The 72,089-nt window shown below is 38.6% G+C and overlaps 2 protein-coding genes and 1 long non-coding RNA gene across 3 annotated transcripts; 1 reads left to right on the top strand and 2 right to left on the bottom strand.

Annotated features, from left to right (window-relative positions):
* Positions 1-1,994: 1,994 nt before the first annotated feature.
* fam98b (family with sequence similarity 98 member B) lies at positions 1,995-9,363 on the bottom strand. The gene is made up of 8 exons (XM_063007625.1): positions 9,287-9,363; positions 7,285-7,424; positions 6,993-7,106; positions 6,265-6,443; positions 5,507-5,587; positions 4,345-4,461; positions 4,061-4,228; positions 1,995-2,805 (listed from the first exon to the last, which is right to left on the bottom strand). The coding sequence occupies exons 1-8, from the start codon at positions 9,322-9,324 to the stop codon at positions 2,473-2,475; spliced, it is 1,170 nt and encodes a 389-aa protein (XP_062863695.1). The 5' UTR covers positions 9,325-9,363; the 3' UTR covers positions 1,995-2,472.
* A 3,083-nt stretch (positions 9,364-12,446) lies between these two features.
* On the bottom strand, positions 12,447-69,167 carry spred1 (sprouty related EVH1 domain containing 1). The gene is made up of 6 exons (XM_063007722.1): positions 68,567-69,167; positions 34,646-34,826; positions 31,771-31,939; positions 28,882-28,919; positions 19,073-19,228; positions 12,447-16,156 (listed from the first exon to the last, which is right to left on the bottom strand). The coding sequence occupies exons 1-6, from the start codon at positions 68,596-68,598 to the stop codon at positions 15,503-15,505; spliced, it is 1,230 nt and encodes a 409-aa protein (XP_062863792.1). The 5' UTR covers positions 68,599-69,167; the 3' UTR covers positions 12,447-15,502.
* LOC134325840 (uncharacterized) lies at positions 50,885-51,884 on the top strand. Its single transcript, XR_010014371.1, has 3 exons — positions 50,885-51,098; positions 51,592-51,725; positions 51,861-51,884. It is a non-coding gene; the product is annotated as an uncharacterized LOC134325840 (long non-coding RNA).
* Positions 69,168-72,089: the final 2,922 nt, after the last annotated feature.

The following is a 72,089-nucleotide window of genomic DNA, read 5'->3' as shown; positions in this document are numbered from 1 at the left end:
TTCGAAGGGAGGGGATCATGCTCTGTTTCAGAATGTCACAGTACATGTTGGAATTCATGTTTCCCTCAATGAACTGCAGCTCCCCAGTGCCAGCAACACTCAACACTCATGCTGCCCAAGACCATGATGCTACCACCACCATGCTTGACTGTAGGCAAGATACAGTTGTCTTGGTACTTCTCACCAGGGCGCCGCCACACATGCTGGACACCATCTGAGCCAAACAAGTTTATCTTGGTCTCGTCAGACCACAGGGCATTCCAGTAATCCATGTTCTTGGACTGCTTGTCTTCAGCAAACTGTTTGCGGGCTTTCTTGTGCGTCAGCTTCCTTCTGGGATGACGACCATGCAGACCGAGTTGATGCAGTGTGCGGCGTATGGTCTGAGCACTGACAGGCTGACCTCCCACGTCTTCAACCTCTGCAGCAATGCTGGCAGCACTCATGTGTCTATTTTTTAAAGCCAACCTCTGGATATGACGCCGAACACGTGGACTCAACTTCTTTGGTCGACCCTGGCGAAGCCTGTTCCGAGTGGAACCTGTCCTGGAAAACCGCTGTATGACCTTGGCCACCATGCTGTAGCTCAGTTTCAGGGTGTTAGCAATCTTCTTATAGCCCAGGCCATCTTTGTGGAGAGCAACAATTCTATTTCTCACATCCTCAGAGAGTTCTTTGCCATGAGGTGCTATGTTGAATATCCAGTGGCCAGTATGAGAGAATTGTACCCAAAACACCAAATTTAACAGCCCTGCTCCCCATTTACACCTGGGACCTTGACAAATGACACCAGGGAGGGACAACGACACATTTGGGCACAATTTGGACATGTTCACTGTGGGGTGTACTCACTTATGTTGCCAGCTATTTAGACATTAATGGCTGTGTGTTGAGTTATCAGAAGACAGTAAATCTACACTGCTATACAAGTTGTACACTGACTAAGTTATATCCAAGTTTCATGTCTATAGTGTTGTCCCATGAAAAGATATAATGAAATATTTGCAGAAATGTGAGGGGTGTACTCACTTTTGTGATACACTGTATGTTATAGGTCGGTGTATATAAGAAATTAGGTGAGGGGCAAAAAGTTTGCAAACTTTTCACCTCAGCCTTACTGGTGCTATGACAACCTTCCATTCTTTTAAATACTTTAAACAAATTTAAAACTGATTTAGTCAAATACAAAATAAGGTCTTATCAGCACGTGATCATAATTAAAAATCGAGATAAAAGGTTTATACCCTGAAAGTATGACTGCATTTTAGGACCACTGTTTAAAAAATGATAGCCAAAGGGTGTGCAAAAGGAATATCGCAACCACCTTGTGTTAAAATGAGGGACGTTGTACGAGGGTTCTTTAAAAAGTTTCAGCACTTTTTAAAACTCTATTTATTAAGAATTTCAAAAACAAATGACATCACTTTTCTACATAATCACCTTCTGATGCATTTTCCCCAGCATCTTACTGGGACATCAGCAAAAAATGTTTTTGGTTGAGCGCATAGCGCTGCTTTCACATAATCATCGCATGAAAATCTTCTTCCCTTTAAAGCTTCTTTGAGCATCCAAAAAAGGTAGAAATCAGATGGTGCTAAATCCGTACTATAAGCTCTCTCAGTCACGACCAATTACTACCCCTCCCACCCTCACCGCTTCCAACAAAAATATAAAAGTGCAGAAACTTTTTGAAGATCCCTCGTAGATTTGTTTCACCAATAGCATTAGCCTACTTCATCCTCGAACTATCACAACTGTATGCTTTAAGACTTAATTCTTGAGTTGATATTGCAATATTATTTAAAAAATATGACTGCATTCTCATAATATTACAGCTTCATTCTTAAAAACACAACTATATTTAATGAATATAACTTTATTAACACTTTATTATGTCTACAATTTTTACTGTTTTTAACAGTGGTCCTAAAACGCTGTGAATAAGAAACAGAAAACAAAAATAAAATCAGTAACATTCAGGGCTTGCACCAGGGTTGAACTATAGCAGCTTTATTCAGTGTTCAAGTTTTTTTCACTGCCATTTCTTTCATTTCCAAAACAAAAAAAATGCTGGATTTCCAGACTTAAATCATCATCATCTAATAGTAAGTAAAGAAGTTACATAAAAGGAGAAATGAAACCAAATACATTACGGCTATATTTATCTTCCTATTTTTCACTTTTTACACTGTAAATGTCCACTGTCTTCTGACTTTAATGTGGGGATTCACATAAAAAATGGGTCTTTTAACGAAAAATATTTTCACTTCCATTATCATGGTTGAATCAGCAGTGCCTCTTTGATCATGATTTACACATCATCCTAAACTTCATCACATTACCTGTATGACGTTCTTTAAAAATACTAATACTAATAAAAGTCATTGTTCTCTGGTTTGTAGTGATACATCCCAACAGCTTTTATCATGTGTCCAATCCAACACTGTACCCAACTTATAAGAAAAAATACTGTTAGTGTTGGTAGTATCCCCCTCGGCCACTCCACTGTCCTCGTCCTCCACCACTGCCTCCTCTGCCCCATCCACCGTGTCCGCTACCTCCATGTCTCCCACCTCCTCCTCCTCCTCCTCCATGTCTCCCACCTCCTCCTCCTCCACGTCCACCACCTCCATATCCACCTCCCCTACCTCCTCCTCCACGTCCTCCACCTCCATATCCACCTCCCCTAAATCCACCTCTTCCTCCTCCGCCATCCTGTCTCTTCTGCCAAGGGGGCATCTCAGGAGGAGGTGGGTTAATCTCAGACGGCCTTCCACCCCGATCAGGAACCCTTCCCATCAGGACCTGGGGATTAAGAAAGAAAATAATGGATGTGCTAAAATATGACATAACAGTTATTCATTGAAAATATGAATTTACATCACATTTAACAAAAACAACAAAGTTATATCTAATAACTGCAAAAATTTTATTTCACTAAATACTGTTATTATAAACACAGACAATTAGGATTAATGATGCAACATAATACACAATGAATTTCAATTATTCTTTTTGTTCTGTTTTTATTCCGCCACCTCTCCTGCCAATGCTGCAACAATACAATGGAGCCGCTGTTGCAGGAACAAGGTCAGGTCCAGTACAGCCTCAGGTAGGTAGGTTGGAAGGTAGACAGATAGATAGTTTATGTTTACATGATTGATAGGGTTTATTTTGTCGAGAGTCTCGATTTGTTCTCACCTTTTTCTCTGTTTTATGCTTAATTTTTGAAAATTAAGTGACTCCGAATAATAGATCCTCTCCACTACAATAGTCCCCACTACGATCACGGCAAAAAAATCTTCACCACACAAGGTGATGAAATTTCTCTCCAATGGTTAAGTAAACCAATTTTAATATTTATTGACATTACATATTTATATATCTATTTACATTGTTCATTTTATTGTTTATCATATGTGCATGTTTAGCACTTTTGTGGACCTTAGTGCTGTGTTTTCACATATTTTCACACCCCCTGAAAAAAACAACAACTAATTTTACAGACCAGTGCACCCCCTGTTTAGTCCGTTAAATCGAGGTTCCACTGTATTTCTACATAATTATTACATTTTTTTTGCACAGTGCTCTCTGAAACTGGTCCAGCAGAACCTGGTCCAGCAGTAACAATAAATGGTTTATTTGTTTACTGTTTGACTAAATGATTACTGACATGAATAAATAAATAAGAGAATTACATTAAACAACATTAATCCTTCTTGTTTATATAGTAATGTTTAAGGGCATTCTAGTAAATGCATGCATTGTCTCATACATAATCATTTTAAGATGATTTGCAAATCAGCAAACAGAACACAGATTCTTTTTTAATTATTTAGAAATATTTTCTAAATTGTTTGTGGAAACCTTCAGGAAATGTTAAAACATCAGCATATAGGAGCGTTTTACATATATTTTTTATATAAATGAAGCCTTTGGTGACTATCATACTTCTAAAAATTCAATAACAACCCTATCCTAATTTAAGATTCAATTAAAATGTAATTATGATTGTATCATTAAGAATACGTGTGCACACAAAAGCACAATCTGCATTTACTTTGTTCACAGCACAGGTAGTTTTCTCTCTGCAGGATCCACTGCTCGTCTTCACAACGTTGCAGACATCTTCTCGAGCAGCCAGTAGGTGAGCAAGACTAACTGATGACTTTAGTGTCAGTGAGTGTCTTTTTGGCTGATAGGCCTTGGCCATCGTGTCAGTTTTTGCCTAATAAAAAAAAAAGTTTAACAAAGTAATGCAATTATTTTATTAAACTGAGGCCTGTAGTTGAAATACAAAGCACAGATAAGGTAAGTAACATAAACAGCTGTGGTTGAACTTGCCTTGGCTCGGTCAGACCAGCTGAAAGACTGCACAGTGACGTCCAGTCGTTTGATTAACATGCGCCGACGACACTCATAGTCTGCAGAGAGAACGCGGTTTATCTTCTCTAGCTGCCTCTGCAAATAAAATACAAACAAATGAACAAATACAAATAAGTATCTTACATAAAATGTACAAATGGAAAACAACTCTCACTTTTTATTTCACAACCAAATAAGTACATTAAAAATACAGCCTTTTCAGATTATGGGTGTATGAGATGAGTCCACAGAAGTATCTCTAACTTTTATTCAGGTTAAAAATGTCCCTCATTGTTTTGGCTGGCGACTGTTGTTATAATTAACATCAACATATATTAACAACATGTAAAAAAAAAAAATTACTGTCCATGTGAAATATTATTGAGCCCCTTAGCCTCAGTACTTGGACATTTTTTTCCAAATCGCAAACCAGCAATTTCAACAAGCTTCTGACCCATCTCCTGTGGAATCTTTGCTTATTCTTTTTTGTGCAGAAGCTTCCATCTTATTGAGGTTTGATGGCTTTCATGATGCAACTGCATATTAACAAAATATTCTGCTACTCTAAAACACTACACCATTCATTTTTATCATGATACCTTTAATGGTTAAGGGCTAAATATCGGAGTTTCAAGCAACATTCAGTAATTCAGTATGATACAATTTGAAGGGACTTTGATACAGTTAATAGTTTAACTTTATTAAAAAGGGAGCTATTTTTGACAAAGGTGAAGGTCGAGCCTCCTTTATTAAAACTCTTAGCCAAAGAGAAGCAAGAAATGGGTGGCAGAAATAAGAACTGGGTTTATAACGCACAAATAAGCAGCAAGGGCCAATTCAAAGTGCACATAGGATGAACAGTATTTAAACTACAGTTTATGTATTATTACTGAGAACATGAAGGAGGATGGTAACTGCACCTCTACTACACAAGAACTTACAAATAAGACTGGCAAAATGTTCAATAAGATCTTCTCCATCCAACCTCTCTTGGACAACCTACAAGTGGCTTTCACACCTTCAGGAATAAAAATGAGCATCCCACAAGTACCTCATAAAACTTGTGTTCAATTACCAAACTGTAACAAAAATGAACATTGTCACATACCAAGTCTACTTCCATGGCAGTAAAGTTGCTTACCCATTGTTCACTGCTGAGAGCCTGCTTCAAGACTGGTTTTGAAATATGCTTCTCTGGAACTTTCTGAAGCAAAATCTTGATCTAATAAATTGAAACAAGACAAAAATACTTACATACAGCAGTAAGGTAACTGCCTCTTTTCAGCATGCATATATGTCAGACTAAATCTTAAAATATTCTGCATTGCATGATTACAAAAGGGTAAGAATGGGTATAAACAACATATTTTAATCCATAATTGTATTTATTACATGAACAAAGCTCTCCAAGACCTTACTACCCTCTTAGTTCCTAAATTAACCATGTAAGCACACACAAGCTTGATTGCAGTCTGCTGTAAAATATAAATCTCAATTATCTTACCCCACACCAACAACATTAAAAAGTCCTCTTAAAGTTTCTACAGAAACACTATGCCAGAAAGTATTGAAATTCTGAAAGAACTACGCAAAAAAAGTAACAGCTGAATCAATTTTTAAAGCTCTAGGAGTCCACCAAACCACTTTGGGACCCATAATCTCCCATGTAGACACGGGGAGAACGTGCAAACTCCACACAGAAAGGACCCGGACCGCCCCACCTGGGAATCAAACCCAGGACCTTCTTGCTGTGAGGCGACAGTGCTACCCACTGAGCCACTATGCCGCCGAACTAATACTTTCTTACATTCAACCATGCCATGTTTTCTTTCCATCATATTTTATGAAACAAAAATGACATTTAGGGTTTTAAGTGACAGGCATCTAGGGTGTACGTACATTATTTTCTAATGCTGAAAATAGGTCTGTTGTCGGCTGGTGGTCCGGCTCTGGGAGGTTTAGTACTTTACAAATTGCTTGGAGATCTTGAAGAGGTGATATCTGTTCTTCAACCTTTGTGCAATTTGACCTTTTGCTTGTAAGGATCTGTGCAGCTTGAAGTTCTGATACTAAAAACACTGCAATACAATCCAAAATCCAAAGTTACAATTTTTAGATTACCCCAAATTTAGACCAAATGCATGAGGGTAAGCACTGTGTCCTTAAAAGGTATTACATACAAACCATAGGTCAAACCAAACGTGATATGTCTAAATTGTGTTTCATATGCACTACTTGAAATAAGCACACAGGAGAAAGAAATGATCTTAATACAGTGTTAATACTTAATGTGTCTTATTGTAATAAATTCACCTTCAAACTGCATCTGAATGGCTTTCTATTTCACATTAAGAATATAGCATCAGTATTATATTGCATATAACACAATTTGGAACATAGCAGAGTTGACATGGGATGTAATTCTTACTTAACCATGGTGAAAACCCCAACTCTATTGTATTATAATTTATTCACTGTAAGTGTAAAATTTATGCTTTATTTTATTCAAAGCGAAAACAGCACAAAGTGACAGTCAGATGCAGCTAGTGTGAAATGAAATGTTTTTTATTTTTTAATGTGTCAGGTGTAAACAAGCTTTTATAGTTAAAATGTGTCATGAAACTTACAAAGAATTTTTAGGTGATCCTTTTTGCTCTTCAGCTCTGAATCAACATATTTGTATGGACAAAACAGCTCCCCCAGCAACTTGCTTAAATAAAGCTTCACATTTTCAGGTTTGTCTGTCAAAACATGTCAACATAGATGTGGTAAAGTTAAAATTGTAAAATTAGAAATTGTGATAGTGTCATGTCTTACCCAATTCTAAGTGAAATAATTCTATTTAAACATACTATTTAGTTTAGTAGTATGGATTTGGATGTTGGCATGTAAACAAATACTGTATGATACTAGAATTACCTTGTGTTTCTGCATTCTGACCCTCGTAGTCTTTGTGAAGTTTTGACAATAACCATGAACACAGATGTATAAACTCCTGAGAGTTGAACCCCTGTTCACAAGCTGTTGTAAGTTCTTTCTCGTCCAGTGCTTTACAGTAGCTGTAAAAAAACCCCAGTATGGATTAAATCAGAACACTAGTATCTTCAATATTTTAAGCTTGTATTCAGCAACACAAAAAGTAGACAGGTTGAAGTGTCGGGCTGCATGATAATTTTAAAAGTGATTATTTCAGTAATAAGAAGCATTTCACTTTATTATTTTAGTATTCACTATAAACAGATCTTAATCAGAGTGAATGTTATGAATCAGGCATTCTTAACCATTCATAAAAAGGCCTGTGACATATGAAGGTGTAGCTCACACTTCCAAAGGTCTATTTTTGCTATACATTTATGCACAGCCAATGGCTTATGGCTACTGTTGCAATCCATTGTGGCACAGATAAGAAACAGGTTAAGAACTACTGTTATAAATGCTAAATATAAACACAAACTTTGAACTTATAATGAAATGAAACAAAGTTTAAAAAATTATAATACTAAAAAAAAAAAGGATATACAATCATCAATAATGATTAATGTTTTAAACATGCAGCATTTAAAAAAACATGACCACTATTAAAATATTTATGTTTGTTTATTTATTTATAAGGTTTTTATCGTCATGTTTTACACTTTGGTTACATTCATGACAGAAACACAGATTCAAACACATGTCATGGACAATTTTGTATCTCCAATTCACCTCACTTGCATGTCTTTGGAGTAAACCTGAGCTCCCGGAGGAAACCCATGCAGACACGGGGAGAACATGCAAACTCCATACAGAAAAAAACCCAGACCGCCCCACCTGGGGATCTAGGATCTAGGACCAGGACCTTCTTGCTGTAAGGCGACAGTGCTACTCACTGAGCCACCGTGCCGCCCAAAATATTTATGCAGCTTTTTTTTTTTTTTTTTTTACAGTAATTATGGCTTTATTATGTTTAACTATAATAATATTATAATTTCTAAAAATATATTTACAGAAATATAATAATTATATAATAACTATAAAAATAAAATGTATAATTATATAAGTTAACTTTCTTGTCAATTCTTTTCATTCATTTTAATGAATTCATTTTAATGTTTTAATGTTTTTTATTCTTGTAAGAATGCAGTGTTTTATACAGTTGTTTTAAGTTTTAAAATGAATTTAAATTATTATTCATTATATGCAGGTTGAAATAACAAAAAAAAACTGAAAACTGCTTATGTCCCTTTTTTCTCCACCACAAAATTAGGTATTTTAACCTGTTATTTTACTGAAAAATATTTATTTACTATTTAATATTTACTAGGGATATACCATTGTTAATTTCTGATCTGATTCAGATATTATAGCTCGGTTAATTCAATTAATACTGATACGATTTACTGATAATTGATTATTTGCAAGCAAGATTTGTCAAACTTTAGAGCTTTGTTAATGGTTTGGTTTATGGCAGTTGTGTCCTGTGTCAGCATGGAAGATCTATGTGAGAGCAAGATAGTAATTAAGACTTTTACTTCAAATGTGACTTAATAAAATGAAATATATAACAGGTTGAAATGCGCCTGAGTCCCTCCCTAAGTGTTTGAAATCAAATATCCTCCTGCAATGTTGTTACACTGACGTGTGGTTGCAAAAAAGTGTGCAAGTGTACGGAACAATGTTATCTTACCCTAATTCATGTGCGCGTTTAATGTTTTAACTATTGTATTTGTACCGTAGACGTTTTGCTTAAAATATAAATAAACAAATAATAATAATAGTATGCATAATAATTAATAAGAAGAAGAAAATGAAAAAAGACTATCACCGGCGTACCGTGTGATCTTTCTCTTATCAATGAGCTGAACACACCAAAGGCTAATGCTACTAGCAAACATGCTAACAAGTCTACAATAACAGCTTCCCAAAAAATAATCTTGCTTACCCGACTTGATCCAGTCCATCCAGTATATCACTTTCCATTATAAACAACTAATATTAAAATAATAAACGCATTCAAAACTAAACCAAACTGCAAAAGCTAACGGTTGCTATGTTAAAGCAAGCCTGCAGCATCCATGTACACCAATAACAGTTCCGTAATGCAACATTAACTACGTATTTAGTTCCTACCTTCACTTACGATATCAGGAATGTTTGAATCAACTTCAAATTCGTGCTTGTGAGGACCGAAGCCCTGCGATAGATTGAAAGTAGGCCCACCGCGATCCTAACCAGGACAAGGAGGTTGATAAAAATTAAAATTAAAGATGTAAAAGATATATAACATAATATATAATGTATACATACTGTCTACATATTGTTTTAACAATGATTTAAAAAGCTGGAGATTTGCTTATTTATTCAATTTGGTGCTCCTTTATAAATATACTAAATGCCCACTTTTAAGAAAACACTCTCTAGTAGGTAAGTAGTAGGAATACACTGGAGCACTGGGGTTAAAATCGTGTCTCTTTACAAAGAAAGTCATTAGCGACAACACAATTTACCACAAATAATGAAATAATTTACCATAATTTTAAGCAAAATTGTTTTTAATTCAGGACAGAACTGAGATGGTAGATTGCAGCCTGAAACTGGGAAACATTATGCAACACAAGACAGGGATACTCAGTCTGGGACTTGCAAGTACACATACAATTGCAATACTTCACCAGCAGATGTCGCCAAAAGCACGTAAATGTCAGAGTGCCAGCTGGTATTAAAGCAGAAAAATATAATAAATGTTGGTTTAACTTTCATATGGGTTGTGGGTGTTACACACAACCAGCTATCTCATTCCTTTTTAGTGGATATATACATACCTACCCATAATATACATACCTACCTGTACTATACATACCTACTCGGGTCACGAGGAGTCAAACGCAAAGTGAAGCCCAGCACCTGCAAGAATAACAAAGAACCCAAATGCAAGAAATGTAATTGAGGTAAACAATACTGTGGCTAAAAGCCACTAACCAAAAAAGGTGACAATTGGAGGTCAAAATAACAAACAAAGTAACAAATGAACGACAAAAACATCCACAGCCGGATCCACGATGAAAGTTGATAGAACACGAATAATGCAGAGCTAAGAATTGTTTGTCACAATATGACAGGCTGCCCATGCCATCTGTGACAACTCAGTTCTTGGAAAAAAGGGATGATAGGGAACACTCGGAACCAACAAGACCGGCAATACATAAGTGGCACTAATGCCACACCATCTGGCATACCCTGTGCAAAACAAGGATTTACAGGAGTAGCCCACTCCGAAAAATAGATGTCACACCGCCTCTAGGGCAATCCGCTCTCCCAGGGCGGTTCTGTGATCCGAAAACACTGCAACACTGATTGAGTTTCCACAAAGAGATAAGTGTGCTGGCATTACACACCAACAGAAAATCGGACCGGACTGAGCAGCCCATTATCATGGCTTTGTGAGAAAGAGCAGGTTTGCCAACAGAGGAGCTGGCAAGTGTGAGAGGGAGAAACTGTGACATTTACATTTACATTTTCAGCATTTAGCAGACGCTTTTATCCAAAGCGACTTACACAATGAGCTGAACACAATGAGCAATTGAGGGTTAAGGGCCTTGCTCAGGGACCCAACAGTGGCAACTTGGTGGTGGCGGGACTTGAACCGGCAACCTTCTGTTTACTAGTCCAGTACCTTAACCACTGACCTATCACTGGCCCATAACTTCCACATCTACATTACACTACCTCCATAGAAGAAACTAGACATTATTCATATACCCTGATCAGGCACAAAATCAAAACCACTGACAGGTGATGTGGATAACAATGGCACCTGTCAAGGGGTGGTATATATTAGGAAGCAAGTATTTATTTATTGATTAGGATTTCAACGTCATTTTTTACACTTTGGTTACATTCATGACAGAAATGGTAGTTACTCATTACACAAGATTCATCAGTTCACAGGATTATATCGACCACAGTCATGGACAATTTAGTATCTCCAATTTACCTCACTTGCATGTCTTTGGACTGTGGGAGGAAACCGGAGCACCCGGAGTAAACCCACACAGACACGGGGAGAACATGCAAACTCCACACAGAAAGGACCTGGACCGCCCCACCTGGGGATCAAACCCAGGACCTTCTTGCTGTGACAGTGCTACCCACTTAGCCACCGTGCCGCCCAGGAAGCAAGTAAACAGTTCTTGTGTTGGAAACAAAAAATATGGGCAAACATAATAAACTTTGACAAGACAGTCTCACCCACCTAAACATTGTTGCTGACCAAGAACACCTCTTCATGGCAAAGTCTTCTCCTAATGGCAGTGGCTTTGTTCAGCAGAATAATGCACCCTGCCATACTGCAAAAATTGTTCGGGAATGATTTGAGGAACTTCACAAAGAGTTTAAGGTGTTGACTTGGCCTTCAGATTCCCCAGTTCTCACCAAGCATCTGTGGGATGTGCTGGACAAAGTAATCCAATTCATAATGGACTAATGGCTTAGTGCCAAATACCTCAGCACAACTTTAGAGGTCTTGTGGAGTCCATGCCTTGACGGTAAGAGCTGGTTTGGTGACAAAGTGGTGGTAAAACGTTCAGTGAAGTTTCTACATACAGACATGATTGGCTATGTCTAGGTGGCCGAGACTAAGGCCCCACGATGTATTGGTGTCCAGTCTGGGGTGTGTTATGACGTTATGTCAGGTGATTCCAGATAAACCAGACCCACTGCAACCCTCACCAGGATAAAACCTGAAGCTGTCCATATATGTTTTATTTCTTGGTAACATACACTTTGGATGTTCCTCCAAGTCAGTAAGGTTCCTTAATTGTTTTTATTTGAGGCAGGATTTACTGATCTCCCTGAATAGTATTAGTCCTATACATCATTTACATTCATCATGTACACAGGCCAGGCATTACATAACACACACACACCTACACAGACAAAATGTGTATGTTAACAATCACCCTTAATTATGGTAGTATTATGTCAAAATATAAGTGTATGTTGTAACATTAGTCCTTCACATCATTCAGGTGAAGCATCATGGTTTCTCTCATTTCCTCACTCATACATGCACAGACACACAGAGACACAGACACAGACAAGACTACATTAAAACTCACCGTTTATTATGGTAATGTTATTTTATATGTCAAATTACAAGTGTATGATGTAACATAAAAACAGTACAAACATTTGTATGCATATTTACATTATATATTTATGAAACGTAACAAGCTACATCTGTATAAAGAAAATACAACTATGGCATGAGTTACTGAACTATAAATATTACATCATATACTTGGTATTTTCAAACCATGATACAAATACCTAGACGTGTATAAACCATTACAATAGCAAGAGCGGTTAAGTTTTGGATGGAATTTCTGATGGACGTGAGGCACTTTTTGGAGGTTGTGAGTGGGTGAAGCAGATGGCACTAAAACTCAGATGCAGATAAAGAACCAGGCAGTGTTCATAGTGAAATAATCAGTACCATTTATACTGCAATTACCATAACACAAATGTCACAAGTTTGAACTAATTACGCGAGCTTTACATCATCAAGCGCTATGAGAAGGAAAAAAGCCTAGCTACGTTATCAGTGCACCAAAGCATGGGAGAATGCCAAAGAAACCACTAAACTGCTGTGAACATAGCTGTTTTTACATCACACCGAAATGACAGATTTACATACGCAACAGTAAAGAATGTTCATCTTTTATGCATTCCAGAGTTATGCACAAAGTCCAAAAGTTCAAAATAAAGGACTAGCAGCAAGTGGTTAAAACTGAAGATGAATAAATGCTAAGTTAATGCAAAGTAGGAAGCAAGGAAACAAAGCAGATAGGTTGCATATTAAATACAGCACATCACATGTGGCTTCACCGTGCTGATTAATGCAGAATTAAACTAGGCTTTACAGTATTTGTTTACAATTTAATTGTATGAACGTATGCGGCCTGTTCTACAAGTTGCTTCTCAGCCAGCAAGTTTTGTTAAGGTTTATCAAACCTTGGTTCAGCTTGCAACATAAAACATCATCCAATGACAGTACAGGATTAATGAACTAAAATATGGAACCAACATAGAAATGGGTGTGCCTAACACAAAGAGAACTAAAAGAAAACATGTGATCAATATCTCTAAAAACTATAAGGTTTTAACAGTCATCCATAGCTGAATTTTAGTTCTCTCAGCTCATAATTAGTGATTGTTTCTAGCAGCTTTATATGACGAAACCTTGGAGAAGTGGACTGCCACTACTGTACCGCATCAAGCTTCTTTAGCGTTCTTTCTGCAATACAAAACTAGAGAGAACCTCTAGCATGAGCGCAATCATTTTCATCATGTACTCCCTCTACTTTCAATGTGAAATAATACTAAAGGTGACCTATGTACATAATGCTGTCAACCCAAGCTAAAGTATATACTGACAGCCGTGATAAATACAACTCTCTCTTAAAAATCTGATGGGATTATTATTGTTGCTTAAATATAGTGTTACATATTTACATAAGCTTTTAAAGTTTGGTACCAATATTAAAATCTACAATATTAAAAGTGTCACGTCACTGACTTATGAAGTGATCTAAGTGTTTCTCATGAAAATAGTTGCATAGAAAGTAAAGTGTTGATGTGAGTAGCATAGGGTAATCGGAACTGGCCTCTTAAATTCTGTTGTTGCCTTCAATTCTGAGAAATTAAACCTTTATTTGAGGGATTTTGAATGGTATGGTACTGGAGAAGTCACTGGTCTAAAACTTAATTACATAGTACTTGTAATTTGGCTTTGTTCCTTAAATAAGGAAATGACTTATAGTGTTAAAGTCTAAACTAAAATGACAAATCAGGTCAGTTTTGTGTACTGAAGGTTATGTGGACTATTTTATGTACACCACCTAAACTATGAAATATATAGAGACTATATACAATGAATAAAATACAACACAAACACATGAACATGCAGCTGTAACCAAAGCTTGGAAACGAGTGCTTATATAAGGGGCATCTGAATAAATGAACTCAAGAGTTCTCCTATTAAAAATGAATATAAGTGCCTTTTTTTTTTTAAAGAAATGGAGACCAGATATTAAAACTGTGAGCGTTATACGGCCTGAACGAATGAAGAAAGATAAACAAACTTGCTGGTTGAGCACAATTTCAGCTTGAAATTAGTTTAAAAGCTGAAAAGTATCCAGTTTCATTCTGACAAACAGGTAAATTAAGAGCAAAATGAGCATTGCTGGAATTGTGACAAATTGGTCTCATTCCCCCTGCTGATGTCACATTAAAATGAACTGGGGTTAGACGATGTGTTACAGCTGTCCACTATTACTTTATACTGGAATGCACTGGTGTGGTCCAAATCTTGGCAATTATATAGCAATATGAATTTAAAACGTTAGCACAATTCATATCATAACAAAGGCTATATGTCACACTACCATTTCGAAAGAAATGACATTACTGTCTTTTACAAAACAATGGAAAGAAAAGCAGGAATTACACCCATCACAGAAAAAATATACTGCTAATACTTGACCAAAGGTTTTTTTAAGTTTATGTACCAAAGAGAATCATGAGGGTTACATTTTCATGGGAAAACACTTAACCAATGCATGTTTTTTATGTCTAATCATTACACCATCAGCAAACGCTCCATTCCAAAGAGAAGGCCACTTTTACCCTACTGCAAATTCACAGAAAGCAAGAAAATATCCCTTTTAGCATACTCACAAGTCAAATCCTCTGTATGCACAACTGTATAGTTTCTTTGTTATAGTTTTGATCTCTATACAAAAGACAATATTCCTTCACAAAGGTTACACACTAGCTGTAATGAAAGTCTGACATGGTGACGTTTTGTCAAGTGATTTTATTACACGTTTTGTCTCTTTTTTGCGCATTTCAGGAAATACTCTGAGTTTGTTCTGTAAACTCCATTCCTCATTTAACAAGCTCCGTGACGTGACTCTCGAGAGCCCAAGAAGATCCGGTTATTGACTTCTGCTGCTCTCGGCCCAATCAAATCTCCAAAGCCTCCAAACTGGCGGGTGGAGCACCTCACCCACCTCAAGGGGTGAATGACAAAAGAAAAGCGACGGCAGCGGTTGTTATTTTTTCACGTGGCCGTGTGTTGCTACCGCGCTGGCCTGGGTCAGCCGGCTGCTTTGTGTTTGCCGCCGCAGCAATGGCAGGCCTCTCCGCAGTGGTGGCAGGCCCGCAGAGGTGGGTAGCAGCACATGCACGGCGCTATGATGGACAGGCCGAGCAGCGCCAGCCAGCGCACGCAGAACTGCTCCTCGCTGGTGTCGCACGAGCAAGGGTCCGAGAAGTCGCCCTCCGAGTCGGACATGCAGTGGTAAAGCATGCTCTCGGCGCACAGCATGCAGCTGACTTTGTAAATGCATTGCTTGATAGGGTCAGGAGCATCCTGGCACTTCCCGCGCCGGTTTTCCTCGTGGTTGAACATCTCGCGGCAATATATGCAGCGGGAGCGCTCGCCGTCCTCCCTCCTCCGCCGAGACTTCTTGGATTTGAGCAGAGGTGAGGGCTGCTGTGTTTTTATCGAGTCCTTGTTGCTTGAACGATTCTCGGGGCCTTTTAAAAATGAGTACTCACTTTTCGTGCTGTCCAGTTTATTAAACGTGGTGGAGAAATCAGTATCGTCGCGCTCTGTGTCCTGCTTCCACATGACAGGGTGCCGGTAGTCCTCGTAGCCTCGGATGTGGACGTCCTTACGTGGGTTGATGCGAACCACCTCCTCTTCATCCATGTGAAAGCTAACATGGCGTGCTGTGCTAAAAGAGACCTGCAATGGTGGAGAAAACGATACATTTAGAAAATCTGCAACTGAAATCTAAAACCTCGTGCTTTATTGTATGCATCAAATCAAAGACAGCTTTATGCTGTTGAGAAACTCTGCAAGGCAGCTAGCCAGCCCTGTTTCACATCGGACATGGCGGTGCATAGTGGACACGCCAGTGGAGGGCAAATATTTAAACCAGATGAGATGTTACAGAGCACATACTTTACTGCTTTAGCCATGAAGCACACTCTGAGAGGGGTTTCATAGAAGGATTGAACAAATGCATTTAACAGACCTTGACAACCTGTGGAGCACTACAAAGACATGCTAAAGATATTAAAAACCAATTTTGATAATTAAATGTTGCTTAAATAAGTATACACTGAGCCAGAACATTATGACCAGCCCCTAAAATTCTAATCCTTAATTTTTATTAATTGTACATTTCAGTCAGGAATAGAATCAGAAGTTTTTTGTCCATTAGGCTTAGTAACTATCTAGAGATTGATGCTGTGGGGGCATTTTACTGGTATTGTGTCCCTTGGTGTGTTAAACAATGCCCTCAACCACCATCAGCAAAACAGTAATTGTGGGTAAAATCATTTGGAAGAACAAAGTTATATGTCTTTAATCAGGGACATGTAGAAGCCAAGGTGCACTGAGGATGTTCTGGTGGCTTTGGATAGCTGACCGTCTTTTTAATACACTTCGCTTTAAATTTATACTTGTTGTTTATGTACAGTGGGGAACAAAAGTCTGAGACCACTCATATCTTTTCCTTTTTTATCTGCTCCCGATAGGGGTCGCCAAAGCTGACCATTCACCTCCATCTTGCCTTGTCCTGAACTTCTTTCTCACATATCCCAACCTCCTACCTGCATGTCCTCCTTCAATGTATACATAAACTTCATGCTTACTCTTCTCCTCCTGTCTGGTGGCTCCATCCTCAGCACACGATATAATTCTCATCCCTCCTCTGCACATGCCCAAACCATCTAAATCTCTCCTTCTTCACTTTGTCTCCAAATCACTCTACATAATCTTGTCCATCCTTGTCACTCTGGACAAGATTTGCAGCGTCCTTATTTCTGCCACCTACAGCTACCTGTCCTGTCTTTCACAAACCATCATATAAGTGCCACTTTGTTTGTTTTAATACATTTTTTACATTACAAATCATATAATAAGCATAACAACTTCAATGAAGTTGATCTTTTTAACTGACATTTTGTAATTTAGTACTTTGTATGCCCCACTTTTGCTGTAATGACAGACAGAACGCACTTGAGCTGACGTGACAAACGTGGCAAGTTTATATAATCATGTTAAAAAAATATAGACTTAATGTTAAGTGTAAATTGAGAATATCAAGTGATTACATATTAAATATTGCCATTGTGACACTGTATTTACACTGTTTTGCACTTGCAATTTGCTGTACACTTCCAATTAATGCACACAAAACACCTAAGCTGCAGTCGCTCAGACTACATATTTATTTCTCATATAGTTCACACTTTAATACTTTGCACATATTCTGTTACTGTCTATACACCTTCTGTCTAAATGGTTGGAAGGAGGTCCCCTAACAAAGTCATTACTAAACATAACAACTCATCACACCCCCTCCATGACCTGCTAATCAGACAGCGGAGCTAAACAGACTCATCCAGCTCTGCTGTACCAAGGAACGATACAGGAGATCGTTTATACCAACAGCGATCACATTGCATAACACTTTACTGTATCGGGACAGCATTTAACACTGAGCCACTATCAGGACTATCAGGACAGATTCATGGAGCATGATCTGCCACTATGTTTATGAAGCCTGCATTGCACATCTGGTAAAATTTACTGTAAACAGCACTTTATATAAGTTTATTATATTACATAATACATATCTTTATCCTAGTTATCCACCTACATAAAATTGGACATTTAATACTGTACATTACACAACTGTTAATATTTACTGCAAATGAAACTAGTGTTGTACAATAATACTTGTGTACTTCTATACGGTTTACTTTAATGTACCTTGAGCTGCTGTAATAACTGATTTTCCCTTTGGGATTAATAAAGGGCTCTATCAATCTATACCTATTTCTTTTATACCTATACAGTGGTACCTTGAAACTCAATGTTAATTGGTTCTGGAAGTAGATTTGACAGGTATTTCATACAAATGCAGATTTGTTTCATATGCTTTGATGGTGTCTTACTACACCGTTCAAGCCAAGCGCTGAAAAAAGTGGCTGTTCGTTGTTAATTTGAAATTAAATAAATCAATTAAAAAGTGAACAGGTTGAATTTAAGGGAAATGTTGAGTTAAAGGGTACAAATTTCTCGATGAAGGGCGCTGAGTTTCAAAGATTTTGAGTTTAGGGGGCGTTGAGTTACAAGGTACCACTCTATTCTTTTTTGCTGCACAAGGGCGGCACGGTGGCTAAGTGGGTAGCACTGTCGCCTCACAGCCAGAAGGTCCTGGGTTCGATCCCTAGGTGGGACGGTCCGGGTCCTTTCTGTGTGGAGTTTGCATGTTCTCCCCGTGTCTGCGTGGGTTTCCTCCGGGTGCTCCGGTTTCCTCCCACAGTCCAAAAACCTGCAAGTGAGTTGAATTGGACATATTAAATTGTCCATGACTGTGTTCGATATAACCTTGAGAACTGATGAATCTTGTGTAATGAGTAACTACTGTTCCTGTCATGAATGTAACCAAAGTGTGTAAAACATGACGTTAAAATCCTAATAAACAAATAAACATTTGCTGCACTGTAGAAGTGCACTGTGTTTTTTTATACTGTACAACCCTGTATTGGTATAAAGACAATTAAAGTTTAATTAAATTATTACAGTCTTTCTGAGTGCCATCACCCATTTTACCTCAGTACTATTAGAAATGTAGATCTGACTTACCTGGTGGGGCAGATAGCGGTGGGAGGGACTGTGGAACTCTTCAAATGGCTGAGCACGCACATAACAGCCCCGAAAAGGTTCGGTGGACACCACTCGACCAAGTGGGGAAAACGGCTCTCTAATGGGTGCGCAGATGGAGGGAGGATCCTGGGTAACCTAAGAAAGAAGAATCCAAAACGACAGTCCATCAATAAATACATCTGTACCCAGTCACACTAGTCTGTTAAAGGGTCAGGTCTGATTAGAGTAGCTAATGCTAAAGCTAGTATGTGGTATTCTTGTCTTCCACACGGTGGAGCCTGATGACTAGGAACAGCACTGACATGAGAATGACTCAAACATCTAGTCCACTAGTTAGTTCCTGTCCTTGCATGCGTTCCCAGACACATTTTAGTAGAGCAAAATTTACAAGTATGCCGTTATCAGTTGCAGACACCTCGTATGTGCTGAATAAAGAAATTCAAGCCATAACAAGAATGTATCATTAACCTCCAAAGCACACACACACACTTTGTCAATGTAAATGCATTTGAATGTTGTACTGTCCATGCTCCTAAAATGCTAAAGCCCAGAATACAATCTAGTCGCATGCTGCAAACAACATGTAAACAAGTAAATGCGACTATTAGCCTAAGCAGAAAGTCTGACATGAGTACAACTTGACCACCACTGCCGCTACCCAGGAGAAGTTCCCAAATAGCTTAAGGAGGTGGCGACTGGCGAGCTATCACAAGGCTTGAAAATTGATATCTAAATTATAACACGCACATGGCTGAGGTCCCGCACACACATAAAGAGGCCCAGGTTTTTGTGCTCTCTGCATGTGGGGGAAGCTGTTGGAACTGGTTAGTCAATGCCGTGTGTAAATTAGCCCACGCCAGTGTTTTAACACACAGCGGAAATCTGGTTTGCTCCCAGCTGCTGCTACAGTAATTACTGTCCTGTGGTTGCTAAGAGATGCTTCCTTTGACTTTTTTGTTCCTTTTTTTCCTTCTCTCACTTTTTTCTTAATCTTTTGATGCAAGAGCACATGCGCTACCATACGCATGCGGTATGAAGGGAGTGAAGTGAAAAATGGTGAGGAGAAAATGGAGCATGCATGCGTATGTGTGAGCAAGCAAGAGAAAAACGCGGCCAATGGGTCTGCCGGGGGAATGTCATAAACCAGCTCCAGCTGGAGAAACGCAGTCCAGAACTTAAAAAGCCAGATGACAGCTGTGTGTGTGTGTGTGTGGTGGGAGGAAGGGAGAAGAGTTAGAGCCGAAATGAGAACCAGACTTCTAGTTCCTTTTAAAGCCTAAGCTGCAGAGTGGCCTGAGCCCCGAGCATATGCAGGGGCAAATCTGGTTGTGATCTGCCCACAGAAGACTGTGGGTGATAAGAACTAAGGCCTTGGCAGAGCACCAACAGGAGGAGAGCACCCACCTGCCCGCCCGCTTTTTCCTAGTTTTTAAACCCTATAACTCTGCACTCTACAAAGTTCTCTCTATGTATTGCGTGTGTACACAGATCTGCTTATCAAAGACTGTTACATGCAATAGCTCCCTTTAGTGCAGACCAAACCGTCTGAACCAGTCTGAGACTTGTGCACTAAAAGTATTTTTAAGAAAAAAATAAAATAAAGACTGATAACGCTATTTAATTAGCAAACAAAGAAATGCTATAACCGCAATACACTCTTAATAACCCTGTCATTTAACATTTAAGACAACTTGTATTTATGGCTGTGGAAGTCTGCTTAATGACAGATTTGGCAAGACTTGGTCTGTTTTTCCAAATTTACTGCCTTCCCACAAGACCATTTTCTGTCCACAACTTCCCTACTAATGGAGGAAGGAAGACTGCAAACAAATTCTTGTCTCAAACTAAATAACTGCTAAATATTTATATTATATGCTTATATATACTTTATATACACTGATCAGCCATAACATTAAAACCACCTCCTCACACACTCACTGTCCATTTTATCAGCTCCACTTACCATATAGAAGCACTTTGTAGTTCTACAATTATTGACTGTAGGATGTACTGGTATGAGTGGATCAGACACAGAAATGCTGCTGGAGTTTTAAAACATCTCACTGTCAATGCTGGACTGAGAATAGTCCACCAACCAAAAATATACCCAGCCAACAGCGCCCCGTGGGAAGCGTTCTGTGACCACTGATGAAGGTCTAGAAGATGACCAACTCAAACAGCAGCAATAGATGAGCGTTCGTCTCTGGCTTTACATCTACAAGGTGGACCAACTAGGTAGGAGTGTCTAATAGAGTGGACAGTGAGTGGACACGGTATTTAAAATACCAGCACAACACACACTAACACACCACCATAATGTCAGTGTCACTGCAGTGCTGAGAATGATCCACCACCTAAATAATACCTGCTCTGTGAAGGTCCTGTGGGAGTCCTGACCATTGAAGAACAGGCTAAAAGAAGGTTAAAAGGATATGTAGAGAAACAGATGGACTACAGTTGGTAATTGTAGAACTACAAAGTGCTTCTATATGGTAAGTGGAGCTGATAAAATGAACAGTGAGTGTAGAAACAAGGAGGTGGTTTTAATGTTATGGCTGATCAGTGTATACACAGTTGCACATTATCAGGCGGCTCCTTGTAGCCTTATTTTCTGGTATGCTGACAAGTTTTTATTTATTACAACTAGGCTATATGCTAGGAATGCTGATTTCAACTTAGCAAAAGTTGTTATTTTCAAGTAAATGGTATGTGTGATTAATTGGTGATTGTAATGGTTGTTTATCACTGTGTATATTTTGTTGGTGGCTTTGGCTGGATGCACAGAAAAAAAGACACTGAGCTAGATGATGTTAAGTCAAGTTATCGTCAAAATCTACCGATTACTGATAACCAATTAGAACTCCATTTTGAAAATCCACCTGCTAATCACAGTACAGGTTGGTGCACTGGTGAATGTGTAATTGTTTTGTCCATGCAGTTCTGGAGGCTGTGGAGTGTGAATGACTAAGTGTTGTGCTGCATTCTGGCTCTGTAACCCCAGTGCTGCGCTGGTGAATCACCATGGCTACATCCTCAGTGGCTCCCCGCATCCCTCCTCCACTCTCCTGCCGCCTAGCAACAGCAGTGCCATTGGAGCCGACGCATCACTGATCCCAGGTAATCTTTAAAGCATTTTCATTGTTCAGCCCTTTCTTCTATGAATGGAGTCAAATTCCAGCATGGTGGAGAACTGGGCCATAATGTTCCAGATGTTTTATTACAGTTTGGAAGCTTTCCCATTCATAGGGTTTAACTGCCCAATCACAATGGGCTCTTATATTGTCTGGTCTCCACTTTAAAAACCGATTCAGACTGCTGCACTTTTATTTACTACACTGGCAAAACTAAAGATTATTAGTCAAGCTAGGCTAGAACAAAAATGGCCATAACTGGATACTCTAATATACACTGATCAGCCATAACTTTAAAACCACCTCCTTGTTTCTACACTCACTGTCCATTTGATCAGCTCCACTTACCATATAGAAGCACTTTATAGTTCTACAATTACTCACTGTAGTCCATCTGTTTCTCTACATATCCTTTTAACCTGCTTTTACCCTGTTCTTCAATGGTCAGGAATATTATTTGGGTGGTGGCTCATTCTCAGCACTGCAGTGACACTGACGTGGTGGTGGTGTGTTAGTGTGTGTTGTGCTGGTATGAGTGGATCAGACACAGCAGCGCTGCTGGAGTTTTTAAATACTGTGTCCACTCACTGTCCACTCTATTAGACACTCCTACCTAGTTGGTCCAACTTGTAGATGTAAAGTCAGAGACGATCGCTCATCTATTGCTGCTGTTTGAATTGGTCATCTTTTAGACCCTCATCAGTGGTCACAGGACGCTGCCCACGGGGCGCTGTTGGCTGCCCACGGGGCGCTGGATATTTTTGTTTTGTTTGACTATTCTCAGTCCAGCAGTGACAGTGAGGTGTTTAAAAACTTAAACTGCTGTGTCTGATCAGTGCTGCTGTGTCTGATCCACTCATACCAGCACAACACACACTAACACACCCCCACCATGTTAGTGTCACCGCAGTGCTAAAAATGACCCACCACCCAAATAATACCTACTCTGTAGTGGTCCTGGGAGAGTCCTGACCATTAAAGAACAGCATGAAAGGGGGCTAACAATGCATCCAGAGAAACAGATGGACTACAGTCAGTAATTGTAGAACTACAAAGTGCTTCTATATGGTAAGTGGAGCTGATAAAATGGACCGTGAGTGTAGAAACAAGGAGGTGGTTTTAATGTTATGGCTGATCAGAAAAAGTGTAATAAAGCTTATATACCGTATAACCTGTAGCTTATACAGGGTTGTGTAGTTTGATTCATCCATTTAAATTGCTTTACAGTACGCAACAATGTGCTAAAATTTTGCAGAAGGCCTTTCAAGCCAGGTGCTCTCATGGAGTAGCTGTCTATTACACTAGCCCACCATCACCGAGACCGGGGTTCCAATCTCAGCAGTGCTATCGGCCCTTACACAGATATAATCTATGTCTGAGGGATGGTGGTGAAAGACTTATGATAGATTAGTGCCCTGTTCAAACATATTTATTGAAATAATAAAATAAATAAATTCAAAACATTCCCAGCATACAATACTAATACAAAAAGTCTACACATCCCTGTTACAATGCCAGTTTTTGTGATGTAAGAAATATCAGGATGAATCAATTCAGAACTTTTTCCACCTTTAATGTGACCTATAAACAAACTAAAATATTTTAGCGGTTAAAAATAAAAATAATGTGGTGGCATAAACATGCACCCCTTTAAACTAATACTTTGTTTAAGCACCTTTTGACTTAATGACAGAATTAAGTCTTTTTGGGTAGGAGTCTATCAGCACGGCACATCTTAACTTGGAAATCTTTGCCCACTCTTTCTTCCAAAAGTGCTCTAAATTGTCAGATTGCGAGGGCATCTTCTATTTACAGCCCGTTTCAGGTCACCCCACAGATTTTCAGTTGAATTCAGGACTGGGCTCAGGCTGGGCCATTCAAAACCTTTGATCTTTCTCTGGTGAAGTTATTCTTTTGTTGACGTGGAGGTATGTATGCATTGGGTTGTTGTGCTGAAAGATGAAATTCCTGTTCATCTTCAGCTTTTTAGCAGAGGCCTGAAGGTTTTCTGCCAAATTGACTGATATTTGCAGCTTTTCATAATTCCCTCCACCTTGACTAAAGCCTCAGTTCCAGCTGAAGAGAAACAGCCCTAAAGCATAATGCTGCCACCACCATGCTTTACTGTGGGTGTTGTGTACTTTTAGTTATACGCAATTTTGTTTTGCACCAAGCATACCTTTTAGAATTATGACCAAAATGTTCAACATTAGACTCATCAGACCATAACACATAACTGGCAGACTTTACAAAAGTTTTGCCAAATGCAGCTGGGATTGGATGTTTTTCTTGCCACCCTTCCCCACAGCCCAAACATACAAAGTATACAGGAGATTGTTTCACATGTAGTACACAACCAGCATTTGCCAGAAATTCCCATTATTTTGTGCATCACAAAAAACTGTCATTTTAACAGGGATGCGTAGACTTGTTATATCTATTGTAGCTACCATTTAATAAGTAATAAGTAAAACCATTATACACTGATCAGCCCTAACATTAAAACCACCCCCTTGTTTCTACACTCACTGTCCATTTTATCAGCTCCACTTACCATATAGAAGCACTTTGTAGTTCTACAATTACTGACTGTAGTCCATCTGTTTTTCTGCATGCTTTGTTAGCCCTCTCATGCTGTTCTTTAATGGTCAGGACCCCCCACAGGACCACCACAGAGCAGGTATTGTTTGGGTGGTGGGTCATTCTCAGCACTGCAGTGACACTGACATGGTGGTGGTGTGTTAGTGTGTGTTGTGCTGGTATGAGTGGATCAGACACAGCAGCGCTGCTGAGTTTTTAAACACCTCACTTTCACTGCTGGACTGAGAATAGTCCAACCAAAAACATCCAGCCAACAGAGCACCGTGAGCAGTGTCCTTTGACCACTGATGAAGGTCTAGAAGATGACCAACTCAAACAGCAGCAATAGATGAGCGATCATCTCTGACTTTACATCTACAAGGTGGAGCAACTAGGTAGGAGTGTCTAATAGAGTGGACAGTGAGTGGACATGGTATTTAAAAACTCCAGCAGAGCTGCTGTGTCTGATCCACTCATACCAGCACAACACACACTAACACACTACCACCATGTCATTGTCACTGCAGTGCTGAGAATGATCTCTGTAGTGGTCCTGTGGGGGTCCTGACCATTGAAGAACAGGGTGAAAGCAGCCAAAAAAGTATGCAGAGAAATAGATGGACTACAGTCAGTAATTGTAGAACTTTAAAGTGCTTCTATATGGGTTTTAATGTTATGGCTGAGCAGTGTAGGTAATAATGATGCTTATGTCATATTTTTCGGTTAGGGGTTGTATGTGTTTAAACCAAGCCATATTTAAACTACTACAGCTGCAGGTCTTCTTATTCTGAGCTTCTAATTGTTAGCGATTTAAAACAAGCACTTGCTGTTCTGTAATACGCTTCATTGTTAAAAACAGTTCAGCAAAATTGATGATACACACATCTCTGTTTTACAGCAGTGTGCAGCAAAGCCTAAATAATGTTGCTATGTTATGGTAGAAACAGTAAAATTAAGTTTAGTAAGACACATTTTTATGGTACACTAAACATATCATCATACTGTCCAACTATTACTCTGCATGGTAAAAAGCCAACAGTCTGACTCGCCTTCTAACATGAACAAGGAAACTTCATTGCATACTTCTGATGACTGCTTGGCTCTTTTAGACGCAAAACTGCCCTTATGTAGGGACATTAATACAAAAAGAATTTGATTCAAGTTATGATGTATATGTGGATTAGCACAAGAAGGACAGTCCCAAGTTAAAATACGTTCATGATTACTCAACTGTGAAAACAGCAGCATTTTTAGGAATGCTTTGTAGTTAGCATAAACTCTTCACACACTGTAAATGTACACAGTAAATGATCCCGTTCCTCGTAAAACAGAGTTATACACTCACTGGATATACAAACAAGCAATAAATGTCTCAACACAACTTCAAAGAGGAAAAAATACGCTGCTAAAAGTATTCGTATTGCTTTTAAAAATGGTTTAACTTAAGTCCCTCCCCTACCACAACATTTTCATATTTAATATTCGTCATGATTTAATCACAATGTATGCCATAAAAACAAACAAATAACAAACAAAGTCATTACCTCTAATGTTTTTGCTGTACATAATGACAACATTAATTATGTGTTTGGATTATTAAATAAAAAGGCACTTGAGTAACAGAGCATATTTTGTGAGCCATAATTCAATTATTTTAGGGACATTTCTCCAAAGGCTATATCACCCTTGTTAAAAAATAATCGTGCCCTAAACCAATTTTAGCAGCAATGACGGCAACCAAATTCAGAGAAGTCATTCAGGTACAGGTGCAGATAAGCACCCCCACACCATCGCACTACCATGTTTGACTGTTGGTATATTGTTTTAATATAAATGGTGTATTTGCTTTTTTGCCAGACATGAGACCCTCGCTGTCCAAATATTTTAATTCTGATTTACATGTCTATAGCACATTACCTCAAAAGGCTTGGATATCGTCCAGGTGCTTTTTTGTGGATTTCAGACGAGCACTGATGTTTTGGCTATCTTCTGGTTAGCCCTGTTTTCCTTTATGCTATCTTCCCGGAAATACCATTTTGGCTTGTTTCATATTGTTAAGTCGGTTGTTGACCTTAGCTGAGGTTAAACATCTGCAGTTCTTTAGTGTTTTTCTGGAATTTTTGTGACTTCCCGGAAATTGCTGAACCACTGGATAATTTACTGCTGGTCAGCCACAAATCAGTGGATTTATCATTTAAGTTTGTTATATTATAAATAATGTCTCTTAATGTGCTTTGTTGGATTATTTCCACCCTGATACATTTTAAAACTCTTTCATTCGGGTCTTTACATTTTTCTTTTATGTCATAGTGTTGTAAAAGTTAATATTTTAGAGGTTAAATGCTAGAGTTGTATAGTGATCTTTAAGATTAGTGAGATTTATACTTTACAAGGCTGTCTGAAATCAAGCCAGCCTTGGTAAAATAGCTAAAATGGCTTAGAAATTAATTCAGTAAATTAATTCAACTAATCCTTACATAAATAAAATTAGGTTTGACACACTTCCTTAAGGTTCTATTTTATCTGTTATATTTATTAATCTAAAATAATGTATACAGCAAATACAGCAAAGTATTACACTGTGCTACACTGCCGGTGGAGTAGATGTCGCACAACACATGGGTACTGGGACTGACACTTGCCTCCACTTACTGTCTATAGGTTCGTCCTGTATTTGCATGGATTTTCTTTACAGTTTATTCCCAACTCCCAATAAATACAGGAAAAGTGGACTGGCTGCTCTAAATTGATGCGAGTCAAGGCCATAATCACAATATATATTGGGACATGCATCCCCCCACCCCCCACTATTCAGATATGCTTAAATTGCCCCACATATACTGAAGTAAAAATTCAATAAAACTCAACAGTTTTGCATAATGTTAGGGATCCGTCAGTGTTTCCATCAGTTACTGATATGACAGAAATTCTTTAGAGTGGCAGAATGGTAGATCTGGTCAACCCCAGTATTTAATTCATGGCTACAGGTCAATGTATTTTTGTCTTGATCTTTTTTCTCTCTCTCTCTCTCATGTACACCGACCAGGCATAACATCATTAACATTAACGTTAGTGGGTGGGATATATTAGGCAGCAAGTAAACATTTTATCCTCAAAGTCGATGTTATAGACGCAGGAAAAATGGGCAAGCGTAAGGATTTGAGCGAGTTTGACAAGGGCCAAATTGTGATATCTAGACGACTGGGTCAGAGCATCTCCAAAACTGCAGCTCTTGTGGGGTGTTCCCGGTCTGCAGTGGTCAGTATCTATCAAAAGTGGTCCAAGGAAGGAACAGTGGTAAACCGGTGACAGGGTTATGGCAGCCACGGCTCACTGATGCATGTGGGGAGCGAAGGCTGGCCCGTGTGGTCCGATTCAACAGATGAGCTACTGAAGCTCAAATTTCTAAAGAAGTTAATGCTGGTTCTGACACAAAGGTGTCAGAATACACAGTGCGTCTCAGTTTGTTGCCTTATGGGGCTGTTTTGGTAGCAAAAGGTGGACCAACACAATAGTAGAAAGGTGGTCATAATGTTATGCCTAATCAGTGTACACACACATACACAATATGTACATATACGTACATACATTTTATCTATAATCTATGTATGTTATATATATGATGTATGTATGAGACCATATATAATATGAAAGCACCAACATGGTGCCCATTGCGATCCCAAAAGCAAGAATAATGTAAAAAACAAGCAAGTCATTTAAAAACAAGTCAGTTCTGTGCAGATAAAACAGAACAGAATGTTTTTCCTAACATGATGTCCTGAACAATACTTATTATTTAGGTCTATAAGAAACAGAACACTGAAGGCAGCAGATAAATTCTGTCCATGGGTAAAACATTTTATCACCACTCATTTGTGAAACTGAGTCACATATCTGTTGACTGTGACACGCTTCTGCTATACCAGGTGCCGATTTCATTTCACACAACATTTGCATATGAATAATGGCAGGTTCTTTGATTTGTTCAGACATCGACCTCTTTTAACATATTTTGAACCCTCGTTGATCTGGATAAGCCCTTGTTACTTTAGTTTTCATCTTAATCGTTGAACTCACCTGCAATCCTTCTTCAGGGGCGTCTGATTCACTGAACACTGCAAACAGAAGATCAAAAAAGAAAGTCAGTAACTCATAGACAGGGTTGATGGAGGCAGTAGATAACACTGGTATTGACACTGTTGGCCCAGATTTTAAAGACATTTTAAAAGATTACACAGATTTAACATGAGGGATGCAAATTTGGCCAATTTCTTTAAACGAATAATGTTAACTGACAGGATTTTTTGTCCTATCAAAAAAAAAACACATCACTGCAGTTAAAGTCTTTATTCTTCATTTAATAAAAACAGCTTAACACAGTAAAGGAAAATATATGAGCAGAACGAGTTCAACATTCTGAAAGTAGATCTTAAACAAAGTAGGCACCAAATGGCTACAATGGTTAAATGCCAGGCTAATCATAAAACACAGATGCCACCGGAATCTTGAAGCTGTTCCTGACAACCTTGATGTAGATATTATTAGATAATAGACGACTTTCTAACTATTTTTGTACACAGATCCACACATGCAGTCAGACTATACTGATGCCAAACAGCTTTCATTTGTTATTTTAATGTGTTACAGTTAATAGTACAATTGCATAAAGTTTTTTTAACACTGTTTTTGCTCTTAGTACTGCTGAGAGCACTCCATTGTAGTTCCTCTCAATTTAAATAAAGCATCAACTGTTACCCAACAGCATTATCCAAACATAAATCATTTGTCAGTTATTGGTTAATAAGTAATCATTAATGTTACTAGTATTCATTGTCTGGTTGAATTCAGGGTCGCAGTGGGTAGAAATCACCTGGCAAAAGGTAGGAAACACCCTGGTCAGGTTGCTAGTTCATCACAGGGCAAACACACACCACACACACACACCTAGGGCCATTCAGTATCTTCACTTGTCCTAACTGCATGTCATTGGACTGTGGGAGGAAACCATAGCTCCTGAAGGGACATGCGGCCACTGGGAGAACATGCCAACTTCACACAGAAAGGACCTCTCCACCTAGGAGTCAAACTCAGGACTTTCTTGCTGTGAGCCACCGTGCCACCCCATTACTAGTAAGTATACTACAAATAGAATGTTTTGGCCAGGCCTACAATCATGAGCAGTCCAGCAGGGCATTGTTAAAAGTATATAGGATAAATGTTAGAGGTATGACTATGAAACAAGCATAAGCCAACAGGTTACTAAACATTTACATTTTCAGCATTTAGCAGACACTTTTACCCAAAGCAACTTACAGTACTGTGACAGTGTACTGTCTAAGCAACTGAGGGTTAAGGGCCTTGCTCAAGGGCCCAACAGTGGCAACCTGGTCGTGGTGGGGCTTGAACCATCGACCTTTTGATTACTAGTCCAATACCTTAACCGCTAGGCTTCAACTACATATTCACTAAATACGTAATTAATAAAATGGACAGATAAGATCAGATCGAACAAAATAAGAAAAGATGACAGTGGTATGAAATGCAGGTTAGATATAAACAAACCCGTTTCTTTATACTTTTCAACCTTTTTTCACATTTCTAACCCTACAGATACACGGGGAGCAGCCGAGATGGAAACGGCTAAGTTTCCTGCAGCACGACTCTGCTGGTGCCAGGCCACCGTGGATGAGCCATGTGCCTTGTTGCCATAGCAACAGCACCCTGCATAGCTGCCACGCTGCGGTGCGGGCAGTGGAGCGATGCAACAGGAATACAGAGGAACCTGAGCGAAGCATTACACAACATGATCAGGCCTGAAATACACAAGAGCAGCCCACCCCATCCGCTGAGCGTGCTCTGAACTACAGCCTCCAGAAATTTCCAGGGAAACTGAAGAACGGCTCATAGATGTTACAAAAACAAGAAGGACGAGAAACGCAGTTATCGTTTTATCTTTTTACTTTTCATATTTATCCAATGGAGTCCTTAGCATGTGCTTATTAAGCCCAGAGTGACATCTCTCAAGTATACTAAATACTAGGGTGTATTGTTACTGACCAGTTTATTCTCATAACCCACTTGATGAATTTATGCATTTCATTTTTTTTGTCATTGTAAGTTGGGTTACTAAAAAGCATTTAATAAACAAAGACATTTGTAAGGAAGCATAATCAGCTAATTAAAAAAACTACTAGAACAAATCAATCCTCAACTGACCAGATCTCTTCCCTTCATGGTTACATGGGCTTACCTTGCTTACATCTGATTCAAAACAAAGCCACAACAAGCAGGTTACAAGAGATGGTCAATGCTCGAAAACCAATAACAGGTTCAGTGTGGACAGTGGGTAAAGCTTGTGGGTCTAAATCCTAAATGCCTTCACTTTCTAAATGGCTCCACTTTTCAATAATAACACTCACAGTTCATCATGGAATATCTACGAGCAAAGAAATTTTTTTGTATGAAGGAACTGACCATAAGCATGCCAGACATTACATTTTAAACCTATGGCTATAGGTTTGCAGGCTTTAACAGCCTACACTCATTTGAGAAGGCTTTTCACAAGTTTCCAAGAGCTCTAGGGAAAATTTGGCCTATTTAAAAAAACACTTGAGGGCTCAGACACTGATGCTGGACAAAAGACCTAACTTGAATTCAACTTTCCTATTTATTCTGAAGGTGTTTGATTCGATTTGTGTCAGTGCTCTGTTTAGGTCATTGGAGTTTCTCAACACCAAACTATTTAAACCATGTCTTTATGGACCTTGATTTATTTACAGAGGCATAGATGTGCCTTTGTATAAATCCCTTTGTTGTTTTATTAATGGCTCAGATTTTTACTTTATTTATTTTATCCTAAGTTTTATGTTTTGGTTACTGCAGGCTTTATTAAATGTCAGTAGCTTGAACCAAATTCAGCCTCTTTTGTACACAGCATTGTACCGAAATGCAAGCTGCAGCACTAACCTTGCTTTATGTCCTCCAATGCTCGGCGTATCCCTCGATCAAAGGCTCTGGCATCGGCTGGACTTTGGAAGGTCAAGCCGAATTTCTTGTTGTCAATCCTCCAGTGATGAAAGATAGGATTCACTTTGTTGTAAACCAGATCCTGCTTTATATTACACTCCAGCACAACCTAATGAGATATAAGGTGAAAATAAGAAATTAATCAAATAAATATTCAAAGTCAAAAAATCATAATTAATAATTTAACCCACAGTCAAAGATTCAATGTTAGTGTATATACTTAAAGATGACATTAAAACGTATGGTTAATGGTTAGAAACAATTATTATTAAAGGGACATGTTTTAATCATTTTCACTTTATTGCATACCAGAATAAAATTCGATTTAATTATCACATAAGGAAAACACACACTGGGGGGAAGCGCTAAACAGTAGTAGTCTAGCTCAACACCATTCAGAGTTTAAGCTTTTAAGTTCGAATCTCAACTGTGTCAATGACCTGTCAATGTGTCTAGCAGGCACAATTGGCCGTGCCTGAGGGAGGGTGGTTGACAAGATTCCTCACTGCTGTTGCAACTGTGACCTATGCTGGCTATTCAAGGTGCCCGCATTAGTGTTGGACGATTCCCACAAACTGGCCATTACTAAAGATAATGAAAATGTAATAGATTTGAAAACTACAATTTTCTCTTTCCAATCTGAAGAATGCTGACTATGTCTGCTAGGTATTACACTATTTAAAGTTGTTTGTACAGTTATTTCTTTTGTAGTCATCACATTTTCAATGTATTTATTTATGGTCAGACTATATTTGAAAATGTGTGCTTAATCAGTGGAGTAAGTTTATAAATCTAGATGTTTTTGACCTTACAGTTAGTCGGCATGTAGCACCTAACCCTGAGCTATGACACGGCACCTACATCCTTTGCGTTTGATGCAAGAATTGTTTTATTTGTTTAAAAAAATACTAAAAACCAGGTAATGTGTTCAACCTGAGTGATCTTGCCATATCCAGCCCTGAGTGAAACTGGCCAGCTGCCCTAAAGGGCAATCAGCAATTGGTGTAAGACCAAAAAATGCTGATCTGCTCATTTCTATAAGGTAAGTATTATAGTTGTTATGAGTTGAGTTTCTAGAACACTTTTTTTTACCAAACAAGCAAGAACGTTCATGGACAGAACCTATACCATCACAAAGTTAGAATTCTTAAATGAGTATTAATACTAAGTGCCTTTAAATAAGCTCTTGGCTTACGTCTGAGCACATTAAATGAAATGAGAAATGCACAATAGCCTTCTGAGTTTGAGTGTCACCAGGGGACAGGGAATAACTTTATATGAAATCAACAGAAAAGACATAAGATAATAAGCAGTTGAGTGTTACAACATATAAAAAGCTCCAATACGTGCTTTTCTAGAGACCGAGGAAAGGCAATACCAATACCAAAATGTGTCCAATTTTACCTTAAATTTTTAACCTGTGTTTGTGTTTTACTGGACAGTTGAATTGCCAGCCTTTGGCCAGCGTAACAGCATGACCGAGGAGTGATTGTCAAGGTGAGACTGAGAGGAGCCACATGGTGTCAGATGAATGCAAACCAAGCAGAGAAGGAAGTATCTCGGTTACAGGAGGAGACACCATTCAACCCCACATTCCAGCAGGCAAAGCGCGGCTCGAGGAGGGAGCAAGGTAAGCAGGCGTGGATAAACAAACAGTGGGGGAGGGTCAGAGGAAGAAAGGCAGACGGAAATGGACAAAAGACTGAAAGAGATAAAAGGAAGAGAGGCTAAAATCAAGATAGAAATGGAATTTCAGTCAGTGTGGAGCACTAAATTTGGAGCCACAACTGAGTTGCACTATGTGGAGAGTCAGACTGATATCAGTCCTTGTCTGATTGCTAAAGTGACTGAAATGAGAAAATGATCTGGAGAGAAAACAGGCCCACCTTGTACCCAGCCCTAAATGCAACAATATAAGTAAACGCAGTATGTACTGATTTATAGATTACGATTAGAAATTAAACCAAACCTACTAAAATCTTTCCTGGCTGAAGCTAGAAATACAAGATAAAAACCTGAAACATCTCCAGAATGGCAGTCTAATTCTGAGGCAGATTAAAGCTTGTCAGTGAGATGACTGAATAGAGCGAGTGCAGAAGCCCATTGGTGGGCTATTCTCAGCCTGTGCTGACTCATCAGGACACTGTGTGCCGTATTGCTACACTTGTAGGCAGATTTTCTCGAACATTACAAACTATTTCTCTGTAAATCCGAAAAAAGGCATATCAGATCTAAAATCCTATTATTCTCCTTGTCCCCACAGTGCACTTTTCTTTATTCTTAGCTACAGTAGGTGAAGTAAGACATTAACCTGAAGACCTGCAGAACCTGCTGCTCAACCAGCTGGTTATAAAATAGTTTTTTTAGTACTGTATATTAAGTAATATTAAATATATGTCTCGTATGTAATATCATTAATAAAGCAGAATGCAAAAACATCCAACATAAGACAAAATTTAACTAAACTACATACATCTTTTTGATATTACTGATTCTAAACGTCGACGTTTCACAATTTCTAAATAAAAAATCTGAAAGATCATTTAAAATCCGTCAATCTGGCTTGTGGTCAATATAAAACAAACCCTCCCAAAATCTCTTCCTCTTAACAGCTTGTCTTGATTACTGATGACATCATCACGTATCATGCAGAGCGCTCCTATTTTGAGCTGCCCGCACTGCGAACGGGTCCTAAGCAGTCACTTCCTATGAATGCTGGGTGTGATGATCTCATCCTACAGCTCGTTTCAGAAGGATGTGCGTCACGACGAGACACAAATCTGTAAAAGTGCCAGAAGCGGATGCGATCTCTTACCAACTTGTCTTTAAGTCGCTCCCCCTGGATGAGATAATCTACGCCGCCGGGGCTGTCAGAGTCTGGCCGGCTCACTTTGTGGACCGACACGCAGCTGAGGCCTCCACCTCCCAGAGGCAGCCATCCGCCGCTGGAGTCATCGCGAGTCATGACCACTGCTCTCACACGCGCATAACTGTCACTGCACAGGAAAAGACACAAACGGATCATTAGTAAACCATGAAAACATATCTTATAAATGCTTTAGTTTTACAGCTGTAATACAACAAATGACTTAAAGCATGTGGACCATGATCATAAGCTAGTACATGACCTGTGTGGGTATACAATTACTGACTCTAGCCCATCTGTGTTTATGTACACTGTGCCCCCCCCCCCCCATACCCAATTTATCAATGGAAAGGGCCCCACTGACCACATGTTATTTGGGAGATGTGCCAGTCTCAAAACTGCAATGACACTAATCAGCAGTTAACTGTTAGGTGACAGGCAGCTATAATAAGCTAACTAGTCCAGTGGTTCTCAACCAGGGGTCTGTGACCCCCTAGGGTACGTCAGTGAGCCTAGAGGGGGGTCCCGCTGTATTTAATTGAAAAAAGAATCCCACTACTGATTTTCAAATAATAGGTTTTTAGCATATGGGAGATTTCTTGTGATGTGGTATAGATCTATTTTAAACTGCCTATAGCTTATATTGGGTCTTTGACATTCACCAATATTTGATTTGCCCCCCACAGAAGTGCAAAGGTCAATGGACAGCGACTACAAAAGATTCCGATTCAGTTGTTTATGCAGATCTTGCTAAAGAAGATCGAGGTAAGGAAGCTCCCATCATCAATTCACCAGAAGTAAACCCACATCAACCAAAATCAGAAAATACCAAGAAAATATACCTTCATCGTGGATTAATCAAATTTCCCTAGTGCAAGATGATCATATCTTTCGTCATCTTTGCTGAAAGTGTGAATAATATAATATCCAATGTCAATGGGGTCCCAGAAAGAAAAAGATTGAACACAGGGGGGACTAAGTGAAAAAAGGAGAACTGCTACTAGTCTTTATATTTGCTTCTAGAAAGTATAGGTAATCATTGCAATGAATTTACTTTTTACTGCATCAAATGATGCTGGTGTAGCTACCATTTAATACCATAACCACTGGGATCAAGGGTTTGAATCCTTAGCGGTGCCATTAAAGCAATTAAATTGCCCCACTCTTATCAACTGCAACTTAACTGGATCTAAAATAAGTAAACAATAATCAAGAAGAAAAAGACACATTTTAAAATGACAATCCATCAGTTCAGTCCACCTTTTCTAAATCAGTTACTGTAGCAAATCACCAACAGCTGCTGTCATATTGCAATTGCTAGTGTTTTTACTCACTCTATAGTACATCAGGATGAGGATTGAGACCCCCGTTTATCTCCTGAGCTTATTGGGTGGATGCTTTCCCTGGAATGATTTCTTCATATCGATCTAATAAAGATTGACACGGATGCAGAATACTGTTTCACAGGGTGAGAGTTTTGTGTCTATAAAGCAATTTTGAGGAAATAATTTATATTAAATGTGCATATTTTAGAGCTCATCTTCTACCGGAAATGCAGAGAAGTCATTATAGACTATGCAGGTACCTGTATAATTCATAATGGGTTGAACCAGCAGTGACAGTGGAACATAATTCAAGCTTATCTATTGCTATATTGCTATAGAGGCAGTGGTAGAGCTTTGGGCTATCAATCGAAAGGTTGAGAGTTCGAATACTAGCTCTGTCATGCAGCCACTGCTGGGCCCTTGAGCAAGGCCCTTAACCCTTTCGGCTCCAGGGGCACCGTACAATGGCTGACCCTGCGCTCTGACCCCAGCATACCTGATAGACAAGCACCAACATTATATGTTCGTATCAGTGCCCCATACACTCCTATATAATTGTTTCTAATGTCAAAAGATGCAATACAACAAAGCAGGTCTGAATTTATTTATTTATTTATTTATTTATTTTTTAATATAAGCTTCATTAAGAGAGAAAATAATTCAAAACTAAATTGCAGGCCCTGCTTAATGTCCTAATGTTCCAAATTATAACAAGATTAAGTGGGTTGAAAAGTCAACCATAAATCTAACGATATTATACATATTTTACTAATAAGAAGACAGTAGTGATAATATTAACCTAATAATAACCCAGCCATTTTATACACTGAACTGTAAAACCAGCAAAAAATCCACAAATCATCGTTCATCTTCAACCTTCACCCACTACAGAGTGGAAGAAAAGATCTGCCTCGTCTACAGCTTCTTCGATTAGCTAATAACAATGAGAGTCCGGAAAGGTCAGTGTTTAACAAACCCAGCTCCTTATGGATCCTAGTAATGTATTAAAAGACATCAGCAGTGTTAAAAATAGCTCTTTCATTACACTCTTAATGGTAGTCACATGTGGTTCTGTAAATATATTTAGTCTAAATTGTTGAATCTAGAATTAATAATAATTGTTCAAATTAAAACTTTTTTCCACCTTCCTGCAAACGAAATTCTATTAACTACCGTCTGATCAGCTTTAAAACAACCAATGCAATAAGTGACACTAAATCATAGGACATATTTTGTATACACTCATCCATATATTAACAGCTTCAAAGTACCCAGACCTGGTCTAAAATCTTTACTATTTTTTACCCTACTGTACTTTTCATGTGCTGCTGACCATTCACTGACTTGCTGCCACCAAAACTAATAAAAACTTGCTTGGCAGCCTTCAAGCCCATTGCGATGTCAACCTCACTGTGCTGTGTATAATGTTTTCCATGTTTCCATGTTTCTAGGTCTTGGCAGACTTGTTTCATGGTGGTTCATCAATTACAGCTGATCATCCGGACCATTTCTCTCAGCATAAGGTGACAGTTCTAGATTTTTCTTCTGACCTTGCAAGGAGATCACCGTTTAATGTACTTTTACAAGCATGCATTTAAACTAGCCCTAGTTTTTTCTTTGCACAAAAAGGAATGTGATCAAATAATACAGTCATAAAAAAGAAACAGTTGCAAAACTTTTAAAATTTCTAAACTGCCATGACAAAGAGAGAGGAAAACAAATGTACCCAGTATTGTTTTTTTCTGGCTTATATAAAAGAAATAAGCACAAAGATATGTTTTAAACACTTAAATCAACAGCACAAAGTAAACACTGCCGATGCAACAGAGTTGAAATATCAAAGTTAAAATTTGTTTATCATTGTGCAGCACTGTGGCTGACCTCTAACAGACACACAATTTCAAAATCCTAAATCTTTAATTGGATCAAGTCAAGAGATTGGCTAGGCAATGAAAGCACCTTAACCAAACTAAAAAAAAGCCTTGACTTACTATGGTTTTACAATTTGCGTTGTTTAAAGAGATTACATTCTCCTCTTTTATGCCCTGATACATTGATCCATATATCATCCTTGATGAGGTGCAATGCCCCAGTACCATTTGACGAGAAGCAGCCCCATATGATAGTTATCCCACCTTTATCTTTCACTGTTGTTATGTATGACGTTCTGAGTGTGATCAAACTCAGATCACTTCTTTCTTCAAACAAGTCAAGGTAAGTTATACTAAACTTCTGTTTTTCATTTTATCTGACAATTGGCATCACTATTCTTATTTTCACATGTGACTGTTGTTCCTGCTCTTTTAGGTCATCCTGCAACTTCTTGAACTACTGGCTTTACTCCCTTCTTATCATCAGACTACAAGCAAGCTGTGTGATATAGTGTATTGTGCAACCTTCCACTATCAAATTATCCAGCCAATTGTATTTCGGTGAATAGTAAAGGTGCTATAGCTCTGTAGCTTTTATCTCTTTATCTCTCTTTTATAATTTATATATGAAAACAAAGATATGCTTGAAAGAAACAAAGTTTCACCCTGAAAATTATTTTTTAATGCCCCAATCCAGACAAAACATATAACAAAAAACAGAAATACGAGTGACTCTGAAGCATATTCGTCTTTAAATACCCCACACAGCTACACCATTTGAAATCACTCAAGAAGCTCAAGAAGTCATGCTTGATCAGATACAAAGAGTAGAAGGCAAAAAGCCAGGATGAACTGTATAGAACACATTTCCTTTAAAATCCACCCACCTTCTCCCCACCTATCTCATGTGAGCAATCTCTGTTTACTCCACACACACACACACACACACACACAAACACACACACACTCCCTAAGCACACACTCCAGTGCAATCAAAATCAGATGCACACAACATTAAGCACAGAGACAAAGGTTGGGATCTTCTCCCTGTTTTGAGAGGGCAGAGTTCAGGAGAAAGCGGATCAGCTATGAGTCCGATTTAAAACGATTCCAAGTTACTTGCTGGATGACTGACTTTGCATGCAAGAAAAAAGAAAGAGAAATTATAATGAGCTGGAGGGTGGGCTTTTGTTAAGTACTATTAAATATTATCCAAACCAGGTCCCAATACTCAAAATGTCTATTAAAATGATTAAACAGAGAAATGTAACTGGATCTTAAAAAGACAACCACAATGTTTGACAATGTTTGGAAACTATCAACGAAAATGTCTAAATGTTAAAGAAGCAGTATGAAAAAACAACAATAAATAACCAATTTACTCTGCATACGCCAGAGAGTACACATTTACCCATTATGAACTGTACTTTTTCTACAAATTTACACTTGTAATGCAATAGAGATTTAAAGTTTATTAGGTTTAAAGCCTTAAACTTAACCAACCCGCTATGAGAATAGTCAAGATCTCAACTGAAACAGAAAAAAAGACAGTAAGGTAAGGGTACAGGGTACAGTAAGGCTGTGGACCTAAACACTACTGTTTCTGTCATTAATGTAACCAAAGTGTGTAAAACATGACGTTAATCCTTAATTTCCTTCGGGATTAATAAAGTATCTATTAGGGCTGGGCGATATGGATCAAAAATAATATCTCGATATTTTTTCGCTGAACGGCGATATACGATATATATCTCGATGTTTTTTTTATCCCATAAGGTAATAACAAAAAGACACTTCTGAGACAAAGCTACATGTTCTAAATTTTTTACAGGCACTTTTATTAACATTCATGCTGGGGAAGCTTCACACAAGAACTATTTTTACTTAAAAAAATAAAGAGCTATTTTAAGAAAAAGAAAGTTGTGTCTTGTATCTCCTGTCGTGTAATGTAAACGTTTTCTCAAAAATCCACCGACAACAAATGTTTTGTTGGGAATGGTTGGGTGAATTGTTGAGGGAACATTTGGGTGGATTGTTGAGGGAACATTTGGGTGGATTGGTAAGGGAACGTTTGGGTGAATTGGAACGTTTGGGTGAATTGTTGAGGGAACATTTGGGTGGATTGGTAAGGGAACGTTTGGGTGAATTGGAACGTTTGGGTGAATTGTTGAGGGAACATTTGGGTGGATTGGTAAGGGAACGTTTGGGTGAATTGGAACGTTTGGGTGAATTGTTGAGGGAACATTTGGGTGGATTGGTAAGGGAACGTTTGGGTGAATTGGAACGTTTGGGTGAATTGTTGAGGGAACGTTTGGGTGAATTGGAACGTTTGGGTGATTTGTTGAGGGAACATTTGGGTGAATTGTTGAGGGAACATTTGAATGGATTGTTAAGGGAATGGTTGGGTGAATTGTTGAGGGAACATTTGGGTGAATTGTTGAGGGAACGTTTGGGTGGATTGTTGAGGGAACGGTTGGGTGAATTGTTGAGGGAACGTTTGGGTGGATTGTTGAGGGAACGTTTGGGTGAATTGTTGAGGGAACGTTTGGGTGAATTGTTGAGGGAACGTTTGGGTGAATTGTTGAGGGAACGTTTGGGTGAATTGTTGAGGGAACGTTTGGGTGGATTGTTGAGGGAACGTTTGGGTGGATTGTTGAGGGAACGTTTGGGTGAATTGTTGAGGGAACGTTTGGGTGAATTGTTGAGGGAACATTTGGGTGAATTGTTGAGGGAACATTTGGGTGAATTGTTGAGGGAACGTTTGGGTGAATTGTTGAGGGAACATTTGGGTGGATTGGTAAGGGAACGTTTGGGTGAATTGGAACGTTTGGGTGAATTGTTGAGGGAACATTTGGGTGGATTGGTAAGGGAACGTTTGGGTGAATTGGAACGTTTGGGTGAATTGTTGAGGGAACATTTGGGTGGATTGGTAAGGGAACGTTTGGGTGAATTGGAACGTTTGGGTGAATTGTTGAGGGAACGTTTGGGTGAATTGGAACGTTTGGGTGATTTGTTGAGGGAACATTTGGGTGAATTGTTGAGGGAACATTTGAATGGATTGTTAAGGGAATGGTTGGGTGAATTGTTGAGGGAACATTTGGGTGAATTGTTGAGGGAACGTTTGGGTGGATTGTTGAGGGAACGGTTGGGTGAATTGTTGAGGGAACGTTTGGGTGGATTGTTGAGGGAACGTTTGGGTGAATTGTTGAGGGAACGTTTGGGTGAATTGTTGAGGGAACGTTTGGGTGAATTGTTGAGGGAACATTTGGGTGAATTGTTGAGGGAACGTTTGGGTGAATTGTTGAGGGAACATTTGGGTGAATTGTTGAGGGAACATTTGGGTGAATTGTTGAAGGAACATTTGGGTGAATTGTTGAGGGAACATTTGGGTGAATTGTTGAGGGAACATTTGGGTGAATTGTTGAGGGAACATTTGGGTGAATTGTTGAGGGAACGTTTGGGTGAATTGTTGAGGGAACATTTGGGTGGATTGGTAAGGGAACGTTTGGGTGAATTGGAACGTTTGGGTGAATTGTTGAGGGAACATTTGGGTGGATTGGTAAGGGAACGTTTGGGTGAATTGGAACGTTTGGGTGAATTGTTGAGGGAACATTTGGGTGGATTGGTAAGGGAACGTTTGGGTGAATTGGAACGTTTGGGTGAATTGTTGAGGGAACGTTTGGGTGAATTGGAACGTTTGGGTGATTTGTTGAGGGAACATTTGGGTGAATTGTTGAGGGAACATTTGAATGGATTGTTAAGGGAATGGTTGGGTGAATTGTTGAGGGAACATTTGGGTGAATTGTTGAGGGAACGTTTGGGTGGATTGTTGAGGGAACGGTTGGGTGAATTGTTGAGGGAACGTTTGGGTGGATTGTTGAGGGAACGTTTGGGTGAATTGTTGAGGGAACGTTTGGGTGAATTGTTGAGGGAACGTTTGGGTGAATTGTTGAGGGAACATTTGGGTGAATTGTTGAGGGAACGTTTGGGTGAATTGTTGAGGGAACATTTGGGTGAATTGTTGAGGGAACATTTGGGTGAACTGTTGAAGGAACATTTGGGTGAATTGTTGAGGGAACATTTGGGTGAATTGTTGAGGGAACATTTGGGTGAATTGTTGAGGGAACATTTGGGTGGATTGTTGAGGAAACGTTTGGGTGAATTGTTAAGGGAACATTTGGGTGAATTGTTGAGGGAACGTTTGGGTGAATTGTTGAGGGAACGTTTGGGTGAATTGTTGAGGGAACATTTGGGTGAATTGTTGAAGGAACATTTAGGTGAATTGTTGAGGGAACGTTTGGGTGAATTGTTGAGGGAACATTTGGGTGGATTGTTAAGGGAATGGTTGGGTGAATTGTTGAAAACCCAAACGTTTTCTCAACGATCCACCCAACCATTACCTCAACAATTCACCCAACCATTCCCAACAATCTACCCAAACATTCCCTCAACGTTCCCCCCTCACGTTCCTTCAACGTTCCCCCACAAACGTTCCCCCAATGTTCCCCCCAAACGTTCCCCCACGAACATTCCCCCACGAACATTCCCTCAACGTTCCTCCATGAACGTTCCCTCAACGTTCCCCCACGAATTTTCCCCCAATGTTTCCCCACGAACGTTCCCCTCAACGTTCATTCACAAATGTTCCCCCAACGTTCCCCCCGAACGTTCCCCCAACGTTCCTTCACGAACGTTCCCCTAACGTTCCTTCACGAATGTTCCCCTCGAACGTTCCCTCAACGTTCCTTCACAAATGTTCCCACAACGTTCTTTCACGAATGTTCCCCCAACGTTTCCCCACGAACGTTCCCTCAATGTTCCTTCACGAACGTTCCCCCAACGTTCCTTCACGAACGTTCCCCCAACGTTCCCCCCACGAATGTTCCCCCAACGTTCCCCCACGAACGTTCCCCCACGAACGTTCCCCCAACGTTCCTTCACGAACGTTCCCCCAACGTTCCGGCCACGAATGTTCCCCCCAACGTTCCCTCAATGTTCCTACACGAACGTTCCCCCAACTTTCCGCCCACGAATGTTCCCCCCGAACGTTCCCTCAATGTTCCTTCACAAACGTTCCCCCAACGTTCCCCCACAAATGTTCCCCCAACGTTCCCCCACGAACGTTCCCTCAACATTCCTTCACGAATTTTTCCCCAACGTTCCCCCCCGAACGTTCTCCCAACGTTTCCCCCGAACGTTCCCCCAACGTTCCTTCACGAACGTTCCCTCAACGCCCCCCCCCCCCCCCCAATGTTCCCTCAACGTTCAGAGGCATGCTGGTACATATCGGATAGCAATGACAAATATATTGTCTGGCCTTTAAGAATGTTAAGTGCACTATAGGGCGCAGGGAGCGAGTGTGTAGGGAAGGTGTCGGAATTTATCGTTTCCCTCGTGCTCGTGTTCTTCTGTTGTTTTGCACTGTGCTTGTGTGACATTAAATATAGCGTTCTCGTTAAACCCCCCCCCCCCTCACATGTTTGGACTTTATACATTATTATGTATATGTCGCCTCAACATTTACATTAATATTTTTTTACCGTATAGAACTCAGTTCTGTAATACAGGCAGAACTAATCGTTAATGTTACTGTGTAACTATTACAACATTTCATGCATTTTAATCAGCGTTCTGCTTCATGCACTTTATTATTATTTAACAGCTTTGTTTGTTGTTTAATTGCTGTTTGCTCCTAGTTTACTGCAGAGTTAGTTCATGCAATTGTATAAATTTTTGGTTGTTTATTGGCCAAGAACAAGAAATACTATAATAGAAGATAAATAAATAAATGAGTCTCGGACGTCGGGCGATCATCCAGTATAAACTAACACGACCACGTACAACATCCAGTACACTCCCCATAATGTTTTTTACAGATATAGCAAATATCTATACATGCACATCACATATACAAACACAAGAGTCAGAACAACAGGAGATGCACCGTTACGTTATTATTACTGTTTATAACACTTGTGCTTGATTTACACTGTTTAAATATGAAGTAAATACGTGCATGTCAGCGCGTGCGTGCTCTTGTATGTATTTCCGTTTTCCAATATTGGTTTTTGAAACGAATAATGACTCGTTTTCTTGTTTTTCAACTTGGGATTTAAGTGAAAAACGAATGACCAAAGGTACACGAAGCTGGAACCTTTTGTCTGGACTTGTTTTCGGCATTCTCTACAGAATACATTATTCTGCTGCTCATCTGACACTTTAAATCCGAACCATCTCCAAATAATTGAGCCATTATTATTCTTTTTACTAAGCAGCTCCTCAACCGTCTCCATGCTATCATGGGAGTTTTACTTACAGAAATGTGTTCTAAGGGCAGAAAGAATTGGCGGTGGGGAGGGGCGAGTTGTGTTCAGTGAGGGAGAGAGGCGGGGCAGGTGAACATGCGCAGAGACTAACTGGGAGAAGAGAAAGACGAACTGTCGGATCTAATTGGAACGCAACATATCAATATAGACGATATTGTGTTATCTTATATCGCGTATGAAAATATATCGATATTTTATAAAATCTCGATATATCGCCCAGCCCTAGTATCTATCTATCTATCTATCTATCTATCTATCTATCTATCTATCTATCTATCTATCTATCTATCTATCTATCTATCGTTAAAATCCTAATAAATAAATAAACAATTGGAATAGACTTTCCACAAAATCTGTAAATATCTCCAGTACGACTCCCTCCCACCAGTCTTTACTGCACACTTTCAACCACAGGTTTAATGTTGTCATCAGTGGGATATGACATTTCTCCTCTTGTCTTTATTAAGTGAGTATGAAGTACATTTTTCTGGGTATGCCCTAATTTTAATGAATTACAAAAAACAAAAGCATCTCTTATTTTGACAACTCACATGATGCTTGTCATCATGGTATTAATTTTATTTATATATTAAGATTTTAGAATCATGTTTTACACACTTTGGTTACATTCAAGACAGGACAGGTAGTTACTGCTTACATATATATATATATATACAGTGTATCACAAAAGTGAGTACACCCCTCACATTTCTGCAGATATTTAAGTATATCTTTTCATGGGACAACACTGACAAAATGACAATTTGACACAATGAAAAGTAGTCTGTGTGCAGCTTATACAACAGTGTAAATTTATTCTTCCATCAAAATAACTCAATATACAGCCATTAATGTCTAAACCACCGGCAACAAAAGTGAGTACACCCCTAAGAGACTACACCCCTAAATGTCCAAATTGAGCACTGCTTGTCATTTTCCCTCCAAAATGTCATGTGATTTGTTAGTGTTACTAGGTCTCAGGTGTGCATAGGGAGCAGGTGTGTTCAATTTAGTAGTACAGCTCTCACACTCTCTCACTGGTCACTGAAAGTTCCAACATGGCACCTCATGGCAAAGAACTCTCTGAGGATCTTAAAAGACGAATTGTTGCGCTACATGAAGATGGCCAAGGCTACAAGAAGATTGCCAACACCCTGAAACTGAGCTGCAGCACAGTGGCCAAGATCATCCAGCGTTTTAAAAGAGCAGGGTCCACTCAGAACAGACCTCGCGTTGGTCGTCCAAAGAAGCTGAGTGCACGTGCTCAGCGTCACATCCAACTGCTGTCTTTGAAAGATAGGCGCAGGAGTGCTGTCAGCATTGCTGCAGAGATTGAAAAGGTGGGGGGTCAGCCTGTCAGTGCTCAGACCATACGCCGCACACTACATCAAATTGGTCTGCATGGCTGTCACCCCAGAAGGAAGCCTCTTCTGAAGTCTCTACACAAGAAAGCCCGCAAACAGTTTGCTGAAGACATAACAACAAAGGACATGGATTACTGGAACCATGTCCTATGGTCTGATGAGACCAAGATTAATTTGTTTGGTTCAGATGGTCTCAAGCATGTGTGGCGGCAATCAGGTGAGAAGTACAAAGATAAGTGTGTCATGCCTACAGTCAAGCATGGTGGTGGGAATGCCATGGTCTGGGGCTGCATGGGTGCAGCAGGTGTTGGGGAGTTACATTTCATTGAGGGACACATGAACTCCAATATGTACTGTGAAATACTGAAGCAGAGCATGATCCCCTCCCTCCGGAAACTGGGTCGCAGGGCAGTGTTCCAGCATGATAATGACCCCAAACACACCTCTAAGACGACCACTGCTTTATTGAAGAGGCTGAGGGTAAAGGTGATGGACTGGCCAAGCATGTCTCTAGACCTAAACCCAATAGAACATCTTTGGGGCATCCTCAAGCGGAAGGTGGAGGAGCGCAAAGTCTCGAATATCCGCCAGCTCCGTGATGTCGTCATGGAGGAGTGGAAAAGCATTCCAGTGGCAACCTGTGAAGCTCTGGTAAACTCCATGCCCAGGAGAGTTAAGGCAGTTCTGGGAAATAATGGTGGCCACACAAAATATTGACACTTCAGGAACTTTCACTTAGGGGTGTACTCACTTTTGTTGCCGGTGGTTTAGACATTAATGGCTGTATATTGAGTTATTTTGAGGGAAGAATAAATTTACACTGTTATATAAGCTGCACACAGACTACTTTTCATTGTGTCAAAGTGTCATTTTGTCAGTGTTGTCCCATGAAAAGATATACTTAAATATCTGCAGAAATGTGAGGGGTGTACTCACTTTTGTGATACACTGTATATAGTATACATACAGTGGGGGAAATAAGTATTTGATCCCCTGCTGATTTTGTAAGTTTACCCCCTTACAAAGACTTGAACAGTCTATAATTTTTATGGAAGGTTTATTTTAACAGAGAGAGACAGAATATCAACAAAAAACCCAGAAAAAAAACATTAAATAAAAGTTATAAATTAATTTGTATTTAATTAAGGGAAATAAGTATTTGATCCCCTACCAACCAGCAAGAATTCTGACCCCCACAGACCGGTTATGTGCCCATGAGGCACACAAATTAGTCCTGTCCCTGTATAAAAGACACCTGTCACAGAATCAGTTTCTTCCGTTCAAATCTCTCGACCACCATGGGCAAGACCAAAGAGCTATCAAAGGACGTCAGGGACAAGATTGTAGACCTGCACAAGGCTGGAATGGGCTACAAGACCATCAGCAAGAAGCTTGGTGAGAAAGAGACCACTGTTGGTGCGATAATTCGAAAATGGAAGAAATACAAGATCACAGTCAATCACCCTCACTCTGGAGCTCCATGCAAGATCTCACCTGGTGGGGTAAGAATGATTCTGAGAAAGGTGAGGTCAGTCCAGAATTACACGGGAGGAGCTTGTCAATGATCTCAAGGGAGCTGGGAGCACAGTCACCAAGAAAACAATTAGTAACACACTTCGCCGTAATGGATTGAGATCCTGCAGTGCCCACAAAGTCCCTCTGCTCAAGAAGGCTCATGTACAGGCCCGTCTGAAGTTTGCCAATGAACACCTGAATGATTCAGAGAAAGCTTGGGAGAATGTGATATGGTCAGATGAGACCTCTGGCATCAACTCCACTAGCCGTGTTTGGAGGCAGAGAAATGCCCAGTGGATGGTGTTCTTGGGGTCATATTCAGCATTTCTCTGCTCCCAGCTGCCTTGAGATCATTGACAAGCTCCTCCCGTGTAATTCTGGACTGACCTCACCTTTCTCAGAATCATTCTTACCCCACCAGGTGAGATCTTGCATGGAGCTCCAGAGTGAGGGTGATTGACTGTGATCTTGTATTTCTTCCATTTTCGAATTATCGCACCAACAGTGGTCTCTTTCTCACCAAGCTTCTTGCTGATGGTCTTGTAGCCCATTCCAGCCTTGTGCAGGTCTACAATCTTGTCCCTGACGTCCTTTGATAGCTCTTTGGTCTTGCCCATGGTGGTCGAGAGATTTGAACGGAAGAAACTGATTCTGTGACAGGAGTCTTTTATACAGGGACAGGACTAATTTGTGTGCCTCATGGGCACATAACCGGTCTGTGGGGGTCAGAATTCTTGCTGGTTGGTAGGGGATCAAATACTTATTTCCCTTAATTAAATACAAATTAATTTATAACTTTTATTTAATGTTTTTTTTCTGGGTTTTTTGTTGATATTCTGTCTCTCTCTGTTAAAATAAACATTCCATAAAAATTATAGACTGTTCAAGTCTTTGTAAGGGGGTAAACTTACAAAATCAGCAGGGGATCAAATACTTATTTCCCCCACTGTATATATATGTATACTGATCAGCCATAACATTAAAACCACCTCTATGTTTCTACACTCACTGTCCATTTTATCAGCTCCACTTGCCATAGAGCAGCACTTTGTAGTTCTACAATTACTGACTGTAGTCCATCTATTTCTCTACATACCTTTTTAGCCTTCTTTCATGCTGTTTTTCAATGGTCAGGACCCCCACAGGACCACCACATAGCAGGTATTATTTAGGTAGTGGATCATTCTCAGCACTGCAGTGACAATGACATGGTGTTGGTGTGTTAGTGTGTGTTGTGCTGGTATGAGTGGAGGTAAGTGGAGCTGATAACATGGACAGTGTGTGTAGAAACAAGGGGTGGTTTTAATGTTATGGCTGATCAGTGTATATATATATATATATATATATATATATATATATATGAACATATAAATATATAAACATCTGAATTAATTCAATTGGAGGAAATCTTGTATTTAAACATAGCCAATGATTTTTACATGATGTGTTTTTTTCTTTAAATAAAGTTTAAATAAGATATATCATCATACAAGCATAAAGTTTAAATTGGACCTTGCTATGCAAAAGACTTTTTTACTTCCCAAACCTCACTGTTAAGCGCTATTACAAAATAAAGACTACAGACTAAACATTCGAGCACCCTATATAAGAACTACGCTCAAGGAGTAGTAGCAAATAAAGTAAATAAAATACAAGCATTTAGAGGAACCATAGGGACAAGATGCTTAAAATGTATGTTTGACCACTGCTTAGAAAACAGGTCGATCAAACAAGAGAGTGTATGTGTAAATACCCACTCTAAGCAGTGAGAATGCACAGCCTTGGCAAAGTTTCCCCCCAATCTTTGAGAACATACAGGGCGAAACCGTATTACCATTGAGTGGGAGGATTGTGTGACGCACCAGCAATTTCTGCTCTCATGAATTGGTGTGAGTGTTTCCCACCAAATGGCGGACCAAGTTACGCATTCTTTCTACAGCAAATAAAATAAGGAAGAGAAACATCATAATGATTTAAGCTTAACCTACATGCACAGATCGTTCAGTTTCAAACTCCAAAATTACTCAACATGTATAGCGCTGCTTTAATGCATGTGTGTGAGGCCTGACCCGGGAGGCCGGGGGATCCAGGGCCAGTCGTTTCCTGGCCTGATTTAAAGGCAAAGAAGAGGAGGAGAGCTGTAGGATGTGGCCTGAACCCTGGGTTTCTGCCAAGTCAACCCCAGCCTCTCCCCCCTCCCACTCCACATCGCACAATGGCCGCTTCTCTGCTGAAATTTCACGTTATTGGATACCAGGCCTAGATTTTTGTGCTCGCACAATGTCCAGGCAGTGGAGCATGCTGCAGGAGAGACACGCTCTGCAAGCTAAAGCTGGAAAAGCTCCTCTTTTCATTAGCATCAGAAAGGAAAAAATGTCACCCTTCTTTCCTGTGCTGAACCAAAGAAGGCCTGTTCAGCTTGACTGGCCTATTTCCTTTATTGAAAAAAAAAGCACAGAATATGAAAACACACTGAATAAATCACTTTAGGAGTAAATAAAATGTATTTTAAACCATTTGCCAACCCCCAATTGTGTACTTGGTTCAAAGCAAGCAAAGTAATGTGTTTTATCAAAAGATGTATCATTGAAAAGCTCAAACACACAAGTGTTTTTTGGCTGTTTTTATGTTGGGATTTTTATGTAAAGCTAAAATCCAAGTCCTCCATCTATTTACATTCCTATACTGTTTATAAAAGGAGCTTATGAAAGAGATCATTTGCTTACCCTTGTGGAAAAAAAAACATCATTAAGGTCGTGTTTATACTTGTAGTTCGCTTCCCTTCGTCTGGACCAAACAAGAAAATGATACGCTGTTACTTTTTAGTCCTGGGTTGCTTTACATTTTTAGCACTTAGCAGACGCTTTTATCCAAAGTGACTTACAGTACTGTGACAGTATGTTGTCTAAGCAGTTGAAGGTTAGGGGCCTTGCTCAAGGGCCTGGCAGTGGTGGGGCTTAAACCAACAACATTTTGATTGCTAGTCCAGTACCTTATCCACTAGGCTACAACTGCCCTGCTTTAGTGTTCACACCCACGTATTTGCAATTAAAAAACTACACAGGATGCACATATGTTTCTATTTTGCAAGCCAGTTGTCACGATACACTATGAGAGGCCGTGTAGGCCATAATTCTGAGATGAATTCTCTCACACACACTATCATACTCTCTCACACACACCATCATACTCTCTTACACACACTGTCATACTCTCTCACACACACCATCATACTCTCTCACACACACTATCATACTCTCTCACACACACCATCATACTCTCTCACACACACCATCATACTCTCTTACACACACTATCATACTCTCTCTCACACTCCATCATACTCTCTCACACACACCATCATACTCTCTCACACACACCATCATACTCTCTTACACACACTGTCATACTCTCTCACACACACCATCATACTCTCTCACACACACCATCATACTCTCTTACACACACCATCATACTCTCTCATACTCATCATTGTAGTATATGTGAAAGAGCATAGTAATCCATGTATGAGAGTATGATAGTGTGTAAGAGTGAGTATGACAGTGTGTGTGAGAGAGTATGATAGTGTGTGTGTGAGAGAGTATGATAGTGTGTGTGAGAGAATGATGGTATGTGTGAGAGAGTTTGATTGAAACGGAAACGAGTTTGATTGAAACGGAAGTAATATTAAATTCTCAGTACCTGATTGGTAGAAGACGCGGGATTTCACACACGTCCCGCCTTCCTCATTATTACTGATAGGAGAGGATAGTGGACCGAGAGTGAATCAATGGAGCATCGGCCTGTTAACAACATTTTAAACTTTTCCACCGCTGCCACATCCATGTCAGAAATGTGGATTTAAACCCGACAGCCCGACAGGAATCTAAACGCGGCCGCGGAGGAAGAAATGCGGTGAAGCTTTATATCCGAATCATCAGTGATGCGATCTCCATATCAGCCTCAACCTCAGAGAACAGAGGCTCCAGAGTCAGGGACAGGTGAGTTCACTAAACATGATTAAACTCATTTAGCTTCTGATAGATTCGGGTTTAGATTGGGATATTTTATAAATATTCGTCTTTGTAAGGGACCATCTGCAAATTACACGTTTTAAACGTTCTAGTAATGCCAAACTAAGTAAGTGAGTTCTCATAAAGCACATTTATAAGAAACTCTGTCTTGGAAGCTTTCTTAAAGAACAATAAATAAAATTACTTTATCATTTTAATGGCTATAGTTACATTAATGTGTCAATACTGCTGCACATGGAAAGCTACAGACTTACAGTCTAACATTTCAAAATCTGTCTCAGTGCTCATTCTAACTTGTACTGTTAAAGTTTGTTATATTTCTTTTATTACAGAAAAGTTATGTAATTCATTATAAGTTGAGACCAAGCTCTTTTCAGTAACTGTTCTCTAAATATTTGATTGTATTGGGTGAATTGCTATAGACTGGTTTTGAAACTAAATTAAATTTTTGTGTTTTCAGTATTGAACTTTTGATGGCATGAGGAAACAAACTGGTTTCACCAAAGTTGCACGAGGGCCAGAAACTAAATGGCTTCATGATTCACAATACATTTACATCAAAGGCAGTGTACAGTAGACCATTACACATTTACGGTAAGTTATTTAAAAATAATGTAAGCAGTATGTTTATATTGTATATTAATAATAATAAGTAATTTGTAGCCCCCCCCCCCATTTTCTAAATGCATTGTGTGTGTGTGTGTGTTTTTTTGTTTTTTGTCACCACAGATTTAGAGGACAGTGGTGTAGAGGTTGACACGACAACAGCATCTAGTGACCACAGAAGTACCACACCAGTCATTGTATGACTACAAGGGCTAAGGATACCTTAATCCACCTGAGTGACAGATTATTTGCTGTTGAGACTGTTCTAAAATATTTGGTTTCTGCATGCAACAATAAATAAGAAACATTTGTTTGCTTGGTACAAGATCTTTGTTAACCAGTCTAATAGTGATTTCCTGACCTGTCCATAACTTAATAATAAATATCTAAATATTATATTGGGTGTCCTCATTTTTTTACATTACTGCATTGTTTCATTTATCAGAAATACTTTATGAAGTTTTAATTACTATCACAAATAACTCTAATAACCATAACTAATTGGGAATTTGAACATTGTAAATTATTTGGCCAGTTGCACGCCCGTGACGGAAGGCATGTCCATTTGGGTCAAGCACTTGCAGCGCATGCCAGTGCTGTTTTCTGATGTTGTAAGACTGTAGTCCTCCTAGCACGTACCTTTCATCTGCATTTGGGGTGGTTTGAAGAATCTTATTAACAATGTCAGCCAAAGCTGCATCAGACATTGCTGTATACTCTCTCTCACACACACACGTCAGTTAACCAATTTGAAGTTGCTGTCTGTGCCTGTATAATTTCCTCCCGATGATTCTAACGGAACCAAGCAACGAATTTCAAGAGACAAACCAAAGGTAATTTGTTTATGTAGTATATTGTACTGATGGCAACCAGGATGACCAGTTCTGATTGTTGGAGGTACTCTTGGAGTAAATATATCCCTGTGTGTAATTTCTACTGATCTTGAGTTTTCCTATGAATTTTTTAGGGAACAAAAACATGCATAAAGTGCCTCCAGTGCACCCAGACTTCATTGACTGTCACCTCCTTCTAACTGCTGGCTAATTAAAAGAAAGTAAAAAGTTGTCAGTGTTTATCCATTAAGCTCACAAAATAATATTTCCAGAATCATGCTGGTATGTCCCATGCTGTCAGTTTTCCTTTCAATGTTCTAAATGCATCTCATTGTGATGGACAAAAATAGTAAAACGTCCTCCTCATTACCATTTATTTCCACAAACCAAAGTGACCTTGTAAAAAAAAAAAAGGTAGAAAGTAAAAATATCATGGCTAGCTCAACAAAGCTAAACAAAAGTGTAAATTCATTGTTAAAAGGTCTGCTGCCAGATTGAAATGTTTTTTGTAGACCAATTTATGTGCAGGCTCTGTTCTTACAGCTGTATATCAATCAGGTAATCTGACTTCCTGTCCTCCTTCAAACACCTTGATGGTGTGCGAGAGAGTATGATGGTGTGTGTGAGAGAGTATGTCAGTGTGTGTAAGAGAGTATGATGGTGTGTGTGAGAGAGTATGATAGTGTGTGTAAGAGAGTATGATAGTGTGTGAGAGAGAGTATGATGGTGTGTGTAAGAGAGTATGATAGTGTGTGAGAGAGAGTATGATGGTGTGTGTGAGAGAGTATGATAGTGTGTGTGAGAGAGTATGATGGTGTGTGTGAGAGAGTAAGATGGTGTGTGTGAGAGAGAATGATAGTGTGTGTGAGAGAGTATGATGGTGTGTGAGAGAGTATGATGGTGTGTGTGAGAGAGTATGATAGTGTGTGTGAGAGAGTATGATGGTGTGTGTGAGAGAGAATGATGGTATGTGTGAGAGTATGATGGTGTGTGTGAGAGAGAATGATGGTATGTGTGAGAGAGAATGATGGTATGTGTGAGAGAGTATGATAGTGTGTGTGAGAGAATTCAACTCAGAATTATGGCCTACACGGCCTCTCATAATACACCACACTGGGCTTAATGCACTTATCAGGGTTGTGTATACCTGATGGTACTTTTACCAACTGGAAACACAGCAAGAGGTGGTAAAATGGATAAAGGCTAAAACAGCACTAGAAATTCATCCGCTGCATACACCAAAGACAGAAGTTTGTTCTCTTGCGGCATGTATAGTGTCGCATCTTGTGACATCACGTCCTATGATTGATTCACAGTGATTTTAGATGCCTTTGGTTTGTATCGTGTTCATACCTAATATGAATCACAACAGAATTTGATTAGAAACGGACAGAGACCCCCTCCTTAAGCGCTCCCGGCTCGCTTCTTAGTGTGCAAACCATAGTTTGAAAGTAAGCGGTCACATAACTGTAACAAACCACACTAACGAAGCAATCTCACCAGGGTTCGTTTTAATCAAACCAAAGATGACAAGTTTAAACACAACCTAAGTTTTTTTTTTCTAATGAAGGTGTAAAGCACATCAAGATTGTTAGATTGCTGTGAAAAAGACACCTGTCTAACCTTAGACCATGCTTGTAATATGGTCCTGCATCCTACAACCATGACATGTTTCATTAACAGCTTTTTAATTAAAGGGTCACAGTGGGCTAACACATGGTCATGTTTTGAAGCACATCCAGCTTGATGCTGAGACACAAGTTGCTACTCTGTGTAAAAAGAGTCCTGACCCTATTATTTCCTTTACTCTAACCAATAAGCCAATCAGAATCTAAAACATACTGGTTACATATGGGCTGTCCAAGACCTGAATTAAATGTGATTGTCCAAACATCTTAATGTCCTACAGCAACAAAACCGCAATAAAAAAGAACATAAGCCTAGGGCATAATCCACAACATGAATTAACATCAATTAAAAAAATGAATTAAAGAATGTATGTTTTAACATGATGTTCAAAATGCTGAACTAAAACGTACTGCATAACTTACGGCATAAAAAAGAAACATTCAGTTTTCTGTGTATCCAGAAATTTCTGCAATGCCTGTGTTCATTCTGCAGTGTTCTGTAAATATAAGCACACTTCATTCTTTCACTACAACACTTAAGTGTGTGTATTAAGTGTACAGGAGGGGAGTAAGGGGAGGAGTAAAGTGTTCACAGCAGTTTGACACACAGCCTTCACACACATATACACATCACACTGCATCTCAGAGACCAGCATTCTAAGCTGTACTGGTTAGCAACTAGCAGTTTAATTTCTGTTCCACATGCAAACACACAAGTCCAGATAAAAACAAGGAGGGTTGCATCAGGAAGGGCATCTTGTCTAAAAAAAAAAAAAAAAAGTGGCAAATCAGGTATGTGGAACAGGATGATCCAAAGGGAACAAAAACACTATTTTAACTATTTTTCTCAAACCAGTTTCATCTGTTTCCTTTTTAATTGCAATCAAGAGTTGCTCATAAACTCACCAAGCCCTGATCTGAATCACTGCACTACTTGGTTTATCACTGGCATTCAGACTTAAATAAATTATAAATAAGAAATGAACTATAACCATTAACTCACCAACAAAGAATATCTTAAAACAAAATATACCTGACTGTTCCTAAAATGCATATGTCATTGACAAATATTGCATAATTGACAGGTATTAAACAAACAAACAAACAAAAAACCCCACAGGCTAATGGACAAACAGAACGTTTAAAGCTACAAAAACTACACATTTCTATTGTATTACCACAGTTATCTTTGTCATCACTTGTATTTATTTACAATGCTTCCAAATTTGTCATGGGTTTAGTATACAGAGTCTTAGTTGTTTAATTTTAATGAAAATACAGTGCTACCTGGGTACATTTATCATGCACCTAAAATACAGATAGAAGTATCAGCAGATGACAATGATAGGAGCTTGTGATCATAAAGTAAACATAATAATAATAATAATAATTACCACAGGGAGAGACCTGTTAGTATTTGTCCTAGACATATTTAAAATAACAGAATATACTAATTTTATACTTTAATATTCATCTGATAGAAAGCATTGCACAAAGCACAAACAACAATGTGGGTTGCTGCATATAATTATTTAGCCCAGCAAATTGTCAGATAAAAAAAGAAATCAATAAAACCATGAAAAAATTAGATATTTTTGCTTATTATTTACAGTAAACAATGCAGAAATCACTGAACTGCCAGAACTTCCATGACAGACAATATTGGACAAAAAAACATAATCTGTCCATTTCTTTCGGAGAATGCACAGGTATTCACAGGTTTATTTCTTGTGTTTGAATTGGAACAAAAAAAGCTAAGAACAAAGACAAAACTCAGAAATGGACTGGACAAAATTCTTAGCACCCATAACTTTTGGTAGCATACCCTTCCTCTTTCTGTACCCATAAATGAGTTTCTTACACCTCTCTACTGAAACTATGGATCAATTTTCTTTTTCCAACTGCTCCAGATCTCCATGTTTTGAGATTTCTCCACAGGCGTTTGACTGGATATAGATCTTCTCTAATTACCACTTTAGAACTTTTAAGCTCTTTGTCTTACTCCATTTATTGGTGCTTTCTTGTTTTCCACCATTCAAATAATCCTTTGTTGCAATTTTTTATCAATTATTTTCTAATGTCCACATCCAGGGAGGTCAGCTACAGTTGTTTATGCAAACTTGTTAATGATGTTGTGCACCTTGGACACTGAAACATTTGTTATAGGGAGATGGACTTGTAGCTTTGAGATTTTGGTTATCACATTCTCTTTGCTCCATGCTCAGTGTGGTACACACAGACACAAAGGTTAACTTTGTCAACTTTCCTCCATTTAAACTGGTAGTGTAATGTCCCTTACAAGTGAATGTAAACTTTAATCCTCAACTGTATGTTTTCTCAAGAACAAGTAATTGTAACAGGATGACAGAATCAAATTTAAAATAAGGGATGCAAATGTTGCCCATTTCTTTTACCAGATAACCAACAAGGTTATAGCGTCACATTAAAATATTTTTTTTAAATAAAAAACAGCACGACATAGTGAATATACCAGTAGTGTAAAACAGTAAGATGAACATAAACACAGCAAACAGAACCAGTTCAGCCTTCAGAATGTAGATTTTAAACAGCAGCTAGAAGTAAACAGTTTATTACAAGAGCCAAACATGCTAATGTAAATTAATATAGATGAAGTCAGCATTTTAAAGCTTTTCCTGACAACATTAGTCAAGTTATTATTAGATGGTAAAAAAATAAATATATAAAATAACAATACACAGAGATATATGTAAGACCCCATACTGACATAAAACTGCTTCAGAGTTTTAATTAGAGATGTACCGATCGGGGTTTTTGGCACCGATTCCGATCTCCGATCTCCTTTCAGGGATATCAGCCGATAGCCGATTCCGATAAGGGGGCGTTGCAAATTTAGCAGTAAATAAAGTACATCAAACAACAACATCAGACATATTAGTCTAACTGATCACACACACACGCAGGTTTAATGTTATCCAGTTCAGTCTGAAAAAACCTTAAAAAGAGCCTTACAGTGAAGATAAACCGGAGCAGCGCGTGTGCGTGTGTGTGTTTGTGCCTTTAAGAGAAATGATCTGTTCACTGTATCGCTTAAAGTGATTCACGAGTCGATTCATTTTCCGCGAAGCATAAGTTTCTCTTCTCAGTCATCTCTCCGTGTTTACTGTTATTAATTAAATGTCGTGGTTTTAAATAAACACCAACTAATACAGAACATTTTGTGTGACTCTCTTACATTAAAAAGCTTAATTAAAAAGCTTAATTAAACTGCTATTACCACAGATCTGTAACCGAGTCAGACTCGTTCCGTCTAAGGAGCTAAACGTTTTCTGATGATCCTAAAAGTTCAGCAGATGATCCTGAACTAACGAATTTGGTAATGAATAAACTTTTGCCTCCGATTGGCTCTGTAACGTTTTCTGTTCTCATCTACATCACAAGCAAGAACCACTTACGATTTACCAAAGTGAACCAGGAGTTTATATAACGTAGGTCATAAAGAGCTTTCACGATGGTTTCTGTACGATGGTTGATGAATGGTGATGCGATGGTTCGTGCTTTGTAGCTCAAAGTCTGGATCAATCCACTGAGCTGTTAACTTAACGTGATCTTTATATATCACACGATCGGATCGGCTACATTTAGGAAATATCGGCCGATCGCCGATAGCATATTTTGATAAAAAATCGGCCGGTACCGATTCATAGCCGATCGATCGTTCCATCTCTAGTTTTAATAGTTCATAATTTAATCGATCATGATTTTAATACTGCTCAGCTTGAGAACAGCAGTGTACTTTCTCTAAAAAAAAAAAAAAAGAGTAAAACTAGCGCATGTGCATTGCGAATGAGTTTCAACTCAGCAGTCTGAGCAGTCTGACCCTACCAATTAATCTACCCTATTTTATACATTAGTTAATGAGAAACAGTGTAACATATACTATATTGCCAAAAGTATTGGTTTGTCTGCCTTCACATGCATATGAACTTGAGTGACATCCCATTCTTAATCCATAGGGTTTAATGATGTCGGCCCACCCTTTGCAGCTATAACAGCTTCAACTCTTCTGGGAAGGCTTTCCACAATGTTTAGTGTGTTTAGAGTGTGTTTATGGGAATTTTTGACCATTCTTCCAGAAGCGCATTTGTAAGGTCAGACACTGATATTGGACGAGAGTTCAATCGGGTTGAGGTGTTCTATCGGGTTGGTGCTTTACACCACTGCATCCGACGCTTGTCATTGCACTTGGTGATGTAAGGCTTGGATGCAGCTGCTCGGCCTGGAAACCCATTCCATGAAGCTCTCTACGCACTGTTCTTGAGCTAATCTGAAGGCCACATGTAGTTTGGAGGTCTGTAGCGATTGATTGCTTTTTAGAACTGGAACAGCGAGTCCAAAATATGTCTAGTCAAATCATGCCATCTGAGGCTTAGTGCTATGTATATATCTAATTAAGTTATTAAATGAAAGTAAAGCTTTCAACAATAAGTGAAAAGTTGCTGTGTGCTGCTCTTGGTAACTGAATAAACATATTTACACAAGAGTTGAACCTATATTCCAGCTGGAGGCTGTATATCTATCTAAAAAAAAAGGATGCCAGGGTGCAGGAGAATTTAAGAATATTTATATTGGGTTTAAAGTAAAAAATAAATCAATGAATCATCTGTGGTCTCAAGTGGGTTTATATATCAGATTATAGAAATTATTTAGAATTTAGTGTCATTTCAGTATTTGACCACCTTCTCATGACAAACTTGGGACATTTAGTAAATATATACAACTAAGTAATTACACAATTCATGCAACCCTAAAGAGAAAAACACATTTAAATGACTGTTTAATAAGTAAAGTTAAAAAGTTTAATGTTACAAATGGAAAGCAAAGCAATGTGCCGGTAACCAATCAGAGTTACTCTCAGATAGCAGATATTCTTTTATATATCTTTTTTTTTTTGTTTATGCATTTTCTCCCCTTTTTCTTTTTAGCACATCCAATTGCCTGATTGCGTCACGCTTCCTCTCCACTAATGCCGACCCCCGCTCTGATTTGAGGAGAACGAAGCTAACCCACGCCCCCTCCGACACGTGGGCAGCAGTGGTATGCATTTTGTCACACACTAGGCAAGTGCATATATGCGAATCAGCCTTGTGTACGGAGAGACACACCCTGATCCGCACTCTTTCCCCGCCTTTGTGCAGGCACCATCAATCAGCCAGCAGAGGGCCCAGCAGATATTCTCTTAAATAAGGAATAAAGTATTCAAACTGCTTAAAATATATTGGTGCGTAAAAAACATAATTCTTGGAGAAATGTATTTGAAACTGTTTTAATTGTGTGAAGATTAGCACATACACAGCCAGTCAGGTCTGTAGTTCTTACAAACCACCATGGTGTGTATCAAACACATTCAAACTGTGTGTCTAATTAGTAAAACCACCAATGGTTTCTTAACTACGCTATGTAGTAAAAATTGCCAGTTGAAATGCTGCCTAAGCAAATGTGTGAAGGGTTTGCTGTTGATTAACTTACATCTTACAAAATCTTTAATTTGCTTGTGAATTTGAACTGTATTTAACATATAACATAAGAATTACAAAGGTTTACATTTAATATGTTTATTACACACATGAATCCACACAGAATAAAAATAAAACATAAGAAAATTACAAGAGTATCTGTAATCATTAATAGGAAACTTAATTAAAAAATTTAATTTAATCTAAACTAGCGACTCAAGGCATACTCAAGGCTGTTTTTATTTGGCATAGTTTTACACTGGATGCCCTTCCTGATGCAACCCTCCTTATTTTTACCTCCCAATGGCTAAGTTGTTCAGCCATTCCGCTTTCCTCAGTCATAGCCAATCATGTCTGACCGGCTAATAGCACCTCTGAGATTCAAACCCCAGGTCACAACGGTTGTGGGGTAGCATGTTTTACCACAAGCACCAGCAATCACTTTTTAAATATTCAAGAAAAATAAAATAAATCAAAGCAAACATTTATCCCCAACTCTATTACATTCATGTTATATGTTATATATAAATATAACATTTATGTACATATATATATATGTAAATAAATGTTTTGCTTTACTTTCACACTGCACATTAGTCCAAATGGTGGAGCTGGCAAATTTAGGTCTAAGATGTAGCTAAAATCATTAAAAGGCTATAACAATAAAGTACGTTATAGATGGCTACATAAATTACATTAAAGCTTTTCTTATTAGGCCATAACAAACAGCAGAACAAAATAACCAAAAACATAGCTTAACTCAGGGCAGTCCAGTAAGATTTGGCGCCACAGATTTTCTACCTCACTGTGGTACTATCCCATCTCTTAAAACCACAACCTAAACAACAATGCTTTAGTGCCCAAATGCTGTGGTATGGTAATAAATCAAGGCCTCTGTTTGTGTATCAAAAGTAGAAACATATTTTCAACATCAATCAAGCCACATATTGAGATGATCTTAATTTAAACCGCAAACATTTGGAAAATTAAAACCTTGCACTATGTTTACAGGAAAAGCAGAACCGCAAGTTTGGACTGCAGCAGCGAGGCTTCAAGCTTTGATGTTCAACTGCTCCCTGGGGATGCAGCTCTAATCGAAGGAGCAAATGCACAAAATGAGCTGTGTGGGACGAGCAACCAAGACTCTCCACAATCGCATACCAGCCTGTCCTGAGGCAAGACTCAAGCAGTGAAAAGCTCTGTTACTTTTCAAAGTGGATTAAATTAGCATGACTCAACAAGAATACAGTTTTTATTATCTAATTTCTAAAATGACTAGGATCAGTATTTTGTACAGTTATGTGCTACTACTTCCTGTTCACATTAGCTCGCTCCAGCATTCATAGACCATTTAGCCCTTAAGAAAGTCCAATAAATCAATCTTGACAACAATGAATAAAATATGATGTTACAGTAATTTATGAAATATTTATTTTAAAAAAGTTTGTTATCATAAACCAGGTTTTTGTTAAAGCAAAATATACGGTCTTAAAGAAGTATATGAATAATTGTAGTGCTCTTACTTATAATTAGCACAAATAACTGTGATTAGGTGATCATGGAATAATTGTGACAGGCTCATGACAAAAAAAGAAACAACCCAATTATATCCTTGTGCTTATAACCAACAGGGAGAAAAGTCAACTTAAGTATTACCACATTGGCATAAACTAGGAAGTGCATGGCTTGTTAGTGTGAAACGCAGCCTTGGAAATGTAGTTTGTTTATTTGTTTATTAGGATTTTAACGTCATTTTTTAAACTCTTCGGTTACATTCATGACAGGAACGGTAGTTACTCGTTACACAAGATTCATCAGTTCACAAGGTTATATTGAACACAGTCACAGACAATTTTGTATCTCCAATTCACCTCACTTGAATGTCTTAGGACTGTGGGAGAAAACCAGAGCACCCGTAGGAAACCCACGCAGACACTGGGAGAACATGCAAACTCCACACAAAAAGGACCTGGACCGCCCCACCTGGGGATCGAACCCAGGACCTTCTTGCTGTGAGGCGGCAGTGCTACCCACTTAGCCACTGCGCTGCCCTGGGAAATGTAGAAAATAACATAGCATTCATTGTATCTGAAATTTACCAATTAAGTATTACTAAGTATTAACTATAAACGTGATATACTAACAATTTAAGCACCACATGGAAAGAACTTCTGCAGAGTCACAATTCCATTCACACTAACATACATTTCATAAGTGCTTTATCCCAGTCAGGATACTGGAAAATTAATAACTGCTGAGGGTATCATGATTGGGTATAAATGGAGGATCCACCAAAGGATCAGACTTCACAAGCATTGATGAGTCGTGGCTCACCAGTTTGTGGTAAACCGTTTGGCAGAATTGTCAGTCAAAAATACCATTTTTCAATTCAGGTCTTTCATTTTTCAAGACAGGGCTATCGCAGGGTTTAAGCCATACCTTCCCCTCAAACAAAGCCAGTCATGTCTGTTTAGATAGCAGGCCGGCCGATAGCAGTGCCGAGATTCAAACCCAATCTCTGTGGTTATGGGCTAGTTAGTGCCTTCCTTCTTAACAAATATCCTTACATATTTCAATACACCGAACATGCAAGTCTACAATCACCATTAATTAATTGAACATGTATTATTGCAATCATGGTAGGATTTTATCCATTAAACAATAACTATTCCTTTTGAAAGCACAGATTTTAAACTAAATTGACACAAGCAGTTTTGATCCACAGTACGAATACCACTGCATTAAATAAATCATAAAATGTTTTTAAAACACTTTTAAGTGTGTGTGTGGGGAAGGGTGTCTTTTACTGCATGTACATATTCCCAGTCTAGGGCTGCTGATTTTCCACCTGTGACTATAGAGTATGATCAATTAGAACATGCACAGTGAAAATGTAGCAAGCTGTTACACTATCACAAACATTTTCAAGTAGTTTTTTTCTTCAATCCAAGATGTGGAATGATGCACACATACAGGATGATTAATTGTAAGTCACCTGGATCTATTTATACAGTCATCTTCAACATCATTATGCATTTACTTTGCGTAAAATACACTAAAACTGAATAATTATGTAGCTTCTTACTTCTCTTTATTTAGGTCTAGTCCTAGCGTAAAATACAGAAAATGTGGAAAAAGCTTTGGTTTCCACTTATTTGGCAGGACACGGTATAGAAACGTTGTCTTTCATTTGCAAAGACACAAAACCACATCCACTCACTACACACCCAGAAGGCACACAGATTTACCCTCCTTGTTTTCAAAGAATTTGAGGACTCGATAAAAAGCACACGGTTTTGGATCTACATCTGCAGCCAGTTACGCCTGTGGCCTCCTAGACAGGAACACAGACTTAGCACAGCTGCAGCCCACAGCCACATGGCTGGGTCTTAATCAAGCCCAACACACACACACACACACACACACACACACACAGTTCAGCAAGCTGAAAACCACTTTAAAAGACACAAACAGAATCTTGTATATAACTAAATGTATGTGTAATACCAAAGGAATCACTCGGTTGTTTATCTGATAAAAGAAAGGTGAGCAACCAGTACAAAGCTACACTAAAACATGCCAGAGTTGAGTATTATTTAGCAAAAACCTTTAACAGGCATGTGACATTCATGCTTTCTGTTTGCTCTGTTCCTTAAATATCAAAAGGAAATGAGAACGACATGAGGAAACTGGCTGAAGTCTTAGCAAGTATGAGCCTGACCACCAGAACAAACATTTCTGCAAAAAAGGAACCAATAGTTAGCAGTCTTTTCTGTAGACAATAATAGAGCTATTCAGTCGCAATTACACAAACTACATTTCAAAAAAATACAAACGATGAAAACAAATGCACAAACCCCAGTTTCTACTATAATAAATAAACTATAATAAAAACAAGAATCTGTGATTTGTTAATTCTCTTAAACCTCCTTTGTGTCTTAAAAGTGGCAAAAATACAAAAAGTGAGTTCAAAAAATTTGGCTGACAAATTCTGTATTTTGTAAATATGAACAAATTCAGAATTTGAGGCCTGCAACACACTCCAAAAAAGCTGGGGGAGGAACAAGAGTGAAACGTTCATAGAACATTCAAATTCAACTGTTTTGAAACATTTCACAGTAAGCAGGTGAATTGGTAGCTGGTGAGGGTATCATGATTGAGTATAAATGGAGGATCCATCAAAGACTTTACAAGCATTGATGAGTCGTGGCTCACCGGTTTGAGCCAAACTGTTTGGGAGAAAAATTTTCAATTTAGGTTTTCATGGTTGACTGTACAGATTTAAGACATCTGGCAAAATTTCACTGCTGGTGGGGTAAGGTAAGAAACCAGTGTTGAAAGTGTTTGACCATCGACAGCACTGCATGAGAAACCATCTTGCTACTGTGATACATATAGCCTCATGGGTTTGGGAATATTTTGTAAAACAGTTGTCACTTAACATAGTACGCCACTGCATCATTAAATGCCACCTAAAAAATCCCATATTTCACTTCTATGCAGATACACTGCTGATTTCTCAATGTCCATGCTTGTCTCAGATGGACCAAAAGAAAGCATAAATGTGCTATAGTCAGATGAGACCACATTTTAGCTAGTTTTTGAGAAAAAGAGAAGTCAGGTTCTTCCCACAAAACACAACAAGGACCATCCAGACTGGATGCAAAAGCCAACCTAGTCATCATCTTCAGGTACATCAGTTCCCAAGACATAGCTAACTTTCAAACACATGAAGGTACCACTAATGCAGATACTTATATAGGGATTTTAGAGAGACATATGCTACCATCAAGGAAACATCATTTTTCCATAAGGTCCATGGTTATTTCAGTAATGACAGGCTTCATTTTGCACATGCTACAACAGCGTGGTTTGGTAGACAGAGTGTGTGTTTGTGCTAGACTGGCCTGTCCCCTTTTTGAAAATGTGTGGCACTTCATGAAGAGTAGAATCAGACAACGGTAACCATGCCGAAGTCTTGTATCAAACAAGATGGGCAAAATTTGTATTTGCGAAATTTCAACAACTAGTATCCTTGGTTTCCAAACATTAAAAATGTAATTAATAAAAAAAATGCAGCAGTCGTAAACATGCGTTTTCATTTTTAAAGTCACAAGCATCAAACTTTAAATGTATTTGTATTTACAAACTTTTGATCAGTGAAATTATTGGAAATCTTATCTTTGTATTTGTTTTGTAAAGTTAAATGTTTTACAAAATCTGTACAAAATGCACCAACATCTCCACAAACAGTTTGGAACATAAAACAGACAGCAATAAATTGGAAAGCTACGACACATTGCATTGGGTATGTTTAGCTCTTTGGCATTAAAGTCGCATTTCCTTTCATTTGATAACTAAAGTCACCAGATGTTATAGATGTGAAAGTAGAATTTTTTCTTATTCCTGCCTCATAAAACACTTCAGCTGCTCAACACAACAGAGTCTCTATTGTTGCATATTGCACTTCATAATGCACCACACGTTTTTAATAAGAGAGCGGTCTGGTCAGCAGGCAGGTCATACAGTTGGAACAAGTGCAGATTGTGGCTTGGCACTGTCTTGCTAAAACAAGCAGGCTATTCCCTGAAAAAGACATTGTCTAGATGGCAGCACATCACAGACCAAAATACATACGCAGCCCTCAGGATTAATGGTGCAATCATAGATGTGCAGTTTACTCATGCTATGGAACCAACAAACCACTGTGTCATGACAGACGCTGGTGTTTAAAAATTGCTTTAATAACACTCGAGATGATACTTTTGCTTTTTGAGGGAAACGTACCATGCCCATTATTTCCCAAAACGATTTGAAAGGTGGACTCTAGAGACCACATTTCCACTTTGCGTCAGTCCATCTCAGATGACCTTGAGATTAGAGATGTCGGCTGCGTTTCAGGATGTTGGTAATATAAGGCTTCCGCATAGTGCCGGTCTTAATTTGGATTTGTGGATGTAGTGACAAACTGTGTTTACTGACAATGGATTTCCAATGTATTCCCGAGCCCAGGTGGTTATATTCATTACAGAAGTATGTCGGTTTTCAGCAGTGCTGTTTGAAGGACTAAAAGTCACAAGCATTTAATGGAGGTTTTAAGCCCTGCTGTCTTTAAATTTTATTGTAATAATACCTTGCAATCATGCATTAAGACACAACATTGTTTAACTGTTGGAATATTTGTTCCTGCAATTTTTTAACAAATGACTAGTTTTGATGTTGTTATTGTTCCTTTGATAACCAATCTTGAAAGCATCACCTGAGGAAAGTTAAAAAGCAGGCAATCCACAAACACCCCTGCATTACCCCTATCCAAACCCTTTTTCAAATCAAGAATGAACATATACTAAAACAAATCAATTTTTTCTGATTTCTGTTTATTAGCATTTTCCTTTGTGTTCCAACTTTAAAATTAGGGTAAAACCTTTATATGAAATGTAATTTAAAATGTAATTTTATTCAATCTAATCACTTATATTTAACAGTGTAAATTTCAAGTGCACAGAATTCCTGTGACTTCAGCTTTAAAAGCAACCAATCAAGCACCAGGCACCTTTGACACTATTTCACAAAGCAATTCTTTTTTTTTTTTTTACAAGACTTCCTATGTACTACAAAAGACAACACTTCTTTTTAATAAGTTAAAAAGGTGGTTTATAGGATAGCTTACTGCAGCATTGACACAAGTACTGAGTGCCAATGTCTTCATTGAGGCTTTTCTTGCTGGACTTATCCAGTGACCGAGGTAGCAAATATTATGTAACTTACAAAAAAAACCTCTTGATTGGCTGATTGCATCATGAAAAAAATAAATACAAGTGACCACTAGCACTATAGAAACAACAGCAACATTTACAAGCATGTGCAAAAGCCAGATTAAAATCAGACTGTCATAGTTTGTTTTTAATGTCTTGTTGCTTTGGAGAATCCAATAAATAGACTTCAAATTTGTAAACAGCAAATAAGGTGTTGGTAATGGCATACAATTTAATCTTTTAATATGCTGGTAAACATCCTGCAACTGACTTAATATTAGTAGTATATTTTTATAGAATAGAATAGAATAGTTGTATAACTTACAGTTACTGTTAGCAAACAGGCAACAAAATCAATGCATAACTAACCTCGTATTGCAGTAATGAATACAAAAGTGTTATGTAATGGTTTTATAAATGATAATGCATACATTATGGATAAAGGAAAATGTGTGTACAAAAAACACATCTGCATTGTTGCAGGAATAGTGCAGAGAAGTGCAAAAGGCACAAGTTGGTTAAATAAAGCCTGAGAAAATCATCTAAACAGTGTCAATCTTTCTTTGGAAAACACATTTCTTACACGCCTCACAGCAGCATGCATCCTCAGCATTGCGCAAGACCATGAATGAAAATGAAATTATCCGTAAAAAGAGTCATTCTGTTATCATCCAGCATCACAAACAAGCCAGTAGTTTATAAAAGTGAACGCAAACATCACATGTGCATAGTTATATTATGTGTTCTATTATATTGCTTCTTTTAATGAAATAAAGACGTGCAAAAATGGCGAAAGAACATGGGCGACACCGACATTAAACAAAAAGCTGCCACTGTGCAAGTAATTCAGATAACAAAACTTAAACTAAAGATCACGGGACACTGCAGATGTAGGAGAAGAGTAAAAAACTAATCAGCTGAGCAGCATGCTTGCTGTGATCTTGGTGTGAGCCTGAGATCTGTACAGTAAGAGCTCGCTGAGTGTGAATGAGCAACCAGGTAGTTTATGAATGGACGCGGTCACGTGACCGCAGCGCCTCCCGACCAGCTTTTGCTCAGTGACTGTCAACAAGCGATCTCGCGTTTAAAAAAAACTCAATTTCTACACGGGTATAATGCCAATTTCAATAAAATATCACCTTACCTTACACCATATAGCAAACGTGTCGATTTATAGGCCGAATGACGAGCAGTTTAAAGATGGAACTGAGCTATTTTGGCGTTTTTTATGAATGAGAACTGTGATATGCAAATGAGAATGATTGAGAAAAATATGGCGTCCACAGCCGCTGTGAGCCTGACATTGCGGTAATAAACCCGCAGACCGAATTTAACATCTTGTAACGCACGAAGGACCTAAGAAAATACCTTAAATTACTACAATTATTTTAGCTTTGCAAAATATGTCTGCACGTATTTAATAAATAGAATTGCTTTACGCTTTGAGAAAACGGTGTACTACCACGTTAAAGGGACATGTTATTTAATTGCCATCTTGTTTACATTTTTACAAGTGCATTATAATGCTGAATACAGACACATTTATTAAACAATCAGTGTTACTTACATGCCATATGCCTTATGTCTTTATTTAGACATTGTTATGTGCATTTCAGGATAATGGTCTATCTTGGTTTATAAACACTATATAACAATATAGTAATTATTATTTATTAAAATGCAACAACAGATGACAATAACAAAAATAAGTCAATTTTGCCTTTAGGTAAACGCAGCCTTTTCCACAAGTATGTGTATGCCATCATACACAAAAGAAGATTAATTATATATATATGTATGTAAGTGTGTGTATATATATATATATATATATATATGGTATTACTGTCCAGTGGTCAAAGGTTTACTCACTTGTAATTTGGACTTTGAGCCTATCACTCACTAACAATCACAATTATCATAATCTAGCATTAACTTCAATGTAATTAAATTGCCTGACTCAAGGCCAAGTTCTATATATCTGTACAAAAAACATAAACACCCGAAGGTAAACATGGCTCAAAATAACATGTGTTTATCTATTCTTGCAATACAGAAATTATTATGTAAAATAATAACAATCATAATTCCTACTGATTACAACAACATAAATAAACTTACTCGTTATTGGGATTTGCCGGTTCTTCACTCATTTTTCCCTCACGGAGATCCAAATCCTGCAAACAGCATCGACGGCGCAGCCAAGGCGAAAAAATAAATCGCAAAAATCACCATTTTGGTCGGCATCTTAAAGCAGTTATTGAGAAAACAGTGGCAGTCCGACGGTACAGAGGCGCATTGCTTCTCCCGCAGCTCCCACACTCCGATTCACAATAACCGCGATCAATTCATATCTTCCCAGTAAATAAAATCCATCTGCGGCCGAGTCAACATCCTTATCGTCCTCCACTGCGATCTGACACAAAATCCCAACGTGTCTATAAATGCACATAAAAATGCAATAGTGGTCCGATTTTTTTGACTGTCCAGCTAGAGCTCGAGCTATTATTACTGAGCTGCTCCCTCTCGCTAAGTTTGAGCCAACAACACTGGAAAATAGAAACACTAGCGGACTGTGTGCAGCTTACAGCGTAAACACACTCAACAGACACGCTTTACGAATAACAATTTAAAAAGCGTTTGAATAAACTATTAAAAAAATACACGCGAAATAAGAAAATAAGAGTCTCGTGTGGAAGTTCAGAGGATATCTTCTCTCTGCACCAACTCCATTTTCAACTCGAACGACGCGCATCGGAAAACTGGGCGGAAGCATTGGCCCCACTACGCCTCAGAAATCCTTCCGCCACGAACACTGAATAAGACACAATAAACTTAAACATTAATCGATTTTTTGATTAATTGACACAGTGTATTACTTGAGCAACGCGTTCCTTTTGTAATTTTGTTCTTTCTGATGTTCTTTTAATTGTTTAAGTAAAGACTACGGTCTTTTCTCAAAGAGTTGGAACAAATAGTGCTTCGGTTCCCTAAAGAAGTTAACGCGTGCAGCAGGAGGCGCGAGGAGGAAGCTGCATGAGGATCAAATGCATCACTCATTTCCATCTGCACGGTGGCATCGCGATACCACCGCCTTAATACGAAGTTTTTAAACAGTCCATTCACAAATTTAAACATTTTATTAATGTTAAATTACTATTGAATGCTTTGGTACTTGTATTTCCCACATAAAAGAAAAAAGTTCAAGCTTTAGAGAGTTTAAATTAATGTGGCTTTAATGGACCGGAAGTCGTCTTGCGACTAAAGAGAACATTACAAAACCTGGCCTGCAGGATAACATATTTAATCCTTGTGTACAGTTACATAATTAAACACTATGCAGTACATGTTGTTAAACTGTTTAATACAAATGGCTATTTCTTTATTCAGTTGATATTTCTCTAAATAACCACACATAAACAAAACTACATAAACCAAATCTGAAATGCCTTTGACTGGGATGTTAATTTCTATTGCTTCATACATGTAAACAGGCTTAAACTGGCTATTTTTTAATATTTTAGTATATATCTAGTCTATAATATAATAATAATAATATAATAATAAGGGCTGGCATGGTGGAGCCACAGTTCCTGGGGAACTTAGAATCAAAATTCTGAATCAGAATCAGCTTTATTCGCCAAGTATGTTTCCGACTGTTGTTAGCTCTCTACAATTAACAAACAATACAATATACAAACAAAACTATATGTAGACAATGTAACAGTAAACATCAGATCTGTTTTAGTTAATAATGAGTTTAATGGTATTAGGAAAAAAACTGTTACTGTGTCTGTTTGATTTTGTGTGCAGGGCTCTGTAGCGCCTGCCAGAGGGTAAAAGATTAAAAAGTTCGTGTCCAGGGTGTGAGGGGTCTGTGATAATTTTTTCTGCCCGGTTTCTGATTCTTGTTTTGAATAAGTCCTAAAGGGTGGGCAAAGGAGCACCGATGATTTTTGCTGCTCTATCCATCACTCTTTGCAATCTGCATCTGTCCTGTTTTGTGGCTGAACCATACCATGACTGCGGTGTAGAATTGCTTCAACAGCTCCTGTGGCAGACCGTGTTTTCTTCAGTTGACACAGAAAGTACATCCTTTGCTGGGCCTTTTTGAGGATGGAGTTGGTGTTAACCTCCCACTTTAGGTCATTGGAAATTGTAGTTCCCAAGAACCTGAAGGTCTCCACGGTAGACACAGTGCTGTTGAATATGGTGATGGGGAGCAGTGTTGAGGGTTTCCTTTTAAAATACATCTCTTGGCAGTGAGGAGTCCGATATGTTCTGTGCCTATAGCTGGTGGGTTAATACAAACTGATGTAGGTGTGAGTAAGTAATAATTGTCCTACATTTGATGCCCTGTGATGGACTGTCACCATTTCCAGAGCTTTTAATTATGCTTTTGACTATGAGTCCAGCAATCCTAACTACAAATACTAACATTTGTATTAAACAAAAATAATAATAATAATAGTGACAATAATAATAGTGATGTTTCACTAGCAAACACAATCTAAGTAACATCTAGGGAACTGCAGGTATTGCTCACCTGATGTAATGCCAGCATTCCTGATTCCATGTTTGGAAAGAGACAAAGCAAAGTGGTATTCATGGGGGAGCTGTAAAGCAAAAACCACTGCTAACCATGAGCTACATAAAGGTTTGTCCTATGATTGCCAAATAAAACCTTTATGTTCCACAAGCTTTTCAAAAAACGCTCTGGACTGAAATGTCAAAAGTACAGGATAACACAGTACTGTATAATAAAAATGTGCCACCTCATATTTTGGGTTAAAATATTGATGATACAATAAAATACATTTCTATTTTTCTGGTTTTGATAGGCCATAGTTAAAGCACCAAAATGATATTCGTACATGATTGTTATAAATTGTGTCAACATAGCATAGGGAATGTATTGTACTATATAATTTATTGATTTAAATGTAAGATCTATTCTTTTAAGATGGGTACTATTTGTTATTAGTACTATGAACTATTTATCCATGTTATTTAAGAGGTAGCCTACCACTGAAAACATACTTTCCTAGGAAAATAAATGTGTAAATGACTATTATATATTATACAGAGAATCCTTTTTACTGAAATTCAGTTTCCCATCATGAGCTACAGATCTCACATAAAGCCGCTCTTGTGTTCCCTTAACAGAACCACAATGACCATCTTTGACGTGTCTAAACAGCATGCTTTTATCCTTAGGAGTATTCAGAGTTCAGGAAGTCAGTCTGCTTTCTCATCCCACAAATATGGATGTTCATGCATTTCCTGTTGATCACAGTAAAATACACCAAAGCAACAGGATGTTTAGCTTAGAGACGTCCAACAGAGGTGATGCTATTTAAAGATGCTTTGCCGTTTAAATAGTTATTTGGTTAAAATCTGTTTATATTGTAAAAGAAAATTGAAAGTATTTATACTGGATTAGTAATCCATATATAATAGGAAACTTGTAACTCTTTGCGGTTGTAATAACTGATTTGAATGGTTTATAACGCAAGTTCAAAAAGACATGTTCTTTTTAGAAAATAAGTAACATTATTATTATTAGTGCACTCAGGTGGTGCAGCTGTAAAACGTGCTAGCCTATTATAGATGAGATCTGGGTTCAAATATAAGTGGGTCTATT

This window comes from Trichomycterus rosablanca, chromosome 13 (assembly GCF_030014385.1).
Source record: "Trichomycterus rosablanca isolate fTriRos1 chromosome 13, fTriRos1.hap1, whole genome shotgun sequence".
Taxonomy (NCBI): domain Eukaryota; kingdom Metazoa; phylum Chordata; class Actinopteri; order Siluriformes; family Trichomycteridae; genus Trichomycterus; species Trichomycterus rosablanca.
Note: the sequence above shows the minus strand (reverse complement) of the source record. Positions and strands in the feature narration are given on the sequence as shown.

Excerpts from the sequence above, each read along its gene's own strand:
- spred1 (XM_063007722.1), bottom strand. The coding sequence starts at position 68,598 with ATGAGTGAAGAACCGGCAAATCCCAATAACGA. Across the intron at positions 19,229-28,881 it reads CCCCTGAAGAAGGATTGCAG|GTTACCCAGGATCCTCCCTC; the intron begins GTGAGTTCAACG and ends CTTCTTTCTTAG. Across the intron at positions 16,157-19,072 it reads ACCGCTATCTGCCCCACCAG|GTCTCTTTTAGCACAGCACG; the intron begins GTAAGTCAGATC and ends CCACCATTGCAG.
- fam98b (XM_063007625.1), bottom strand. The coding sequence starts at position 9,324 with ATGGAAAGTGATATACTGGATGGACTGGATCAAGTCGG. Across the intron at positions 4,462-5,506 it reads CTCTCAGCAGTGAACAATGG|AGGCAGCTAGAGAAGATAAA; the intron begins GTAAGCAACTTT and ends TTTTATTTGCAG. Across the intron at positions 2,806-4,060 it reads CTACCTGTGCTGTGAACAAA|GTCCTGATGGGAAGGGTTCC; the intron begins GTAAATGCAGAT and ends CTTAATCCCCAG.